The sequence below is a fragment of the Gastrolobium bilobum genome, unplaced genomic scaffold (assembly GCF_033153095.1).
Source record: "Gastrolobium bilobum isolate Gb01-03AN ecotype WA unplaced genomic scaffold, APGP_CSIRO_Gbil_v1 utg11908, whole genome shotgun sequence".
Classification (NCBI taxonomy): Eukaryota; Viridiplantae; Streptophyta; class Magnoliopsida; order Fabales; family Fabaceae; genus Gastrolobium; species Gastrolobium bilobum.
The window spans coordinates 74,071-136,843 of NW_026900091.1; the positions used below are offsets into that span (position 1 = coordinate 74,071).

At 37.1% G+C, this 62,773-nt stretch overlaps 2 protein-coding genes, 1 non-coding gene and 1 pseudogene across 3 annotated transcripts; 1 reads left to right on the forward strand and 3 right to left on the reverse strand.

Annotated features, from left to right (window-relative positions):
* The first annotated feature begins 8,195 nt into the window (after window positions 1-8,195).
* On the forward strand, window positions 8,196-11,057 carry LOC133295268 (geraniol 8-hydroxylase-like). The gene is made up of 2 exons (XM_061494073.1): window positions 8,196-9,142; window positions 10,187-11,057. The coding sequence occupies exons 1-2, from the start codon at window positions 8,228-8,230 to the stop codon at window positions 10,793-10,795; spliced, it is 1,524 nt and encodes a 507-aa protein (XP_061350057.1). The 5' UTR covers window positions 8,196-8,227; the 3' UTR covers window positions 10,796-11,057.
* Window positions 11,058-13,887: 2,830 nt separating this feature from the next.
* Window positions 13,888-26,719, reverse strand: LOC133295267 (ribosomal RNA small subunit methyltransferase-like; annotated as a pseudogene).
* On the reverse strand, window positions 26,296-30,794 carry LOC133295266 (uncharacterized). Its single transcript, XM_061494072.1, has 4 exons — window positions 30,778-30,794; window positions 29,042-30,580; window positions 28,378-28,959; window positions 26,296-26,761 (listed from the first exon to the last, which is right to left on the reverse strand). The coding sequence occupies exons 2-3, from the start codon at window positions 30,577-30,579 to the stop codon at window positions 28,380-28,382; spliced, it is 2,118 nt and encodes a 705-aa protein (XP_061350056.1). The 5' UTR covers window position 30,580; window positions 30,778-30,794; the 3' UTR covers window positions 26,296-26,761; window positions 28,378-28,379.
* Window positions 30,795-59,406: 28,612 nt separating this feature from the next.
* On the reverse strand, window positions 59,407-59,513 carry LOC133295271 (small nucleolar RNA R71). Its single transcript, XR_009749311.1, has one exon. It is a non-coding gene; the product is annotated as a small nucleolar RNA R71 (small nucleolar RNA).
* Between the last annotated feature and the right edge of the window lie 3,260 nt (window positions 59,514-62,773).

Here is a 62,773-nt window from a genome sequence, read left to right on the forward strand (position 1 = left end):
AGAAAGAGAGAGGCTTTTCATTGGATCCAAGGAAGAAGAAGAAGAAAAAGAGAAGAAGCTGGGAAGAGAGAGAAGAAGCTGGGAAGATGATAAACAGTATTGAAGAGCGATGATTTTAATAAAGCATCTATTTTAACATGGACACATGGAGTATCATGATGGGCATCTTTTTTTTTTTGAGGACCCAAAAGGGAACCACAACATGTCCCACGTGGCATGTGACACGGAGTTAACGTGACACCTCAGCGATGTTACTAATGTCGTGAGAGTCTGATTGACGGAAGGAATAACGTGGGACCAGTTTGTCTTTCTTAGGGACCTCAGGACTATTTTTTTTGTAAGGGACTAAAATGAGGATCGTGTTTTTTGTTGAGATATATAGTCCCACATTGATTGTGTGGGCAACTAATGTGGCCTTTATAAGGCCTTGGGCACTCTCACCCTTTGAGCTAGCTTTTGGGATGGTGACCTCAAGGTTCTTAACATGGTATCAGAGCCTCACCGTCCCCCGCTTTAAAAAGTGGAATTAAAAAAAAAAGGCACAAAAAGGTAAACCAAAAATGGGCCTGTGCAATTTCCACGCTTCTAGCCTAAAGGGCTCTTGCGTGAGGGGCGTGTTGAGATATATAGTCCCACATTGATTGTGTGGGGAACTAATGTGGCATTTATAAGGCCTTGGGCACTCCCACCCTTTGAGCTAGCTTTTGGGGTGGTGACCTCAAGGTTCTTAACATTTTTTGTCAGGGACCCAAATAGGTATTTACTCTAAAAAAATAAATTGAAAAGAAAAGAGACAAATAGAGTGAACTACCCACGAGATCTTTTTCGGATTGCAATTCTCTTTTCGGGCAGAGCTTTGTGCTGATAACGTGTTATAAAAGATAAAGATAATTAGAAGAGAGATAGGGAAAATATATTCTTATTGTCTATTCATATATCCATGATGATTAGTACATGCCTTATTTATATGCTTAGAAGACATGAAAGTTACAATAATATCATTAGCTACAATTACTTCTCCAATGATCATAATTTCTCTAACGGTCATAACTTCTCTAAATATCATAACGTCTTCAACGGTCATATAACGGATATGGACAATCAATAAATTGTTTATAACAATAATAAATTTATTTCTCTTAATTAGAGGTTTTGAATTCAAATATTAGAATAAAAAAAAATGTTGAGAGAATTGCCTCTTTATAAAATCAACGGTCATTCAAATCAAATTAATTGCGTTTTTGATTAAATGGATGAGGTATCCAATTTTGAAAAAAGGATAGGTTATTTTATCTATGATTTTTTCTATCTACCTTTGTCTACCATTCTCTAACACCAATAGATCAGAATCTTAACTAACATTTATATTTCTCTCTCTTCTTGAGATTCTGATTTAACGGTATTGGAGAGTGGTAAGCAAAGGTAGGCAAAAAAATGATAAGTAGAATAACCTATCACTTTGAAAAATAAAATAAAATAATAACATGGATTCTATTAAGGTTCGTTTTTCTACGATTAATGTAGATAAGTTATTTACAAAATCTAAAATGATATGATTTTGGGATGAAAATCAAAATATTTTTGTAATTATAATTTATTTCAATATTATAATAATTTTTCTCATAATAATTTTAAATAATGTTATTTTAAATATAAATATAAATAACTTATTTATATTCAGGGAAGAATCATTAAAACCTTCTATTAAAATATCAAATAAAATTTAGTTAGGTTAAATCATCAGCACAGCTACCCTCTCACAAACTGTTCAGCCAGACCAAAACAGTCATTGCCGTCAAATAGGGCCAGCCACACCAGACAGTGACTGGTGAGATGTCATGTGCTTCCAGCGAGCTTTGACTATTAAATCGGATTACACGTACGAGGCAGAGAAAAACCAAAACACACAAATCGAAACGTCAATCGTGAATCAGTTCCAGTAAAACCACGTGATTTACTTTACCTTGCTCTTGTAGTATAGACTATGACATTAAAATATGAAATTTATCAACAAATATTGATTTAAATAATAAGAAAATTAGTTTTTTAATTAGAAATTTAGAGTTTCGAAAGCGTCTCAAATATGGATTTAACTGTGTTTGAACTAAAAAAAATTAACAGTTGAAATTATAATAAAATAATTCTTAAGCGTGACACTATTGATAAGCGAACTGTCAACTGTGTCTAAAAAGCGGATTGTTGAAAATAAAAGGTCTCTTGTTTGATTTTTAGCCGAAGCAGCAACTTGGAACGGATGATAAAAACTTTTACATTCAATGTCACGAAGGAAATTGATCTCATCTAAATAGGTAAAGATATTCTTAGAAAAAGAATTATAATAAAATATGAAAAGGGTTATATTTATAAATTAAATTATTTGCAAACTCTTACAATTAAATTTTAACAATTGATTTTTATCAATCTAATAATTATAATTTATTAGGTCACACTTATTAATTTATTAATTAATTTTTAATAAATTATAACAGGTAAATTAATGAAAGTAAATGATTAAGATATAATTATAAGAATTTATAAATAATTTAGTTTGTAAATATAACAATTTCCATAAAATTTATACACATAAAATATATGAGGAAGGTTATATTTACAAATCTTTTGTTTATAAACTCTTACAAACTACACTAAGTATGATCGATTATACTTCAATTAAGAGTGCATGACCTTTCATACTTTTCTTTCTTCAAAAGCTACTTTTTTAAGGGAAAAAAAGCACTTCTCGAAAAAAGTCGATTTGGATGCCTGTTTTTAAAAAAAACAGAAGTCATAAAAAAGTCAAAAACCTATTTTTTTTCAGAAGCTAAAAATATTAAAAATTAAATATTTTTTAAAGGAATAGGTTATTCTGTTAACTCTTATTTTGCCTACCTTTGTCTGCCTCTCTCAATACCATTGGATTACAATCTTATCCAATTATGGAGATTTACTATATAAAATAAACTCATTTTCTTATTTCTCTCTCTCATCATCTCTCATTCTTTCTCTCCTTCTCCTTTCTTTTTCTTTAATGGCGTTTCAGCATAAAAAAAAAAAGTATAAATTTTTTTCTCAATTCATCCAACCCAACCATTGTTATGAGCATTTACATAAAAAATTGAAAAGAGGTGTTAAGAAGAAACAAATCCAGATGTCCTATATTAAGGGATCAGGTATGCCTATTGTTGGGTGTAACATAGAGAGAATAAATATCATTTTGAAAAACCAGATAAGAAGAAGAAGGAGATAAGTTGATTCGATTTCATATTCCAACAGTAAAATAGAAACGTTACTGTAATTGTGGATTAATTCAAAGGAAAAGTTCTTCGTGGTTTTCATTTTTTTGTATTTTTGTGGTTTCTGCCGTGTTCAATTATATCATATTCAAGGAATTTTGAAAAATATATTCATCCAGCAGAATTATTATGTCATTAATCATTGATTGAATTTAGATTCAAATATAAATTCAGATTGTAAATTATGTAAATCGATAAAGAGAAAGGGGAGGAGAGAAAAAGAGTGTAGGAGGTAGTAAGAAGAAAGAAAGAGAAAATGTTTATTTTATTCCGCAAATCTCTATCATTAGAGAAAATTGTAATCTAATGGTATTAAGAGAAGTAGACAAAATAAGAGTAGGCAGAATAATCTAAATAACTGTAACTTTTATAGAAAGTACTTATAAATAAGGAAGTCGTAAAAAAGACTTTTTTGATAAGTTAATACAAATGGACGTTTAGTGTAATTTATGAAAAAAATTTGTAAATAGATCATTCCCTATAATATATTATAGAACTATTAAAACGTTTTAATTATATTGATTTTTTAATTAACAATTGCATTAATTATAAATTCACACTTTACTTTTTAAATATTGCGCTCATTTTAAAAAACTAAATCTTGAGAACTGAGAAGTGAATGTGTACGGGACTTAACGTTAGAGAAAGACACCATCGTTTTTCTGCTGTATATTATGGGATAGATTATTTTACTTATCATTTTTTCTGTCTATCTTTGCAGGTAGACAGAAAAAATGATAAATAAAATAATCTATCTCATATATTATATTAGAATAATACATAATTATAATATTAAAGTTATTTTATTTTTCTCTCTCTTCAGACATTATCAACTAATGTAGAGAAGAGATAAAAAATAATAATATTATTATAAATATATACTAATTATAAGAGATAATTATTATTTTTGTATGAAATAATTTTTTTTTAGCAACATAAATTTTTTTTTAACCCATACTATATTATAGAAATCATCTTCTCTTACTATGGGAGGAGATTGATTTTTGCAGTTAATCCTTCGAGATACGTGATTCTATTTTTTTTTCAAAAAAGTGTGACCCACCATTGCCTTAAATCTATAATATAAGATCCCCTTTGCAGCAACGAGATGCATGATTCTATTTTTTTTTTTTTCAAAAAAAATTGGATCCCTCCATTTGCAGCAACAACGGAGGTTTAAAGCCCGTTATATTATAGGGTATGATATTCATACTACCAAATTTTTTTATTACTATTTCACTACCACTCTAATCACCATTGGATTAGAAGAAAAGTTGAATGAAGAGAGAGAAAAAACAACAACTTTTGAATCCAATGATGATTAAAGTGGTAATGGAGTGGTAGTAGAAAAATTTGGTAGTATGAATATCCTACCTCTTATATTATATCATAGATTCTTCTCTTAATTGATACATTATCTTTTAGATTACATAATCACTTATCATTTGTCAAAATAAGACTATATAGCATGGATATCATATCTTAATATTATTGGAAGGGCTGCCGAAAGGTTAGAATCTGTAAGGTTTAATATGGCCTAAAGACGACTTAAATTTTTGAACTCTGATGAAAAGTATAAATCTAAGGAAACTTCACTTTCAGTCTTTTGTTATCATATTATTAATTTCTTGTGATTTTATATTTATCATTTAGACCTATTGTAAATACAATATGTATATTTAATTCCCTGAATTCTAAAAAAAAATTCTTATTATATAAATTTTTTTTAATAAACAAAATAACAAACTATAAATAAAATATCAAAAATACCTCTAGCTAAAAACAAAACCCTAAAATATTATGTAATTAACAGATATAACTAATTTATGATATAAAAGTTTATTACTTATATATGACTTTTTATTATATTATAAATAAAATTATATAATATCCATCTTTAATAATTATATAACAAATTAAGTGAATAGTGTATTTTAAATTTATGAAAAGTAATATCCATTTAAATCAAATAAGGGAAATAATATAAAGTAAAATCAATTCATATTAATTATTGAGAGAGAAATTGAAGTTAAATTCAAATATATGTTTGCACTTTTAATATAAAAATAAAGGAGAAAGTGTTTATCCTATTACAAGAGATAAATTTATCTCCTGTAACCCAAAACAATTTTGAGATTTAGAAAAAATAAATAAAGGATATTTTAGAAAACAAAATTTCTATGGTAGAATGTATTTTACTAAAATATTCTTAATTTTTTATTTTAAACTCTAAAATGACGTCATTTTAGGATCGCAGACAAGGTGGTGTGGATTTTCATCGGAGGACTTGTGTTCTTCAAGTCTGAAGAATTGATCAAGAACGCATTTGATAAGGAATAATAATTCGATTAAATGTATCTACTTTAAACCCTAACATGTCTATTGCATGATTCATGGGTTAAACATGATTGGGGGTGGGCAAATGTTGCTTCTTCTGCATAAAAAAAAAATTAATTTTTCCCTCTTTTATATTCATGGCCTACAAAGGCAACTTACAAGTTATCTCATGTGACATAAGAAACGTTAATCCCAGAAATTAAACAAACATAACCTGATAATTCTTATAAATCAAGGGTTCGTTTTTTGTAATGAATGCATATAATTTATCTCCATTGAGCCCATAGCGATGTCTTTTTGGGGAAAAAATTAATGTGTTTTTGTAATTTTAATTTATTTCAGAATTATAATAATTTTTATCATTATAACTTTTTAATCTTTCAACACAAAATGACGTTGTTTTGAGAGTGAATATAGATAACTGCGTTCACTTTAAAAATGTTAAAGTCATAAATCAAGCTTATTTTTAATATTTATAAACCAAATAAAATACATAAATTAGATATGATTATTAAATAAAATAATAAAAACATATTATAGAATTTCAATTAATAAAAATTATTTTAACTATATATAGAATATGAATTTTACACACGTTGGTGTTTTAACTTGCCAAAGGATAATATTATGATATTTTCGTTCTGATAATATGAATTCATTTATTCAAATTTTTGTTAAATAGAATTAACTTAATTTTTTACAATCTAAATTTTGTTTGAAAATATGTTTTATAGAATCATTGTTTAGAAAACTCTTAAAAAAATTGGATTTGAATTTTCTCATTGATTGAAAAGAAATAAACAATATTATGAAAATAACAAAATTTATTCTTACTGAAAAATTCATATACTAGAAGAAAAGCTTAATGATGTTATCTGAGAATTTTACATAATACTTATACAAGAAATATAATAAATGATAACTTAGAAATCACAAGAATTTGAATAATATACACTGAAATCACGAGGAATGAATACGAAATTTATCCTAAATTTAAAAGTTATTTATAGTTAAATTGTAAAATTTTAAGAGTGAAAAAAACTAAGCTGTTTCATGATACATACTTTAAAATAATTTATATATACGTGTTTTTATTTAATAATTTAAATAATTATTAGAAAGATTGACTAAGCCACTAAAATTGATCTTTGCACCTTCCATGAGATTACAAGCTGGAAAGTTCCATATCATTATATTACAATTTTTTTGACAAGAAATACATACATACTTTTGGGTCCTCAACAAAAAATCACAAGGTCCATTTTAATCTCTTTAAAAAAAGTCAATTTGTTGTTTTCTTAAATTCAAAATAGACTCAAATAGTCAAAATCACGGTCTATTTGAAATTCAAAAAAGATTCAAATTAATCTTTTATAAACATAAGTCTATTTTAAATTTTAAAAGAACTACGGGTCGATTTTTTTTCTAAAGAATGAAATTAGGGCCAATAATATTTGTTGAGTACCAAAAGATATTTTACTCTGTATACAATGTTGGTCACCCCTAATCTTACGTAGCATTGAATATATGGTTGATGAGGATGAAGATATACAAGGAATCGTTCTATATTGGTCGATAATATCAGTACCAGCAATTTCTAAGTTTGAAAATGATGACAATCGTAGACTAGGAACATTTTGATTTGAATGATTCTGTTTTAATTCTTTCCCCCTTGAAAATTAGTCTCCATTAATAGAGTGAAAAAAACAAATAGGAAAGTGACTTAAAAAAATTCATTAAAACTGAAATATGACATTATTTTCTCTATCGTAGATGGAGAGTACCAAGTACTAACTACCTAAAAAATACTTACTCCCCTCGTTACATTTAGTTCACCCCGTTTTATATAAACAATGAGTGAGTCCATGTGTTTCCATCCCACAGCTACAAAAAATTTAGAGTAAATATTTTTTTAGGTCCATGATAAAAAATATGGTTCCATTTTCACCCCTTATAAAAAAAATATCTATATTAGTCTATTTTTAAAAACTAAATTAAATTTTCATCGAGGAATCACATTTTCAAAAAACTGAAATTGTAAAATATTAAAAGTTAATTTTTTTTTCATAAGGAACAAAAGTGAAGACTTATTTTTTATTAGGAACTCAAAATGAACTGTACTCAAAAATTTATTCATTTTAGAAGAGGTGATAAACTTTAAATATAATTAAATCTTAACTTGAAATTAGTATCGTAACGGGCTTAAAGAATTGAAAGCCTCACCTCAAAAACAAAAAATATAATTAGAGTCGATATAATAATAATAAAAAAAAAAAAAAGGAAAATCAACTTGTCCTATTACTAAAAAGCTACTGTTCTTTCCTGCACAGACGTTGAAAACGAAAATCACAATTTAATTTTATTTTTATTTCATTTTTCAGTGGGTCCCATCATAATCTTCTATCTACATAAAATTTGATTCTTGTCCTTTAACATGACAAATTAATTACCCTTTAAAAAAAATTATTGCTAACTTGTCTCCCATCTTATCCTATAAATAAGTCCATTTAGCACCTCCACAAGTGTGTCACTCCCTATTCTCCTCTGTTCCCTTCACCAGTTCACAAGTGACTGCGTCTCTATCAAACCCCAAAACAATGGAGCTATCAAGTTCCACACTCTACCTTTTGTTCACATTCGCCGTACTTTTTGTTCTTCGATCTCTTCTTGCAACAAAAAGCAGCAGCGACAAGAGTAAGAGCAAAACAAACACCAAGCTTCCACCAGGACCTACCCCACTTCCCATAATTGGAAACCTTCTCCAACTTGGGAACAAACCTCACCATTCATTAGCCAAACTTTCAGACATTCACGGACCAATTATGACCTTAAAATTAGGCCAAGTAACAACCATAGTCATATCTTCAGCTGACATGGCCAGAGAAGTGCTCCAAACCCATGATCTCTTACTCTCAAACAGAACCGTTCCTGATGCACTTTCAGTTCTCAACCATGACCAATACAGCTTGTCTTTCATGCGTGTTTCTCCTCGTTGGCGTGACCTTAGAAAAATCTGCAACAACAATTTATTCTCCAATAAAACACTTGATGCTAGCCAAGCACTCAGGCGCAAGAAGTTGAATGATCTATTAAATGACATCAACAAGTGCAGTGAAACTGGTGAAGCTGTGGATATTGGAAGAGCAGCTTTCAAGACAACGATAAATTTGTTGTCAAACACTTTTTTCTCTGCGGATTTTGTTCACTCTGCAGCTGAAGCAGGAGAGTATAAGGAGATTGTTGTGAGCATATTGAAAGAGGTTGGAGCACCTAACTTGTCTGATTTTTTCCCTGCTTTGAAGATGCTTGACTTGCAGGGTATCAGAAAACGCTCTATTGTTTCTGTTAAGAAAGTGTTGACTATCTTCCGTCGCTTCGTTAGTGAACGGATGAAGGTTAGGGAAGGAACAGGTTCTTCTTCAAATGATGACGTCCTTGATGCCTTGCTCAATATTTCTCAAGAGAATGGCAAGATTGAAATGGACAAAGATGAAATTGAACATTTGTTGCTGGTATTTTCTCTCCCCCTTCTCTTCTCTATGATGATCTATTTTGTTTTCGATCTTTTACGATCATATTTTAACCACCGTTAATTTTTATCAATCAACGGTTATTATTTATTGTGAATTAATAATTAATTAATGAAATAATAACTGTTGATGGACAAAAATCAACTGTTAAAATATAACTGTAAGAAATTATAAACAAAAATAGGTTATAAATATAAACTTGTTAAATAACACGTAAAAGAACCCATCGTCATATTACACCCACTTAAAATAGAAACACAAATTCACCTAATTACATTTATTTAAAAATTTGCTATGAAAATAAGTATAAATAGAGTTAACTGAGTCCATTTATTTTTATTCTCTCTCCATGTCTGTTTAATTTCTTGACTCTTTCATATTGAATAAATTTCTAGTACTCCTCTAATACATATTATAGTTGGATTCCTAACAAAAAATACGGTCTTCACTTTAGTTCTTTAAAAAAAAAATAGTTCCGAGGTCACTAAAAAATGGATCCACTTTAAATTTCTTAGGAATTTCGGGACTAATATTTTTTTTGTAAAAAACTAAAATAAAGACCGTACTTTTTGTTAGGGATACAAAATAGATTTTACTTTACATATTACATCCACTTGAAATATAAACATGAATTTACATAATTGTATTTATCAAAAATCTGTTAAAAAAAAGATTTTATTAATCTCATGTATAGTAGAGTAGTTCTCTCCTACCAAAGACATAATCTTGAGTGGATTCCATTTCCTTATAAAAAATAAAAAATAAAAAATTAAACTTTACGAAAATCCATGAGTGTATAAGAAAGAGAATAGTTTTTTCCTTAAAAAAATTGGTATAAATAAAGCAGAGTCCATGTGTTTTTATTTTATGTGAGTGTAATATGTATTAGAAAAAAGTTATATATATGTACTTCTGCTTGTGTTACTAGGATAAGATATTCTTGTATCTATGCTTAAATTAAATATGTATGTATGCAATAACAGTTCTGTTTACCGAGTTTCTCACTTAATAATTTTTGTGTAATAGAACATATTTGTTGCGGGAACCGACACAACAACATATACACTAGAATGGGCAATGGCAGAGCTAATTCACAATCCAAAGATTATGTCAAAAGTGGAGAAAGAACTGGAGCAAGTTGTTGGCAAAGGTAACACTGTGGAAGAAACAGATGTTAGTAGGCTCCCTTACTTAAATGCAGTTATAAAAGAGACGTTCCGTGTGCATCCACCAGTTCCCTTATTGCTTCCCAGAAAGGCTGAGATTGATGTAGAAATTGGTGGCTACGTCATCCCAAAAGATGCACAAGTGTTGGTCAATGCTTGGGTTGTTGGTAGGGATCCAACTAAATGGGATAATCCAAATGTGTTTATACCTGAGAGGTTCTTGGACTCTGAAGTTGATATTAAAGGTCATCATTTTGAGCTCATACCATTTGGATCTGGACGAAGAATATGCCCTGGCTTGCCTTTGGCTGTTAGAATGTTGCCACTTATGTTGGGATCATTGGTCAATTGCTACAATTGGAAACTTGAGGAAGGCATAAACCTTGATGACTTGGACAAAGAAGATGAATATGGGATTACCTTAGAAAAATCTCAACCAGTTCGAATTGTTCCAACCAAAGTTAAGTAATTAATCTAACATCCACATGTGTATTGTTCCAATAAAAAATAAACAATGAGAGTAGCATGCGTGATGGATGCATATGTGTCTGGAGTAGTTGTTTGCTTGTTTACTTCTAGTATAACCCCCTTGTGGTCTTGTCTTTGGCTGGTTGTGTTATTAGTGTCCTTGGCTCATGTTTAGAGAATAATAAGTGTCCTTGGCTCATGTTTAGAGAATAACAAAAGTAATGTACACGAGCCCATATTTCCTATAAATATTATAAGTTTGATGGCAACAACAATGCTATTTCTTTTTCCTTCTTCCCCCCCCATACTTCCTCTTATACCTGTGTTACTAATGCCACATAAAATTTTGCTGGAGCATCAAAAGACTCATGTTGAACTTCATAAGGCTTACTCTTCTAAGTTGATTATTTAGCTCAGTTGCCTCTAACTATTCTTATGTTTTCCTTTTCTTCTCTTTTTGTTTCTCTTGTTCCAATTATTACATGTTTTCCTTTTCTTCTCTTTTTGTTTCTCTTGTTCCAATAATAATAATAATGTAGCAAGCCCAATTACAGAGATGGAGCCCAAGAGGCTTGAGAAGAAAGCAGTTTACTTGAAGGATTAATGGGTCAAGTAATCTAGCGCCCCCGAAGATATTAGAAGCTTGTCTACTTAAAAATATTATTTTTTGATATATATCAATCAATGTCCGAAATCTTAATGGATCTGATTAATTTAATTTTGGATTTGAGTTTCTCTACTCATAAATTTCAAATTATTAGTATTTTTATTTATGAATTTATAAATTATTATTTACATGAGTATTATTATGAATTTCTAAATTTGCATTTTCGTAGGGTTTGCAACTATTATATGTATGAAAGAAAATTTGTTAACGCAATATCAAGAAGAAAATTTTCAAATTCCTCTTTTTCCTCTAATTCTCCACCTCTTACCTCTCTCTATTTCTCTCCTTATTTCCCTAACCCAACATCCGGAGTGCTACAAATAATCACTTCCATTGGAGACGGGATGTATAAGAGAATTGAAGATATTTTAATAAAGGGAAAAACTATTCTCATGCTACATGGGATAAGTTTTTTCTCATACACACCTTTGATAACTGTGCCATCTTTTTTTCTCTCTTTTTTTCTTTTCTTTTTATTTTTTTAGGTGGTGGAGCCCTCAAGTTTGTCTCTATGACATGAGATAATTTATCTCCTTTAACATGATATTAATAAAACGCTTTAATAAATAATAGGGATAAATTATTCTGCCTACTTTTAATTTGTCTATCCCTTTCCACACCATTAGATTATAATCTTATCCAACGGTGAAGATTTATAACATAAAATAAACCTTTTTACTCCTTTCATTCTCCTTCCCGCCTCTCACCCTTTCTCTCTCCTCCTCCTTCTCTCTATTGACCAAGACAAAATCAACTCATTGTATTATAGAATTGTATTCAGCATTTCTCTTTTAAATAATAACATATGATGATGCAACTCATTGTATTGTAGAATTGTAGTAATTGAATCGGCAAAACAAAAAAATCGTTTAATGAATTTGTACCCGCAGCTCATTGTATTGTAGATAAATCAATCAATTTTTTTTGTTTTCTTTCTCAACCATGGAGATGTCCACCCTCATTCGCACCATTTAACAATTTAGAGGTCCCTGATCCGAAAATTCCCTTTTTTTATTAAATTTTCTTCATTTTGTCGGTGATTGGAATTATGGGATGAGGTTGCACCCTTTTGCTATCTCTGCCTTAAACCTGATTTAGGTGTTTAGAATTACTGATTTTACAATTAAATGAATTATGGAGAAAGGAGAGGAGAGAGAAAGAGTGTCGGAGACAATGAGGAAAAAGAAAAAAAAAATGATTTTTTATTCCACAAATCTCTATCGTTGAATGAAATTATAATCTAATGGTATTAAAAATGATAGACAGAGGTAGACAGAATAAAGATAGGTCGAATAACATATCTCCAAATAATATACCTCGTAAGTATGCATAGCACTTGCATTTTTTAATCCGAATAGCATGACAAATCATTTATAAAACTCCAACCCTCCAGCGAACAAATTATAATCTTATGCATTACCTTAGAAAAAGCTCCGTCAGTTTGAATTGTTCCAATCAAACCATGCAATTAATCTAGCAATAGCACATATACATATATAATAATAAAAATAAGCATTTAACCTATGTGTTTGTAATGAGTCTTCTCCTGTCTAATTCCTTTATAATTCACCCGTGTATTTTGTTATTGTAAGTGTCCTAAACTCATATTTAGAAAGAAAAAAAATTATTATCCATTAGTCAATATTTCAAATAAGTAATGTCGATATTCAATAATTTTGATGCCATGTATATAATAAGGCTATTTCTTTTTTATTTATATTTTCCCTTCTTATTATTTGTAATTGATCGCTAGCAATGAAGATAAGAAATGGGCAATAGGATTATCGGTCTTTTGTGATGTTATGATCTCCAACCTTGTCAACACTTTTTTTATTTTTAAAACCCTAACCATCATAATAGGACAAAAATTTAACTTTATGATTGTTAATGGTTTTTAGCCACTTATATGTATGTGATGTGGACCTATAATACGAATTCAAAGGTTATTGTAAGCCCACATGATTAACGAAACGATCCATCATAGGATTTGGCCAAAAAAAATATCCTTAACTAATAAGAAACGTGTATAGGCCATCTCGTGGTCGTTAATCAGCATCCCAAAACAGGCCACTACCTCTCCCAGCTAGTAACGAAATGGCATGAATGAACTTCCAACTAAGCCTCAACCCGATTAACCACCATGAGGCATCCCGGAGGCAGAAGAAACCTGTGAGTACCTTATCAGCGAACTAATCAGAAAGCATCTCAGTAAGATCGCCATAGAAAGGCGGTCAGATTAACCTACAAGCAAGTTGTGTCACTCGTTATAAATACTATATACAAAACCGTAAGATGTAGAACAAAAAATAATCTTAGTAGTTATAGACTGGTATATCTCTATGAAGGAACTTATTTAAAAAAAAAAAGGCTAAATTGATTAGAGAATGCGACCTTATCATATATCTAACTCTTGACAAACAGCCAAACAGTTAATAAGATTCATGTTAGAAAGAACCCTACAAGTTAAACAAAAATAAAATATTAATAAAACAATGAATTCAGCATCATGAGAAATGTACACCAGCTTTGTTAAACAAAGAAAGCAGGTATAGGAATTCCTCTAGTGTGAGCTTGGACGACCTCTTCTCTTCAAAATCCCCCTCCTTCAGAACACCAAAAACCTTGTCCTTAAATTCAGATTGCACCTCTTCTGCTTTCCCATCCTCAATTTCGATTTCCTCATCATCCGTTTCCTCATCCACTTCCATGCCATCTTCAATAAAATCACCAAGATTAGAAAAGTTAATTTTAGTGTTTGTTTCCTTCAGTGGACCTTCTTGCGAAAGTTGTAGTGCCTGCACAGTCTTATAATTCTTTTCAAGCAAAGATAAGACAGTTTTTTGCCTAAAGGTTGAACCAAGGGTTTTGTTCTTTCTGTTGAAACATACCCGTAAAAAGCCATCCTACTCCTTTTGCTTAATTTCAACACGGGGCTTTCTGGGCTCTATTGGTACTACAGAAGAATCAACCTTAGGTGGAGGCCGGAAATTATTCCTTCCAACTTTCAGGAGGTGGAACACTCGAGCATGGGGTTGAGTGTTCGCTGTAAGACGACAATAAAGTTTGTCACCAGGCTGAGCAACCAGTCTCATGACAAATTCTCTCTGCAACATTATGATCGATGGTGGCTGAGTAACTTGAATGTGAGAGAGGAGAAGATATTTGATAGGGAATATTTGCCACACATGTCAAAATAAGGAAGTTCAGTCCTCAATACATCACCTTGGATAACCTGAAATCGTCAAGAAATGAAATTCAGGTACTATTTTGAAACAATAAGGGAAAAGAAATATTATGTTTTGTTTTAAGGAAGCTGGGATGTTTAGAGAGGCAAAGAAACATCCAGTAGGGTCTAAACTGTCAAATTTAGTTGACACCCAGCAACATAGAATGTTTAAAATATGATTCAAGACAACTATAATGCATACATGTATTGAATTTAATACCAAATTGCCAATTCGTTCAAAAAGTCATCAAATAAGAAACAAACTTATGGTTAATTCTTTCTTTTTTTAGTAGGATAAAAGTCGAAAAAGAAGCACTAAATAGAGAATTATACTGAAATTTCAGGCATTTATCCAGTCTGGCCATGAGCATCATCAACTAAATAGCAATGACTTTTACAACACTACTTTAGCAGCGAAAAAATACCAAATAAATATTTCAAAACCTATAACAAGTAAATATTGGTGTCCTGTTGAAGCCTCAAGCTCCTAAAATATGGGAGTTACATAACTTCCATACTGAGCACTATTTCCTAGTGTTAAAGCATACATCTGTAGAGATTGCAGGGGACGACGGATTTTGGGGTTCTCGAAAAATCTAGGGGCTGACAACTCCATTGTTGCAAAACTCTGGGGATCAACCCTGGGCTTGAACTAGGATGGAATCTGGGCTACTGCCATGTCTGGCTTGAGGGAGATTCTATTGCAGCTAGAGCTTTTATTCTGAATGGCTGCCTGGTTACTCATCCTCTGTTTCCATTAATTAACAATATTAGGCAGATGATTGATAGACATTCGGTTCAAGTTACCCAAGACTACAGGGAAAGCAAGAGTGTAGCCAATAGGCTAGCTACCCAAGCTTTCCAGCATTCCTAGGAGTTGAAGATCTACCATCCCCCAATTGCTTGTCCTTCTTGAAGAACGATTGGCAAAGACCCATATGATGATTTTTTTATAAAAAAAATTGTTGAAACAACGCAATTTTGAAACTTATTATCAGAGTAATGCAATGAGTCTCGCATAGGGGAGGTGCAAGACTCGCTCAATTGGGCCACGTGTTGAATGTTGGCAAGTTTTCGGGTTATATTTTGAACAGATATTAAACCGTGGCAAATAAATCGTAGCTAAATTGTCCCTTGGACTTATCAGCATTCCAGACGTGGCCCAATCCAACAAATACCGCACCTCCATGATGCGGGACCGATCCCCCACCCACCTCAATAGTGTCTCATTGCATTACTTTGATAAAAGTTTCAAGATTACATTACTCCAACAGTTTTTTTTTAAAAAAAAAATGCATTACATTGGTCATTTTGCCAAGAATGATTTGGCGGGAGCTACTTTCCCATGCCAGTGCTGCAGCTAGCACTGTTATGATTAATTTTCTTGTTGTATCTGTCTGCATTTTCCCTATGTTATCCAATAAATCTAGCAAGCAATCCCAAAATCTGAACTTTTAGCTAAAGTAGTGATCAATCTAATATCCATAGAGCTTCTCTAAACAGAAAATGCCCTGTTTTCAGTGGCTCAAACTCAAAATTCAATCAAGGTTTTAAAATCCAACAATTCCATCACAATATTAAACTAAATTCAAAGCCAGCCTAAACAATAAATCACAAGGTTATTTATACTTTATCATCACTTTTTCACTAAACAAACAGAAAATAGCAAAATCCAAAGTCATACCTTTAGGTGGCTCGAGTAAGGGGTCGCCTGGAATCGTCTCTGCAGCTCTAGAACCATACGTGGGTCAATTTCAATAGCAATAACCTTCTTGCCAGCTTCCAAAAGCTTCTTTGTCAGGTTCCCAGTGCCGGGACCAATCTCAAGGATCACATCAGTGCTTTTGATACCAGATTTCTGCACTATGGTGTGAACAAGTAATGGATTCTTAAGGATATGCTGACCCTTAGATTTTTGAAAAGATATGTGATACAGATTTCTACTCAACAATCAATAATAGCTAATATCAAGGATTGAAAAGCTAAAAACAGAGGAGTTTTGGGCCTGAATAACTCAGATTTTTCATATATTTTTCCAAAGAAATTACAAGACAAATTCAACAATCATCTACCAAAGAAAATTACAGGGAATTGTAAATTGCACAACTACAGAAGATTAAACTAATTCTAGAGCAATTATAGAGACTCTAGGCTCTCCCATTCACCAGCAGGTGCCCAAGGTTCAGATTGTCCAAAGATCCTTCTCCCTTGCACTCCATTCTCCATATAACCAATTCCTATCACCCTTCACGTTCCATTTCTGTTAAGGGGTAATCCTGTCAAATCTCCTGCTGACCTGGCTGCTGACGTGGCAGTGGCAACCATATTGTTATCAGCATTGAGATGGTTCTCTTGGGCCATTTGAGCCCAAACCTTTCTGGACTTGTCCCTTTTATAGGTCTTAGCTTGAATTGCATCAATACTTCCCCCCATTTGAGAAACCTTGTCCTCAAGGTTGAATTGAGGAAACTGCTGATAGATAGTGTCATACTCTTCCCAAGTGTTCTCAAAATCGGGTAACGTCCTCCATTTAATTAGCACCTGAACCGTGTTGTGGACAGAACGACGGACCTCCAATAATTCTTCTGGTTCTACCATGAGTTCCCAATTCTCAGTCAATATTGGGGGAAGGGGCTGAACAATGGTAGTGGTTTTAATAGCCTTTTTGAGAAGACTAACATGAAAGACCGGGTGAACTTTGCAATCAGCTGGCAGATGGAGACGATAAGCTGTTTCCCCAATGCGTTCAAGCACCTGATAAGGCCCATAAAAATGTGGGCTCAATTTTTCATTGATTCTCCTAGCAATTGTTTTGAGACGATATGGTTGAATTTTGAGGTAAACCCAATCACCCACTGCCATGTTAATATCCCGTCGGTGCTGATCCGCATAATGCTTCATGCAATCCGGAGCCTTGAGCAGATGATGTTGTAAATCGTCTAGAATGGCATCTCTTTGCACCAGAGCATGAGAGACAGCGTCCACAACGGGGATAAAAGTGCCACATTTAAATACTGTTGGGGGGTCTCGTCCATATAAACCTTTAAAAGGTGTCATGCCTGTGGTATCCTTAAAGGTTGTGTTATACCAGAATTCTGCCCAATGAACCCAAGTAGGCCAATTTTTGGGTTTAGTGCAGCAAAAACAACGCAAATAAGCTTTCAGGCACCTGTTAACCACCTCCGTTTGCCCATTGGTTAGGGGATGATAAGCGGTGCTATAATGCAATTGTGTGCCTGCACTCTTTAAAATTTCAGTCCAAAAATTGCTTAAAAACACCCTGTCCCTGTCAGAAACCATGGTGACTGGAAAACCGTGCAATCTCACTATCTCACGGGTAAACAAGTCAGCCACATCCTTTGCTGTAAATGGATGTTTCAATGGAAGGAAATGGGCGTATTTGGTCAATCGATCCACCACCACTAGGATGGTATCTACCCCCATGGATTTAGGCAGCCCACCAATAAAATCCAATGAAATATCTTCCCACACCTGAGTGGGTATGGGTAATGGCTGTAATAACCCAGCCGGAGACAAGTTTTGGACTTTACATTGCTGACAAACTTCGCATGCAGTAATGTAATCCTTGATATCCTTCTTCATACCTTCCCAATAGACTACTCCCGCCAGCCTCTTGTATGTTCTGAAGTAACCAGAATGGCCTCCCACACCAGAATCATGATATTCCTTTAAAAGGAATGGAATAAATTTGGACAGCTTGGGGAACACCACCCGGTGATTATAAAATAGCCTGCCTTCCTTCACCAGAAAGCCTTCATGTGCATCGGGAGCTATTAACAGATCCTGCAGAATACCATGGAGCTTGACATCATGCTGAATTTCTGTTTCCAATTCATCCCAATCTGACCAATGAACCCGAGACATAGCCCCAAAAATCATTTGACGCGAAAGAGCATCCGCCACTTGATTCTCCTTCCCCGGTTGGTATTGGATCTCAAAATCAAAGCCCAACAACTTGGAGATCCATTTTTGTTGATCCTCAGTCAATGACTGTTGTTCTGTCAAAAATTTCAAGCTACGTTGGTCAGTTTTTACAATGAAATGACGACCCATCAAGTAGTGCCGCCACTTTTTAATAGCAAAGACAATTGCCATTAATTCCTTTTCGTAGACAGACTTGGCTTGTGCCCGATCAGAGAAACCTTGGCTAATGAACGCAAGAGGCCGTTGATCTTGCACCAAAGCAGCTCCAATTCCTTTTCCTGAAGCATCCGTCACTACATTAAATGTTTTGTTGAAATCTGGCAATGCCAAAACCGGAATTGAACTCATCACGGTCTTCAACAATTGGAAGCAGTCCTCTGCCTCCTTACTCCATTTGAACCCATCCTTCTTCAGTAACTCTGTAAGAGGTTTTGCTAATTTACCGTAATCCTTAACAAATTTCCGGTAGTACCTTGTTAAACCAAGGAATCCTCTCAAGCCCTTCACGTTCTGTGGCTCAGGCCATGAAACCATAGCTTTAATTTTTTCCGGATCGGCTTGGACCCCTTCTGCAGACACACAGTGACCCAAGTACTCTATTTGTTTCTTCCTGAAGCTGCATTTCTTCCTGTTAGTAACTAACTGATGCTGCCTTAATACCTCAAACACAGATTTCAGATGGCCAATGTGTGTTTCCTGGTTACTGTTGTAAATTAATATGTCATCAAAAAAAAATAAAGCAAATTTTCTCAAGAATGGCCTTAGAATTTCATTCATCAAGGCTTGAAAGGTAGAAGGGGCATTGGTTAACCCGAAGGGCATCACTATGTACTCGTAATGCCTTTCATGTGTCCTAAATGCTGTCTTAGGAATATCTTCTAACCTCAGTCTTATTTGGTGATAGCCTGACTTCAAATCAAGTTTAGAAAAAATCCTGGACCCTCCTAACTCATCTAAGAGTTCATCTACCATAGGCATGGGGAACCTATCAGGGATAGTGATTTTATTCAGTGCGCGATAATCAACACATACGCGCCAACTCCCATCTTTTTTTTTAACTAGAATTACTGGGCTTGAATAGGGACTTGTACTATGCCTGATCATCCCATTTCTAAACAACTCAACCACTAATGTCTCAATCTCAGATTTCTGGTAATGGGGATACCTGAATGGTCTGATATTTGAATTGAATCTGAAATATATTGTATATTCAAGTATATGAGTCTGTACAAGGAGGCTCTCTATTTATAGAGACTAAAAGACCTAATGGGCCAAGCCCACAATCTAGACTATTCTAATAATAATAAATTAATATTATTTCTAACACTCCCCCTCAAGCTGGTGCGTATATATCAAAAGCTCCCAGCTTGTTACAAATATGATCTATTCGGGGACCTCTAAGAGCTTTAGTGAATACATCCGCAAGTTGATCATTGGAATTGACAAATGCTGTCTCGATCTCCCTTGACTGGATCTTTTCTCTAACAAAATGACAGTCAATTTCTATATGCTTGGTCCTCTCATGAAAGACAGGGTTAGAGGATATATGCAAAGCGGCTTGGTTGTCACAAATGAGCTTCATAGGCCTTTGTTCACAGAGATGGAGTTCCTTCAGCAATTGACTCAGCCAGATGAGCTCACAGGTTGCATTTACCATTGCCCGATATTCTGCCTCCGCACTAGATCTGGCGACCACAGTTTGCTTCTTACTCTTCCAAGAGATCAAATTTCCTCCAAAGAGAACACAATACCCTGAGGTGGATCGTCTATCTGAAGGAGAACCTGCCCAGTCAACCTCTGAATAACTAGAGATCTCTGAACTCCCTTTATTTGTATATAATAAACCTCTTCCTGGCGCCTTTTTAATATATCGGAGAATTCTAATAACTGCATCCCAATGGGAGTCACAAGGAGAATCAAGAAATTGACTTGCAACACTCACTGCGAAGGAGATATCTGGCCTTGTCACAGTAAGATAATTCAATTTTCCAACTAGTCGGCGGTAGCGACTAGGATGTGGCAGTGGCTCCCCCTGTCCTGGTAATAACTTAACATTGGGGTCCATAGGTGTATCAATGGGTTTACAACCTAACATGCCAGTCTCATCTAGGATATCCAGTGCATACTTCCTCTGACAGATGGAAATGCCCTGCCTAGACTGTGCAACTTCGATCCCCAAGAAATATCGAAGTCTGCCAAGATCTTTGGTCTGAAATTGATTGAATAAATGCTTTTTCAACTGATCAATCCCGGTCTGATCACTGCCTGTAATGATAATGTCATCAACATAGACCAGGAGATAAACGCACTGGCCAGAAGAGTTATGCCGGTAAAAGACAGAATGATCGGCTTTGCTTCTGATTAATCCAAAGGATTCAACAACTGAACTAAAGCGGCTAAACCAGGCCCGAGGAGATTGCTTCAGGCCATATAAAGATTTCCGAAGTTTACATATCATTCCAGAACTCTCCCCCTGAGCAACAAAACCTGGTGGTTGCTCCATATAAACTTCCTCCTGCAAGTCACCATGTAGAAAAGCATTCTTAATATCAAGTTGGAGAAGGGGCCAGTGATGAATGGCGGCAAGGGAAAGAAACAGGCGAACAGAAGCCATCTTAGCAACAGGAGAAAAGGTATCCCCATAATCAAGACCAAAGATCTGTGTGTATCCCTTGGCCACTAAGCGAGCTTTAAGGCGATCAACAGTGCCATCAGGACCAACTTTAACTGTGAACACCCATCGACAACCAACAACAGACTTCCCGGGAGGAGCACGAACAAGATCCCAAGTGCCATTTGAGTGAAGTGCCTGCATTTCATCAAGCATCGCCTGGCGCCACCCTGGATGAGATAGTGCTTCACCTGTGGTTTTAGGGATGGAAACAGAAGAGATACTAGAAACAAAAGTAAAATGTTGTGAAGAAAGTCTGTCATAACTCAAGAAAGAATAAAGGGGATGAGGATTTTGAGTGGATCGAATACCTTTCCGAAGGGCAATGGGAGGAGTCTCTGATGGAGGATCCGGAGGAGAAGAGCCGACGGGAAGGGGCGATGAGTCATCAAGAGGCAAAGTCGGAGGAGGTGCAGGCTGACGACGCTGGTATGTGAGGAGAGGACGATCTGCAGGTATGGAGGTAATTGGTTGCTCCTCTGGAATAGGGTCACCTGCAGCTGGTAAAGACAAATCAAGAAAAGGAACAGGAAGGACCTGATCAACTTGGGACACTGGAGACGGAGTAGAGTGAAAAGCCTGTTGATCAAGGAAAGTGACATCAGCAGAAACGATATAACGCTTGAGATCAGGAGAATAGCAACGATACCCTTTTTGAAAACGTGTATACCCAAGGAAAATACATTTGAAGGCCTTGGATGTCAACTTGTCTTTACCTGGAGTAAGATCATGAACAAAACAAGTACAGCCAAAAATATGTAAAGGCAGAGGATAAGAAGGTGCTCCGGAAAACAAAATACTGTGGGAACATCATTATTTAGCACAGAAGAGGGCATGCGGTTGATAAGGAAACATGAGGTGATAATAGCATCTGCCCAAAAATGGAGTGGGACGTTCATATGAATGAGAAGGGTACGTGCAGTTTCAACTAGATGTCTATTTTTACGTTCAGCGACTCCATTTTGTTGTGGAGTGTGGGGACAGGTAGTCTGGTGTATCGTCCCTTGTGTATCCAGAAATTTAGAAAATTCAAGAGACACATACTCTTTTGCATTATCACTGCGCAAGATTTGAATAGAAGCACCAAATTGAGTTTTTATTTCTGCACAAAACTTTTGATAAATTGAAAATAACTCAGAACGATTTTTCATTAAATAAACCCAAGTGCAACGGGAGAAATCATCAATAAAGGTGACAAAATACTGAAAACCCAAAACAGACGTTGTTCGACTCGGACCCCAAATATCAGAATGAACAATAGAAAAAGGAGCATCAGCTCTTTTATTGACTCTATTAGCAAAGGAGGAGCGAGTGTGTTTTCCTTGCTGACAAGAATGACAGTTTAAAGACTTAAGATTGGATAAAAAGGGAACCATATGCTGAAGCTTGGAGAGGTTTGGATGACCCAGAGGGCTGTGAATTAGCTCAGGAGACTCTGTGAGAGAACAGGCTACTGGAGAAGGTGGTGCAATCAGATAGTAGAGACCTCGTGACTCAACGCCTGCTCCAATCGTCTTCCCCGTACCCGAATCCTGCATAGAAAAGGATTGTTTAGAGAAGGTAATAGTACATGAATGAGAATGAATCAACTGGCTAACAGAGATTAAATTAAAAGGAATGCCAGGTATATAATAAACAGAACTCAAAGTTAAAAGAGGAGTTGGGTTGGCTTCCCCAATTCCACGAGCAGGAGCCTTAGTGCCATCAGCAAGAGTGACAGGGGGTAGGTTATTAGAATAAGAAAGTGAAGTGAAGAGATCTTTATTACCACAAAGATGATGAGTAGCACCTGAGTCTATTATCCAGGGTCCAAGAGATGATTGATAAAAACAAGCAACATGATTACCAGTGTCTTGAGTAGGATGCTGAGAAGAAACCTTCTTGAGAAGTGCCTCATAGTCGACACTTGAAAGAGTTACTAATGCAGTTGAAGGTGGCGTAACATCAGTTTGAGCAAAGTTGGCAGTCGGTGGCTTCAAATGAGGGTACTTCCTATAGCAGCGTTCTTCAAAATGCCCAAGATTCTGGCAATAATTGCAACGAGGCCTCTGTCTGTGGCCACGTCTGCGACTGCGTCCACTGTTCCAATTGGAATCACTGGCCCGAGAAAAGAATGGAGATGGGGTAGTACCGGAGATGATGCCAGTCGTGTTTTTGGACGCATTATTTGAGCCCTCCATCACAAAATAAAAGGAGATGACCAGAAAATAGCAAAGAACTACAAGAAAGCAAGAAATCGCGCAAAAACGTTGCACAAAAGTGTCCAAACAACGGGTTTTTCACTAATATCTTTCAAACGGATGGGACCCACAACGAACGGAGACCAGATCTGGAAAGAGGGTGAGGAGGCGAGCAAGATGGTGGTGGTCCGGCCTGGAACGGTGGCCGGACGATGGCTCACGCGCCGGAACAGTGGCTCGGCCGCCGGAGACTTCCACCGGCGCGTGGCGGCCCGTGGATGCTCCGATCAACACGCGGCTTGGACAGACAGGGTCGCCTCCCTGAGCCGCTTCTGATCGCGTGGTGGTTGGTCGGAAAAGTCGCCGAAAAAGCAGTCTGACGGCGGTGAACAGTGGCAGACGGTGGTTTTGTGGCGGTTTCCGGCGATGAACGGAGGCTGACGATCTTTTTCCTGATGATACGAGGTTGAGGACAAGAAATTTGTGACTAAATAAGGGTTAGGTGTGAAAGGATGGTTGCCGGTATGATGCACGGCAGTAAAAAGAAAGAGAAAGATATATATGCGGAAGCAGAGCCCTCAGATCGAGAGCTCTGATACCAAATTGAATCTGAAATATATTGTATATTCAAGTATATGAGTCTGTACAAGGAGGCTCTCTATTTATAGAGACTAAAAGACCTAATGGGATGACCTAATGGGCCAAGCCCACGATCTAGACTATTCTAATAATAAATTAATATTATTTCTAACAATTTGGTACCTGGCTTCCTGGCTTCAAGTGTATGGCATGGTCAATTGGACGAGTTGGTGGCAGCTCCTTTGGTTCACGAAATACTTCCTCGAATTCTGACAGTAGCTGGTCCAATTCAGTCCACTGCCCTTCTTCCTCTTAAGCCACAACTTCAGTTGCCTTGAGATAATACCCTTGTCCCTGATCCCGTAGGGCTTTAGTGATAGACTTGAGTGAAGCCTCGGATCTGGATAATGCAGGATCTCCCCTAATGATAGTCTCCATCCCCCTCTCACCGTACTTGAGGGACATTTCCTTGAAATTTGCCTTGATTTTCCCTAGTTGCGTCAACCACTCCAGTCCGAGAATTACATCTGCACTGCCCAATTCGAACAGGTAAAGGTCCGGCTGGATTTGGGTTCCTTGGATGCAGATATTCACTCCCATGCACACTCCTTTACACTCGATCTTAAACCCATTCCCAATCTCCACTTGATACGAAGGAGTATCAGAAATCTTTAACCCCAGGTTTTCCACAACTTTTTTTATGAAGTTTGTGGACGCTCCACAATCCACCATAACCACCACCCGCTGCCCTTGTATATCACCCCAGACCTTCAAAGTTTGGCTTGAAGAGAGCCCTAACAAGCTTTGCACCGAGAGATGTAACAATTTCTCGGACTCGTGCACGTCTGTCCCCACAGCCACTCCTTCTCCCTCGGTTTTCTCATCTTCGTATTCTGCTTTTTCATCATCGACCAGCAAAATATGAAGTTGCCTAACTTGACACCTATGATTTGGGTGCCAACATTCGTTGCACTTAAAACAAAGGCCTTTTTGATGTCGGTCACGCCACTCCGTCTGCGATAATCGCCGCGCCTGATCGGAATCGCCCTTACCAACGTGATTTCCAGTGCTGGACGTCGCGGTCTTCATCGTCCCACCTTCGCTAGGGTTCTCAGTTTGGGCATTTCTGGTGTTAGACTGACCACCGCTGGGAACGTTAGACCCAGCATTAGAAACCTGGGAATTGGGTCGGGTTGTATTCCCGGAGCCCACAGTCGTCCCTCTCCACGTCTTGTACTCAGTTGGGCCCGAATTCCTCTGTTGGCCCACATACGTGCGATTAGGTCTTGTGGTCCAATTCCTCACGTTAGGCCCTACTCCTTCATCTCTCCAAGCGGTATTCCGTCACTCCACCTTGACGGAGAGTTTCATCATGTCCATTAAACTGAGCTTCGATGACATCATCAGCTCCTCTCTTATGCTATTGCGTACTCCGTTCAGCCATGCTCCCTTAAGTAGTTCTTCATCTCCAATCCGTAGGGCTCCCACCATTTTCTCAAATTGAGCTCTGAAATCCACCACACTTCCCCCCTGTTTGAGGGTATACAATGCTCGGTACGGATTGTCTAATGCCTCCTGTTGAAAACGGCTAAGCAACTCTCGCCTAAAAAATTCCCAGTTAGCATTGACGTTGCTCACCTCCTACCAATGGAACCAGTTCAGGGCTTCCCCTTCAAGGACCACCAACACCGCGGTAACCTTCTCAGCTTCTGTTATATTATTTACGGTGAAGTATCTTTCCACCTTGCTCAGCCATCCAAATGCGTCCTCGCTGGAGAATATTGGCATCTCCAAGCGTCTGCTTATGGGTACAACTGGATTAATTCTTCTTCTATTTCCTCTTTCCGGCGAACCAGCATCGTCGCCATCTAGGTTGTTTTCACGTCCCGAGAGGGACTTCTTCTCCGTCTGGCCATTTCGTCAAGCCTTCTAATAATTCCATTCATTCCAGCCTCACTAGTTTCCAGTCTCCGAAACACTTCATCGTGATTAGCATTGTTCCTGCGCAGACCTTCCTCCAATATGGCCAATCGTTGTTCCATGTTGCGTGTCAATACCATCCACAGAGCTCCTAGATCAGAGCTCTGATACCAATTTGATACAGATTTCTACTCAACAATCAATAAAAACTAATATCAAGGATTGAAAAGCTAAAAACAGAGGAGTTTTGGGCCTGAATAACTCAGATTTTTCATATATTTTTCCAAAGAAATTACAAGACAAATTCAACAATCATCTACCAAAGAAAATTACAGGGAATTGTAAATTGCACAACTACAGAAGATTAAACTAATTCTAGAGCAATTATAGAGACTCTAGGCTCTCCCATTCACCAGCAGGTGCCCAAGGTTCAGATTGTCCAAAGATCCTTCTCCCTTGCACTCCATGCTCCATATAACCAATTCCTATCACCCTTCACGTTCCATTTCTGTTAAGGGGTAATCTTGTCAAATCTCCTGCTGACCTGGCTGCTGACGTGGCAGTGGCAACCATATTGTTATCAGCATTGAGATGGTTCTCTTGGGCCATTTGAGCCCAAACCTTTTTGGACTTGTCCCTTTTATAGGTTTTAGCTTGAATTGCATCAATATGCCTCCTTGGGAAGGCATGTGTTGCTGTGGCTTGCCCTTCACCTTCTTGATCTTGCCTCCTGCCATTTATGGTGTGCAGTGTGCACCTATCTCTCACACACAAAGGCCCTGTTTAGAAATAAAATGCAACAGGATTACTTAATTCATAATGGACTCCATTCTTTGGAATGTATAATAAATCAATGGAATTCATTATAATTTATAAATGTACAATAACATATTTTCCTAATGGAACAGAAATTGATTTTTGTGAACTATTAGCATGAATGCAAGAAGATAAAAAGAACAATCAAGAATCATCCAAGCGTTTCATTAAAAAAAAAATTTCAGTAAAACTTTGCTTTATTAACTTTCAAAATGATATAAATAATCAAGTTAAAGAAACTGGTCAGAAAACTAGATAACATGAAATAACCAAACATTGGTTTCAGTAGTATATCTAGCATGCTGAGAGCTGATTTCAAGCAAGTTAGCTGCACTCTGGAATTAAGAATAAAAAGATGCCTTCAAATATACAACCAATTATTATTCCTAGACCTTGGGCTATGCACAAGAAATTGTATGTTATTTCCTTAAAAAATAAATATAGGGCTAGGTCATATTGCCTAGCACTTTAATTTTCCTACTGTTATTACCTTCTCTCTATCGTTAAATTGAATTCAAATCAATGGTAACAGTTACATAGATGGGTCCCACACCTCTATCTCTCATAGGAAAATATTTTCAATGCTTCAGAAGCACAGAGTACTCTTTTTACCAAATGTAGTAAAAAGTAACACTTTTACACTACCATTGCCTTTATATTTATTTCCACTCATATCCTGCATTTTTCCATTTTTGGGCAAGGAGTATGTACTGCTGGAGCACAGAAAATGAGCTCCTCTCTTAGATCATCCATGCCACATACCTTCTCTCTCTTTCTTCTTTCTCTTCTATCAGATTTTCTCTTTCTTTTCTCTCTTTAATCGGACCATCTCTCTTAGTTTACATATCCACACCATGATTAAGTCTCCTAGATATACTTCTGCACCAAAATAACCCAACCAAAATGATGAACTCTTAAAAGTAATTCAAATTACTTTACTTTTTATTTTTGTTCAAGTAACTGCCTTTGCCTTGCCTATATTATAGGGAGAAATAGAGAGAGATAAAGGTGTGAGACCCACCAATGTAACTATTTAATTTTATTTAATCTTGTGATATTTGAAACCGTCGATTTGAATTCATTATAACAGTGGAAAAGAGGTAGTAAGGACAGAACATTAAAGTGGTAGGTAATTTAATCGGCCCAATAAATATATATGTATAGATATATTTGGAGAAAATTCCCTTAAATAATATAAAGAGCAAACCCCGATACACAAGGCACCTCACTTTTGCTAGGGTAGGGGTGAGATTCTGGGAATCTACTTTACTTTGTCTTACCCTAGGTAGCACCGACTCGACACGCGACACGTGACACGACACGACACTCCGACACGTCAATCCTAAAAAAATATGAATTTCGACACGTTGGGACACGTTTTAATATTAAATAATATTTTTAATTTATATAGTATATATTTCATTTAATATTCAATAATTTAACAAAAAAATAAAACTAAACTAATAATAGCCATCAATTTAACCAAAAAAAATCATTTCCATAATACCATTATATTGATCTAAAGCAAAAATAATAGCATATCCATAGAAAAACATAAAATATGGAGATTACAGATTACCTTCATGGAGCATCTTCATCTAGAATAACATTTGACTTCATCTCTGGCTCATCAAGTGAAAGAGTAGCAACTTCAAGAATTCCAACATCTTCAAATGTATCAAATGTATCTCCAGCAATGTCCCACATTCTAGTATCCCCATGTGTATACTGTGAAGTTTTTCTTGATAAGAGCCGAAGGTTGCTATGTATATAAACCAAGTCTTCAGCACGTTTTGGAGTCATCTTATTCCATCTTACAGAATGCACAAAAGAATAAGTACTCCAATTGCGTTCAGCACAGGATGAAGAAGAAGGTTGTGCAACAAGTCGCAATGCTATCTTTTGAAGCATAGGTGAACAAGCACCATGAAGCACCCACCAAGCTTTGGGCTCCATAGAATATCGATTTTGCATGGCATCATAATCTCTAAAACCCCCACTCATACTAACAAAGTCCACATACTCCAAATTTATTTTATTTCGGTCCTCCAAGTTAGGAAAGTATCTCTTTAAGCATTTTTGTCTTTCTTGATTAATCTCTAAATCCTTGTGTGGAGGAACTCGACTAGAATCTTCATTAAGCCATTGTTCACTATAGTATCTGAAAGAAAAAAAAGAAAAACAATTAAACAAATTATATCAAATAAGAGAAGTATTAAATTCATTCATATTTAAAAGCTTACTTCGGATTCAAAGCATGTGCCAAACAATGAAGTGGAGTTGAATTCTTGGTCCAACGATCCACAAGAATGCCATGCACCACCTCATAAAAAGTTGAGGTCTCATCCATCCTCTTCAATTCATGAAAGTATATAGCTTTCTTCACTTTCTCAATCATCTCATCCCACATATCATAAATCAAATGAAGACAAGGTTTATCAGTGTCACAAATCCTGATCATATTATAAATAGGAGCAGTGAAAGCAAGTATATAATCAATTGAATCCCACCAAAGATCATCCAATATCTTATCTTTAACCATTCTTGCCCGCCCTAGATTATCATCTTTATACAAACTCCATTTTTCACTGATTACCATATTTTGGAGACCACATTTTATCAATTTGAACCTCTTTAGCATCACAATCATGGAAGCAAAGCGGGTTTCAGCTATAGAAAGCAACTTCAATCCCACAAACTCATTAAACATTGACAGTTTCATAGAATGATTCATTATGAATTGCTTTATTGCAGAAACATCTCCAACAATATCAGAAATCCAACTACATTCCTCATATGCTATTTGATTATTCTCCACATTTTTTGCAGCACAAATATTTTTCACAGCTAAATTCAGTGTGTGAACAACACATGGTGTCCAAGTAATAGATGGAAATTCTTGCTCAATAAGATGCCCTGCTCCCTTACAATTTGCAGCATTATCCGTGATTACTTGAACCACTTTTTCATGCCCAACTTCTTGAATTACTTCTTTTAACAACAAGAAAATAAAATGTCTATCCTTAGTCTCTCCTGAACAATCAACTGATTTCAAAAACATAGCTTCACCATCAGATACTGCCATGAAATTAATAAGTGGCCTCCTTTGTGAATCACTCCATCCATCACTCACAATACTAACACCCTTGTCTTTCCACCCAGCTCGAATAGGTGCACACAACCTATCAATATTTTCCTTCTCTTTCTGCAAAAGAGTGGTTCGCAAGGGGTTATATCCTGGTGGCAAATAACCTCCAATATTATTATCTGCAGCAAAAGTGAAAGCTGCTTGAAAGTATGGGTTCCTTGCTAAAGTGAATGGCAATCCTGCTGAATAAAACATCCTAGCAATCAAGTCGTTCAATTCTTCTCGCGCCCCAACATTGAATGCCCTCTCAATAGGATTTCTAGATGAACTTCCAACCTCACTTCCACTTCTTCTTTTTTTCGAGTTTGATTCTACGGAAAAACTAGAAGGGGGTAAAGGCACATTTTTAGGTGCATTGCTCTTCAATCTCTCACTAGTTTCTTGTTCTAATTTCTCCATCTCTAGCAAGTCTTTTGTCTGTACATGTAAACATTTTGCAATTCCTTTACCTGCTATTTTAAGCAAATGAGCCCTTATTCTAGTATACGAACTTTTAAAATCCTTCTCACAAAAATTACATTTCCAAGATATATTCCCTCCTGCTTTCGTTATGGTGCCTACTTTGGTAACATATTTCCATAATGGCTTCCTTAGAAATTCATCATCTCCACTACTTGCAATACTTGAATCCATTCTAAAAAAAATAAAATTAAACACTATGAACAAAATAATTACTTATGCAAATATAGAACAATTAAATTAAAATAGTAGCATAAAGAAATTAAATTAAAATAATTCCATTAACAAACCAATTTGTTTACTGATATATTTCTTTCTACATCAAATAAAGAAATATATATTTCGTTTATTTTTATCACTCACACAACATACCTATTATAAATTATTTCGGACACGGTCAAATTCGCGTGTCGGAATGGTCAACATGTCGGAAAAGTTGACTGCATGTCCGACACCGTGTTGGAGCGTGTCGGATCGTGTCGGACACGACTCTCCCTGTTTTTACAAGTGTTCGTGCTTCCTTGGTCTTACCCTGTACTTTTGCAAAGATGTTGTTTAAAAACAGGATAATACTTACCTCATGAAATTAAAAATAATTTTCTCCAATTCTCCTACACCATATAACCAACATATGTACTTATCTCCACTTTCATTAAGATGAAGATAAGTACATACTTGGGATGAGACAGTATAATTAGGCTATGGTAGAAAACACGATATAGACTACTTTGATTTTACCTATTGCAGGCAAAACGGGACAAAAAGGATTCCATTACCATAAAATAGAATATAGAAGATTTGAGATGAGAGGAACGGGAGGAAACATGCAAAGGAAAGGAAATCTCCAACAATCACATCAGAATCAAAGATTTCCTATGGGAAGGAATCCATATAATCCCAAGTATACACACAAACACACCCCCCCCAATTCTTCCATCGGAATGTTGGCCAGATGCGTACTAAGCTTCCCTTGTCGGTCATCTCTCCCATTGCTCCGCAGATAAAAATATCAGTACTCTTTGCTGGACATCTCTGATTCAACCCAACCAAACATTCTTTATACTAATATGCAATTTTTATTTTGGCCAAAGCAAAAACACTAGTCATTCACATAGATACTTTTTAATGCTGGTGATGAATTTGGAAGATAGTGCCATGACTTTGAGCTTCTTAATTTTATGTACAAGTGCACAACTAGAACTTGAGGATGACAAACTTTGATGTGAGCAGAGCATGAATTTCTGAGGTCTTTGATTAATCTATCTCTACACATAAAGAACATCACAAATTTACCAAACACCACACCTTTTGAATAGAGAACAACAAAGAAGCAAACACATTTCTCACATAGAACTGAATCTTTTATCCTTATCAACAGAACCTAAACGAATAACCAATTTAACAAACAGCGAGAATTTATTTGCATCCTAATAAATTTGCTGATGCATGCTCAATCATGTTAGCAACAACTATCCAGATATGGAGAATAGTTAGGGTCACTAGTCAAACCAAATATAATTAAACAAAAAAAAAAGTTTAATAAAAAAAGTACGATAGAATTCACAAATTCATAAGTCCTTAACAACATAATTACAAAAGTTCAAACTATAAATAACCGAGTTCAACCAAACTATAGTAGCTTAGTTGGTGCCAAAATACCCAATATCATATCCTTAATTCTGGAATTCGCCCTGAATTGGAGTAATCACTAGTGATGAATCAATTGAAATATCTCAAAAAAAAAAAAAAAAAAAAAAAAAAAAAACCCGAGTTCACAAGTTCAAAAAACAATTAATCATTACCTAAGGATGAGGCGGCAGGGCGTTTATGGGCGGCGCGGCTGACGGTGGAGCGAGACAGAGCATGACGGAGTCTTCTGCGGCGGCAATTTAGCGTTCTACTCCCTTCTCCTAATCCGGGGTTTCATTATGTTTGGTTTTTTTTTTTAAAAAAATTTGACTTCTTTTGTTATTTCTAATACCAAACGACTCTTTTGTAACTTTTTTTTTTAATTTAAATAAGATTTTAATTCGATGAACATAATAGGATAAAGATAAAAAAAAGTGGATCGAAATAGGAACAAATATTGGCATAATTAGGTAACGAGGCTAATGAAATTATATTATCTTATTATGTGTTTAAGTGAATTTTTATTATTAAGATATGATACAAATAAATAAAAATATTAATTATTACTAAATTTTATACAATTTTTTAAAAACTAATTTTTAAAATGATTTTCTTCTTTTTTTGCTTAATAAAATTTAGGTGGAGTTAGATACAATATGGCAGTATCTTATTAGGGTCAGAGATTTTCTTTTTCTTAATACATTAGTTTCTATTTTAAAATATTTAAAATTCATAATTTTAAATAAAACATATTAAAATACATCAAATAACTTACAAAATTTTAAAAATAAAAATTTTTGTTCATCAAATATATTTTTAAAAAGATGTTTTAAATTAATTGTTAATATTTATATATGTAACATGACGAAAACAATTTGAATAAAATTAACATGGAAAAAATAATCAAGTAACATGCAACATGAAAGAATTTAATATGGATTATAACTCGGTTTAATTTGTTTAATGGGTAGAAATAATTATTAACTATTCAAATACACTATGAGCAATATTTGATTAGAGTTAGAGATTTGTTACTTATGAAAGTTAATGAAAAATAAAAAATTCTAAGCACACTTGTCACGGTGGCCGTTGAGGCGGGCGATATTAGCGATGGTGGGCGGTGACGATATTCGAGCACATTGTTTGCCTTGTGAGAGCTTAATTCTCGAAAAGCATTAGGGGATTTGGCAAGATGAATTTTTTTTTTTTTACCATGAAAATATTATTACTAGGAATATGGTGGGAAAATGAGTTTGATATAAAAGTTAAAAAAAAATATTTGGTAAGACGAATTATTACTGAAAAAATTTGGTTAAATTTTATCAGTCTATATTTGATTTAAGATAAAATATTGATGAAAAAAAAGTTGAAATAACGAAATTAATCCTTTTATAATTGGGTAGAGTGTGTATCCTTTTAAAGGATGTAAAGTTGTGTTATTTTAAGTGAGAGAAAGAGATAAATAAAAGAAGAGAGAGTGGACAAAAAAAATAAAGGTGTGAGTCTCACTTCTTTGTGAGAGTGAAATGATATAAATTGTGTCATTTAAAAGACGACAAACATTTTTATCTTTAAAATTTTTGAATCCGGAGAACCCTTGTTTTTATTTGCGAGTCTGTCCTCCTCCATGGCTTATTAATATGCACGTAATATTACAGTCTCTCGTGGTGCATTTTTTCATGTTATTTTGTTCTTAGCCCTTCAACTACATTAAATGTGTTCTTTATTTTTTTAAAAATTTCAGAGATATGGTCCTCCACCATCATACCATCATCTGAAGATCCCCGGACTGAATGCTCCCATCCTATGGCACCTTCTAGCCATTTACAAACGGTAATCAAATGTCTAATGATCGAACCTCTTTATTGGCAAATAATCGACCCATGCCTAACAATGTATAGTGGTAGACATAGACATGGTCAAGGGCTGCAAAATATAAATCAACACACGATGGGAGACTGGGAGTGGTCTTTTTGTTCCTAATTTTGGAGCTCAATTCTTCACTTAGCCGATAATTGAAAAATACCACATTGGAAGTGGTCTTTTCAAACAGTAATTCTCATCACAATTTTCACATGAATCGCAAATCACAAGGAATATATTTTGCTAGTATAATTTTTGTCAAACTTGTACCAAACATGATATTATTCAATATTCACCCACAATTCAATCTTAAAATAAACCTCTTGCTAAATACCCCCTTATGGTATTGAAATACTTGTGGGCCAAATTGTATTCTAACAATTAATTCTTGGACTTAACTAATAGAAAGCCCTAAAGGATGTGTACAAGCATGGATACCATTGACTTTACACTTCTCATAAAATTATATTTGTAGAGTTTTATGTAACTCTCTATTGCATTCACTTTTTAATTTTCTTAAGTGTAGAAGACTGGCTATTCAGAAAATGCTGGTGAATGTTGAAATCCCATAAAAGATATTGCAGTTATACATGTTATGAAACATATAACTTCACATAGTGAAAATTTAATGGAATTCATGTCATTCAGAAGCGTAGAAAATGGTATTTCATGTATTCAATACCCCAATAGGATGAGATTACGACATATACATGATAAACCTAAATGTAAAAAATGAAACTAATAATTATAATGATATATTCTAATTGAAAAAAAAAATGAAAATTGATTCTATCTAATTCTTAAGATTTAGAAATTTGATATTTTTCCTAAAATAAATTGATTCAAGGAACCTTACGCAACATGAAAAATATAATAAATGAGCTCGTGGCAACACTCCTCTTCAAGTGGATGAAAATGTCTTTGATACCCGGCATGACAAGTGAGCTCTTGAAATCCATGCTTCCCACAACATTTGTAAGCGTACCAACTAATTGAACAAATGATCATTGAATAACTTTATGTTCCAAGTTTGGTCAATTTCAACATGTTTGGTATGGTCACGTTGATTTAGGTTGTGAGATATGTCAACGACAGCCTTGTTGTCACCAAAAAATTTCATTTCAGGGTTCGAAGAATAACTCAGCTCGGTTACTAACTTTTTGAGCCACAATAATTCACCCACCTTTTTTCTATTCATCTAACTCGGCCTCAACACTAGATAATGACACTATCGTTTGCTTTTTACTTCTCCACATAACAAGATTCCTTCACACTGATGTGAGATACAAGATGTAGATCTCCTATGAGTAACATCTATTGCCCAAATTTGCATTCGTATACGCATACATGTCAAGTTTGTCATTTTTTGTAAAGAACAAGCCTGTCTCTATAGTCAAATTTAAGTATTGGAGAATTCTAAACATTGCATCTATATGATCCTTCCATGGAGCATACATGATTCTTCATAACACAAACTTTTGAATTTTTTCATATTATTATGTGTTTCATTCATTTCTTACAGACCGCTCAACATTTGTTAACCAACAATGAGAATCTAGACTCATCAAATGCATCAAAGTCCGTGGTTCAGGACATGCACAAAGTGCTGAGTTTCAACATTGGTGGTTACCATGATAGCAACGGTCTTATAGCATTATACCATTCACAGTTAAATGGAAGAAATGAGGGAGACTACTTTGGTAAAGAGAGGGAAAGCATGTGCATGCATATTCATGGAGCTCCAAATGAGGCTATTAAATAACACTTCTTTTTATTTTATTTTTTTATTTTTTAATGCATTTAAAATTTTCTTTAGAAACAAAATTTTTACTTAATATGCAGACATAAATAAAAAGTTTTGGGTTCGTCACTGATGATAATAGTACCCTTACAGTATTCAACTTAACAAATGGTGAGAATGTTTCCTTTTAATCTATCCTATAGGTATTTGTATATCCCTTGGCAAACCAGTTGTGCTTTTTATCTTTCTATTGCGCCATCCGAATTATACTTAATGGCGAAAACCCACTTACACCCCACAACTTTCTTGTTAGTATTAGTAGGTGTCTGTAACACTGAATGTGCACCCGACGTATTATCTCATTATGTTATTAGGGACATCAATAATAATTAAGAATCAATAACAATATTGTCTTAGTTTGTTATCTATACTTGTAACTTAGCCATTTATCATCATTACGGAAGCATGAGTCAACTATTTGTTTTCATCTACTCACTAAAAACGCTCGTAATAGCCAACAAATCTAGCGAGTAATCCTGGAACAGGTTATGTTCCCGAAACATGCGATGTTCCCCGAAACATTCCACGTTAATTAAGGAATTTTAATTAATAAATTATGAGAAAAGAGGAAATAATTTCATAATTGATCCTAATAATTATTATGAGGCTTTAATAATTATAGTAAGTGAGTAATAATGCTGAAAGTCGCTTTTCGGAAGAAAAGTGCAGATACCGGTTCTGCTAGTCGGTATAAATGCGTATCGAAAAAGTATCCCGGAAAATTATAATAAGAGCATGATAATTACTAGAATAATATTTAGGACTTGTAAAACGAGTTTCAAGTCCAAATAATGAGAACTGGTGCTAGAAACCGCTACTGGCTTTGAAAAGCGCGTACCGAAAAGGTGCTCCGAAAATTATAAGAAAAATATGATAATTCTTGTAAAATTGAGTAGGTTAATATAAGAGAGTAAAGATTATTAGAGTAAAGATTTGAAGTAAATCCTTACTGAGTTACTGAGTTACTTTACTAGTTACTTTACTATCATGTACTTTCAGCTGATGTATAGTAAGTAGCATAGTGGTGTCCTCACTAGATTTCTTTCCCTAAGTGGTTGTTAGACCTCAACCACTTTCTGTTTAGGCATCACCTTTATATATTGTAGTGTACGTGTAAATCAGAGATAATCAATATAGAAAACTTTCCTTTCTCTTTGTATTTCTCTTCTCTCTCTCTCTCCATGACTTCACCCAAATCTAATATGGTATCAGAGCCCTCTCTCTGAGGGCCTGTGCCATTTTAGGTCACATTCATGGCTTCCGCTTCAGATCCAGATAACTCTAACAAGTTGCGCATGTTTTGAGACACTTCAATGGAAGCAAAGTCTCTTCCTTCTCTCTTTAATCTTCAGATCTCAGCAAAACTCACTGAAAATAATTTTCTCTTTTGGAACCAAATCATCGAACCAGTGATTACAACGCATCAACTGCAAAAGTTCCTGGTAAATCCGAAGATTCCACTTCAGTTTGCTTCTGATGAAGATCGTGAGAGCAATAACCAAAGCTCTACCTACCTAGAATGGCTTACACAAGACCAGATGCTTCTTACATGGCTCCTTTCAACAGTTTCAGAACAAATAGTGAATGATATACTTCCTGTCAAGCATTCCTTTGAAGCCTGGGAAAATATACACAGGTTATTTCAAGGTATGATGAAATCAAAGGTCATGCAACTCAGATCTGAGTTAAGAACGATGAAGAAAGGTACACGGTCTATGAAGGAATACCTCACTCGAATCAAAACATTGTGTGATTCTCTTAAAGCCATAGGAAATCCTGTTTCAGCAGAGGAGTATACAGAAACAATTCTTTATGGTTTAACTTCCGATTATACTCCATTCATCATGCTTGTTCATGGCAGAGAACGTCCCTACATTGTTGCAGATCTTGGAATGGAGCTCCTTGCACATGAGCAACTATTGCTTAATCAACATGAGTCTTCATTATCTGAAGTGCCAACTGTAAATCTGACACATGGAGCTCAGAATTTAGCTCAGAATTTTCAGAAACAGAATGTACCTGATGATGATACTCAAAATAACAAAGTTACACAACAGAGAAACTTTGCTAACAGAGGAAGAGGACGCCCTGGAGGTAGAAATTCATATGGAAGAGGCAGAGGAAATAGATCAAATGTTCACTGTCAGCTGTGTTTCAAGTATGGACATGATGTAAGGTCATGTTGGCATAGATTTGAAGAAGATTTTGTGCCAAATCTACCTCCACCACAGGGACCATCCTTCAACAATTACTTTGCTTCTCAAGGTCAGAACCAGCGTTCATTTCAGTATAATAGAAATTTCAATGCACAGCCACAAGCTTTGATGGCCACACAGCCTGGACTATTGTCTACTCCAAGTTCTGTACCGGTTATGGAGTGGTTACCTGACTCAGGAGCTTCCAGTCATGTTACAAGTAGTATGCACAATCTGACACAGAGTCAACAACTCAATGGACTAGACCGTGTTTTAGTTGGCAATGGTCAAGGTTTGCCAATTACAGCCACTGGCTCTTCCTCTTTTCATTCTCCTTTTGACTTTAACGTTCAGTTTCATCTTAATAATCTGTTGTTAGTTCCATCTATTACCAAAAATCTCATGAGTGTGAGTAAGTTTGCACGAGATAACCATGTATTTTTTGAGTTCCACCCTAATACTTGCTTTGTAAAATCACAGGACTCACATAAGATTCTTCTGAAAGGATCTGTTGCACCATATGGCCTTTACCACTTCTCAAATTTACATCTTCTTCCACCTAGACAGCTTAGCACTTCAGTGGCAGATGCACCATCAGCTCATGTGTCCACAACAAGTTCCCCACTACTCTCCATTTCACATGATGTCTGTAATCCTTTACCTAGTAGCTCTTGTATGTCTGTGGCTACAACTAGTACACAGAATCATTTTTCTTGTTCCTCTTATTCCTTGTGGCACTGTCGATTAGGACATCCACATTATGATTCACTCAAAAGTGTACTAAAAACTTGTAATATACCTTTTAATAAAATGAGTGAAGATTTTTGTTCCTCTTGCTGTGTTGCTAAATCTCATAGACTGCATTCTCCTCTTTCCAATACTGTCTATCATGAGCCTTTTGAATTAATTTACAGTGATTTGTGGGGTCCATCACCAATGAAATCCACTTTGGGAAACACATACTATATTTCCTTTGTTGATTCCTTCACCAAATATACTTGGTTGTTTCCTCTTAAACAAAAATTTGAAGCTTTCAATGTTTTTAAACAGTTCCATGCTATGATCACAAACCAATTTCAAAGACTTCTTAAGGCTCTTCAAACTGATTGGGGGGGAGAGTTTAGAATCTTCACACAGTATCTTAAACTCCATGGGATAAATCATAAAATTACATGTCCACACACTCACCATCAAAATGGAGTGGTAGAAAGAAAGCATAGACATGTTGTTGAGACTGGACTGACATTGTTAGTTCATGCAACTCTTCCTTTACAGTTTTGGGATTATGCCTTCCTGGCAGCAGTCTATCTGATTAATAGACTCCCATCAGCCTCAATCCAATTTGAAGTCCCTCATGTCAAGCTACTCAAACAAGCCCCTGACTACACCTTTCTAAAGATCTTTGGTTGTGCCTGTTTTCCATGTTTAAGACCTTACAATAAGCACAAACTGGATTTTCAATCCAAAGAATGTGTTTTTCTGGGATACTCCACAAATCATAAAGGCTATTACTGCCTTAATCCTGATGGCAGAATTTACATTTCAAAAGATGTCCTATTTAATGAATACAGATTTCCCTATTCTACTTGGCATCACGTCACTCCACCTCTCACTCCAACCTCTCCTTTTTCTGTCCCACTTTCTGTTCTGTCCAGCAACTCACAGCACCAAATTCCATCACATCAAGCACATACTCCTCAATCTGTTCAGCCTACTGCATCTCCCTCACCAACTAATATTTTACCCACTTCCCTAGTTCGCATGCCCACTACATCCTCTCCAATACCTGCTGATGCCACTGAAGTCTACAGTTCCCCACTAACTGCTACTGCCACTGCACCTCTTCCCTTTTCTGAGGATCATTTTGACTTTGTTGTTGCACCTCTCAGTTCACCCTCCTCTAGTGTCAACAGCTCCTCTCCATCCTCCAACCAGTCTTCTTCTACCTCTGACTATGTACCACCTAAGTCTTACACTCCCTCTTCACCTCATTCCATCATAACCCGATCCAAAACAGCAGCTAGGAACCTTGTTCTTCTTACCCATACAGAACCTTCAACAGTTAAACAAGCCTTATCTAGTCCAGATTAGTTGAGTGCTATGAAATCTGAATTTAATGCTTTATTGGCTAACAATACTTGGTCTCTTGTCTCTTTACCCAATGGCAGAAAATAAATATGATGCAAATGGGTCTTCAAAGTTAAAGAGAATCCTGATGGCAGTGTTAATAAGTATAAAGCTCATCTTGTGGCTAAGGGTTTTCACCAAAAGGCTGGCTTTGACTACAATGAAACCTTTTCTCCAGTGGTTAAACCTGTAACTGTTCGGGTAATGCTCACAATAGCACTTTCCTTTGGCTGGTCTCTTCGGCAAAATGACATCAATAATGCCTTCCTCAATGGTGACCTTGAGGAGGAAGTCTACATGAATCAGCCCTCTGGCTTTGAGGCAGCAGATAAGTCTCTAGTTTGTAGATTACATAAGTCTCTTTATTGTCTAAAGCAAGCTCCACGCGCCTGGTTTGATAAACTAAAACAGTCCCTCTTTACTCTTGGGTTCAAGTCTAGTCGCTGTGATCCCTCTCTATTTATTTTAAAGGCTGCCTCTGTCTGTATCTACATCTTGGTGTATGTAGATGACATTATAGTCACTGGAAATGATGCTTCTCTAATTCAAAGGCTGATCTCTCAACTGCATTCCACATTTGCACTTAAGGATATAGGGGAACTTGATTATTTCCTTGGTATTGAGGTAAAACACAACAAATCTGATTCCCTTTGTCTCACTCAGTCCAAATACATTAGAGATCTTCTTATAAAGGCAACTATGCATGAAGCAAAGGCTATTTCAACTCCTATGCCTTCCAACTGTAAGCTGTCTCGATTTGGTTCAAACTATTTTTCTGATCCATATCTCTATCGGTCTATTGTGGGTGCTCTTCAATATGCAACAATTACTAGACCAGAAATTAGTTTCGCAGTTAACAAAGCATGTCAATTCATGAGTCAACCTTTGGATGATCATTGGAAGGTTGTGAAACGCATCCTCAGGTACCTGCAAGGCACTATCTCCTATGGACTACATCTTCAATCTGCTAATTCAGCAGCTCCTTTCTCTCTCACTGCCTTTTGTGATGCGGATTGGGCAAGTGATCCAGATGATAGGAGGTCCACCTCAGGAGCATGCATATTCCTAGGCCCAAACTTGGTATCTTGGTGGTCCAAAAAGCAGTCCTTAGTTGTAAGATCCTCAGCTGAAGCTGAGTATAGAAGTCTGGCCCTGACTTGTGCAGATATTTTATGGATTAAATCCCTTCTCCACGAACTGCAGCTCCCATTTACAGTACCTCACATCTTTTGTGATAATCAGAGTGCCATAGCTCTCTCTCACAATCCAGTTTTGCATGCTCGCACAAAGCATCTTGAGCTGGACATTCATTTTGTTCGTGATCATGTGATTGCCAAAGATATTCTAGTTTCCCATGTCCCTGCTCTTGACCAAATTGCTGACACATTGACAAAGGCATTCCCTGCTACTCGGTTTGAAGAACTCAGGACCAAACTTGGAGTCCTGGACACCTCTCAGCTTCTCCATGCCTCCTACGTTTGCGGGGGAGTATAAGAGAGTAAAGATTATTAGAGTAAAGATTTGAAGTAAATCTTTACTGAGTTACTGAGTTACTTTACTAGTTACTTTACTGTCAGGTACTTTCAGCTGATGTATAGTAAGTAGCATAGTGGTGTCCTCACTAGATTTCTTTCCCTAGGTGGTTGTTAGACCTCAACCACTTTCTGTTTAGGCATCACCTTTATATACTGTAGTGTACGTGTAAATCAGAGATAATCAATATAGAAAACTTTCCCTTCTCTTTGTATTTCTCTTCTCTCTCTCTCTCCATGACTTCACCCAAATCTAATAGTTAAGAATCCAAAGTTTGGGATTAAAATGCTAAGCGTAGCAATTAAAGCTAATACTGTGTGTTTTATTTGAAAGTAGCTATATATACTCATTTAAGGGCACATTGCCCTAGATACCAGATTTTTGCTACGTGAGTTGTGTTGGTGGCTGACTAGAAACACAGCCTTTGGGTTTTCTCCTTCTTTTTCTTGAGGTTCAAAGCCTTTTCTTCCTTGATTCTTCACTTTTTCTCTTGTAAACACATTGGGTGAGTGTGAACAATCCTTGTGAGTGAGAAAAAAACTTCATTTCTGAGTTTGGCTTATGTCTTGAGAGGGTGAGCTTGCTGTTTTCACGTTTTGGGAAGGAGAGAGTTTTCCTTAGGTGTTTTGAAGCTTCAAGGAGCTTCTTTGTTGTGTAAAAGAACCACCTTTGTACACCATTTTCGTGTACAGTGAGAGACAGAACCTTAGGAGTGTCTAGTGAGCTCCAAGGGCCTCTTTGTTCTAAGTTTTGAGCCTTGGTATGTTGTACAAACCTTTGATCTTGAGTTTATGCTTAAAAATGGAAGCTCGATGCATGTAAAGGTTAAAAGATGATAACTTAATGTTGGGTTGGTCAAACACACCTAGAAATGCATGTTTAAGTGTTTAAAATCGGTAAAAACCCAACCTTGGAAGGATATCTTCACGAAATGCAGTCTCTGTATTCTGTCGTGAAATATCCGGATATCTGCCCGAGAAATATCCGGATATGTGATATCCGGATATTGGATTTGGACATCCGGATATAGGAATCTGGATATCTGGATATTGTATATCCGGATATGTACAGTGAAATATCCGGATATTGCATATCCGGATATGGTCCCGAGGAATATCCAGATATTTTGGGATTTCGTAGAACAGTAGTTGTGCTGTGTGTACAGTAGGCTATTGGGGGTTTGTGGACCCTAGATTGATGAAGTTGAACTTCTGTAATTAATGAACTTAGTCAGAATCAAGTGATTAAGGGCTTATGGCTTGGTATGGAGCCTTAAGACGTAAAACGTAAAGGAAAGGTGTTGTCTTTAAGTTATATGCTTGTGGTGCATTATTATTGATATAGTATTAATCCATAACAGATTGTGAATCTGCTGTGTTTGGACTTTGAGCTGTGGATTCTTGGCTTTGGATGTTAGCTTGCAAGGTAAGCTTTCGTGTCCTCGGTTTAGCCATGTTGTGGTTCCACCATGTCCCATGGGGGTGTGGTTATTAGTATGCTGTGTCACATGCTTTGAATATTTGAAATGTTGTTGAGCTTTATATGTAATGGCTTTTAATATGCATGTGTTGTTCCATCTTGACGGTAATCCTGAGTATGTAGCGTCATACAAGACGGTGATCCGGGGTGGATGCAAGTAGTGTCTTGCACTATTTGTGGGTATTAGACGTATATAAATCCTGCATTTCTCTGGCCAGTAGAATAGAATTGACACACATGACATGATTATCTGCTGCATTGCACTAATTTAGAACTGATGATGATAAACTGCTTTTGAACTTATATTGCACATGTAAGTGAGCTTGGGGTGGAAGATCCTTGAGGACCCCTTGTCTTACTGAGATTTCTTGTTTAGAGATCTCACCCCACGTTTGGGGAATGCTTATTTCAGGTTCAGGTAGTATGGTGACTGATGCCTCTGGCGGCAGGAGGCCAGAGCTTAGCTGATATTGATATTATGCTGTATTGCTGCCATGACTGGTTTTGGATGCTGTTTATGTTTTCCGCTATTTATGATTATGTTGTTGTTGAGACTGATGTTGGGCATGTTGCCTTATTTGAGTGAGCATGGGGATTGTCCATGACACTTTTGTTAGTACTTTTAGACTGGAGTTGTATAAACTGTTAGATGGTCCGGTCTACGTTGTTGTAGTTCCGTGACTAGAGCCACACACACTTTTATTATCTATGTTATGAGGTATTTCAGTTAGCTGTTTTATTGCAATTACATACATGCAATGTTTTATTAATTGATTAATAAGCAAGTTGGTAATGATAATGACATCATAATTAAAAAGAAAAAGATATTCCGCATTTTTAATTAAGCGTTGCTTAATACGATAGTATGATAACATTACCGGATATATACGGGATGTTACATTTATGGTATCAGAGCAATGGTTCGAGAGAAAAGCCTATATGTATTGCAATATTTAAGATGTTTGGTTGTGTCTGTCTTGTGTGTTTACTCCGTCGAATTTTATTATGATACTGCATATGTAATCGCATTGCGTGGGCCTGATCAACTCATAATTTGTGTAACTTGTGCAGAGTCATGGTAAGGTCTGGGAGAACACGAGAGACTTTTGAGGATCAACCCGATCCTATCTTGACTGCATTGGCTGAGATGCAGGTGGCTAGGTTAGCCGATCAGGAAGCCACTAGATTGGCCAACGCGGCAATGATGGATGTTGTTCGCGAGGCGAACCGGATAGCCGCAAAAGAGGTTCGTGAAGCGAACCGGAGGACCACTGAGGATGTCCTCGAGGCGAACAGGATGGCGAACATGACGATGATTAGAGTCATGTTGGAAGAGATGAGGGCTGGTCCTGCTGTAGGCCAGGCACCACCGCCACCACCGCCGCTGCCTCCACCTAGTGTTCAGGATGAGAGCCTGAGTCACATTGGCAGTGCTGCTCATGTCGCTGAGACGAGGGAGACTCTTGTAGAGCCTGCTGAGGATCGTGATGTGATAGATCGCCGGATGAATGCTTTCAGGAAGCATAAGCCACCTGTGTTTGAGGGGTCTTTGGATCCTATTGCTGCTGCGAGATGGCTGGAGTCGTTGCAGAAGATATTTCGGGTCATGCAGTGTACAGACCCACAGAAGCTGATGTTCTCGACTTACATGCTGGAGGGCGATGCCCATGAGTGGTGGACAAACACCTCTAGTGCTTATGAGATGCAGGGTCATGTCATGACATGGCCATTCTTTGAGGAGTGCTTTTTGGGCAGATACTTTCCCTACGATGCGCAGGAGAGGAAGCAGGGGGAGTTTGATAGATTGGTTCAGGGCTCGATGTCTGTTGACGAGTACCTGGCCAAGTTCAATGAGCTGGTGAAGTTTGCGCACTTCAGGATGGTTCCTCCTACTCCGATTTTTTTGGCTGCTAAGTTCCGTAGAGGACTTAGTGAGGTGATTGCTGAGCATATTGCTGGAGCTGCTTTGAGGGACTTTGGTACACTGGTTCAACAGTGTAAGGACATTGAGGATGTCTGCATAGCGAGTAAGGCCAAGAGGGCCAGGGTCGACGAGACCAAAGGGACTGTTGGTTTCGCTCCTGTTTCTACTTCTTGGAAGGACAAGAAGTTTGCTGGGAAGGGCAACGGTAAACAGTTGGCTACTAGGCAGGCGCCTGGTCAGTTCAAGAGGACTGCTTCACAGCAGGGGAGTTTTGCTAGGCCTCCTTCCACTCCAAGATGTTCGGGATGTGGAAAGGAGCATGTGGGACGTTGTGTTTCGGGGCTATTGGTTTGCTTCCAGTGTGGCAAGGAGGGCCACTTCTCTAGAGACTGACCGTCGTCGACGGCGAGAGCTGCAGCTGTTCAGGAAGTTTCTTTGCAGATGGTTCCGATGGCTTCTACTTCGGCACCTGCAGTGCCACCTTCTGTTGGGCGTGTGTACACCTTGGATAGGCAGCAGTCGGACTGCGCTCCGAACCTTGTTAGAGGTACTGTGTCTATTAGTGGTATTGATGTTGATGCATTGTTTGACTCCGGGACTACGCATTCGTTTGTTGCTACCCCGATTGCTTTGGGGCTTGAGTTGCCCATGTCTGTGCTTTCTCCACCGTTGTGGGTGACTACTGCCACCAGAGAGATTCGTGATTCTACCACTGTACATCGCGATGTAGCGTTTCAGTGGGATGGCCGTGAGTTCTCGGTGGATTTGATAGGATTGCCGATGGCTAACTTGGAGATTATTCTGGGCATGGATTGGTTGTCTAGAAACTGTGCACTGATTGATTGCTGTGCAAAGCGCGTGGTGATGTCTCCGTGTGATTCCACAGCTAGTTCCTCGCCATATATTTCTTTGCTGCAGGCTAGGAAGGCCTTGAGAGTAGAGGCATTTGGTTATGTCATGTTAGGAGGTTTGGTGAGTGGGACACAGGAGGATATCACTGGCATTTCTGTGGTGGGGGAGTTCCTTGAGGTGTTTCCTGAGGAGATTCTTGAGTTTCCGCCACAGCAGGAGATAGAGTTCTCCATTGACTTGTTTCCTGGTGTTGGGCCGATTTCTTTAGCTCCATATCGGATGTCGCCACCGGAGTTGGCTGAGCTTAAGAAGCATATTGAGGATCTTTCAGTGAAAGATTTCATCCGGTCGAGTGTGTCTCCTTGGAGAGCACCGGTCATCTTTGTGAAGAAGAAGGATGGGACAATGCGATTGTGCACCGACTACAGGCAGTTGAACAAGGTGACGATCAAGAACAAGTATCCCCTTCCTCGGATTGATGATCTGTTGGATCAGCTCAGGGGCGCTTGTGTGTATTCCAAGATTGATCTCCGGTTCGGATACCATCAGATTCGGGTGAAGTCGGAGGATGTCCCGAAGACCGCGTTTCGTTCGAGATACGGTCACTTTGAGTATTTGGTGATCCCGTTCGGACTCACCAATGCGCCGGCAGTGTTCATGGATTACATGAACAGGATTTTCCAGCCATATCTGGATCAGTTTGTGATTGTCTTCATTGATGATATTCTGATCTACTCCAAGACTGAGAAGGAGCATGCGGAGCATCTGAGGATTGTTCAGCACTGAGAAAAATCTTTATGCTAAGCCTTCTAAGTGTGAGTTTTGGCTCAAATCAGTCAAGTTTCTGGGGCATGTGATTTCAGCAGATGTAGTTGCAGTGGATCCCAACGAGATTGAGGCCATACTGGATTGGGAGAGGCCCAAGACAGTTACGGAGGTGAGGAGCTTCTTAGGTTTGGCAGGTTACTATCAGAGGTTCATCAAGGGTTTCTCCACGATGGTTCTCCCTTTGACTCGCCTTACCCGAAAGGAGACTCCATTTGTGTGGACTCACGAGTGAGAGGATTGCTGTCAGGAGTTGAAGGAGAGGTTGACTACTTCACTTGTGTTGATCCTGAGGAGCAGTTTGAGCTTTACTGTGATGCTTCTGGAAAGGGGCTGGGCTGTGTGTTGATGCAGTCTGGTAGAGCTGTTGCTTTTGCTTCGAGGCAGTTGAAGCCTCATGAGGAGAACTACCCGACTCATGATTTGGAGTTGGCTGCGATTGTTTTTGCTTTCAAGATTTGGAGGCATTACCTGTTTGGCATGCAGTTTGCGGTGTTCAGTGATCACAAGAGCTTGAAGTATCTATTTGATCATAAAGAGCTGAACATGAGGCAAAGGAGATGGATGGAGTTTCTGAAGGACTACGACTTTGAGTTGAAGTACCATCCTGGCAAGGCCAATGTGGTAGCTGATGCTTTGAGTCAGAAATCCGGGAGTCTATCCAGTTTGACGATGGGTGACTTCGACCTCATAGAGAAGTTTCGAGATCTGAAGGTGACCACCTTGTTAGGGGGTTCACTTCTCGAGATGGAGACTGTGAGAGTCAGGAATTAGCTTATGGAGAAGATCCAAGAGGTGCAAGTGCAAAGAGAGTGTCTCAACTACATGAAGAACCAAGACAGTGTGTCTTGGAATGAGGATGGACTTCTGTTGTTTCAGAAGCGTGTTGTGATTCCTCGAGGTCCCTTGACCGAAGAGGTTATGGCGGAGGCCCATAAGGGATAGTTTACTGTTCATCCTGGTGCTACGAAGATGTACCAAGACCTGAAGAGAAATTTCTGGTGACCAGGAATGAAGAAGGACATAGTTGTGTATGTGTCCAAGTGTTTGATCTGCCAGAAGGTGAAGATTGAACACCAGAAGCCGTCTGGTAAACTTCAACCTCTTGAGATTCCAGAGTGGAAGTAGGAGAGCATTTCCATGGACTTCGTTGTGGGTTTGCCGAAGACTCAGGTTGGCTGTGACTCGATATGGGTCATTGTGGACAGATTGACAAAGTCTGCCCATTTTCTTCCAGTGAAGGTGAGCTTCACTACAGAGCAGTTAGCCAAGCTTTACGTTCGCAAGATTGTGAGGCTTAACGGGGTGCCCGAGAGTATCATCAGTGATAGGGACCCAAAGTTCACATCTCGGTTCTGGGAGGCGCTGCAGGGAGCTTTTGGTACGCAGTTGAGACTGAGTACAGCCTATCACTCTCAGACTGATGGACAGACTGAGCGAACTATCCAGACCTTGGAGGACATGTTGCGGGCTTGCACGTTGGAGCAGGGCTCGGCATGGGATAGGTACCTTCCATTGGTGGAGTTTTCATATAACAACAGTTTCCATGCTAGCCTGGGCATGGCACCCTACGAGGCTCTCTACGGTAGGAGGTGTCGTACACCTACCTGCTGGTCTGAGGTTGGGGATCGTGAGTTGTTTGGCTTGGACTTTCTCCAAGATACCACTCTGCATCCAGATGATCAGGGAAAAGCTGAAGCATGCGCAGAATCGCCAAAAGAGCTACTACGATGTCAAACATCGTCCACTGGAGTTCAGTGAGGGTGAGCACGTGTTTGTGAGACTTTCACCTGTCACCGGTGTTGGACGGGCACTCGGAGTGAGGAAGCTGAGCCCGCGGTTTATTGGGCCATACCAGGTTTTTGGTAGAGCAGGACTTGTTGCCTACCAGCTTGTCTTGCCTCCGAACCTGGCTAACATCCATGACGTGTTTCACGTGTCTCAGCTTCAGAAGTACATAGCAGATCCGTCGCACGTGGTGCAACTTGATGATGTGGAGGTTCGGGAGAACCTAAAGACTCCCGTCGGACCACTAAAGATTCTCGATCGTGGCGAGAAGCAGCTGAGGAGCAAGATCATTCCGATGGTCAAAGTGCAATGGACCAGAATGACTCCTGAGGAGTGTACTTGGGAGCGTGAGGACGAGCTTCTCCGGCAGTACCCGAGTTTCGACCAGGTATGTTTCTGATTTTGAGGAAAAAATCCTAAAAGGGTGGGGGTGAATGTAAGAACCCACACCGTTAATTAAAGAATTTTAATTAATAAATTATGAGAAAATAGGAAATGATTCCATAATTGACCCTAATAATTATTATGAGGCTTTAATAATTATAGTAAGTGAGTAATAATGCTGAAAGTCGCTTTTCGAAAGAAAAGTGCAGATACCGGTTCTGTTAGTCGGTATAAATGGGTACCGAAAAATTATCCTGGAAAATTATAATAAGAGCATGATAATTACTAGAATAATATGTAGGACTTGTAAAACGAGTTTCAAATCCAAATAATGAGAACTGGTGCTAGAATCCGGTACTGGCTTTGAAAAGCGCGTACCGAAAAGGTGCTCCGAAAATTATAAGAAAAATATGATAATTCTTGTAAAATTGAGTAGGTTAAGAATTCAAAGTTTGGGATTAAAATGCTAAGTGTAGCAATTAAAGCTAATACTGTGTGTTTTATTTGAAAGTAGCTATATATACTCATTTAAGGGCACATTGCCCTAGATACAAGATTTTTGCTACGTGAGTTGTGTTGGTGGCTGACCAGAAACACAACCTTTGGGTTTTCTCCTTCCTTTTCTTGAGGTTCAAGGCCTTTTCTTCCTTGATTCTTCACTTTTTCTCTTGTAAACACATTGGGTGAGTGTGAACAATCCTTGTGAGTGAGAAAGAGACTTCATTTCTGAGTTTGGCTTCTGTCTTGAGAGGGTGAGCTTGTTATTTTCACGTTTTGGGAAGGAGGGAGCTTTCCTTAGGTGTTTTGAAGCTTCAAGGAGCTTCCTTGTTGTGTAAAAGAACCACATTTGTACACCATTTTCGTGTACAGTGAGAGACAGAACCTTGGGAGTGTCTAGTAAGCCCCAAGGGCCTCTTTGTTCTGAGTTTTGAGCCTTGGTATGTTGTACAAACCTTTGATCTTGAGTTTATGCTTAAAAATGGAAGCTTGATGCATGTAAAGGTTAAAAGATGATAACTTAATGTTGGGGTTGGTCAAACACACCTAGAACTGCATGTTTAAGTGTTTAAAATCGGTAAAAACCCAACCTTGGAAGGATATCTTCACGAAATGCAGTCTCTGTATTCTGTCGTGAAATATCCGGATATCTGCCCGAGAAATATCCGGATATGTGATATCCGGATATTGGATTTGGACATCCGGATATGGGAATCTGGATATCGGGATATTGTATATCCGGATATGTACAGTGAAATATCCGGATATTGCATATCCGGATATGGTCCCGAGGAATATCCGGATATTCTGGGATTTCGTAGAACAGTAGCTGTGCTGTGTGTACAGTAGGCTATTGGGGGTTTGTGGACCCTAAATTGATGAAGTTGAACTTCTGTAATTAATGAACTTAGTCAGAATCAAGTGATTAAGGGCTTATGACTTGGTATGGAGCCTTAAGACGTAAAACGTAAAGGAAAGGCGTTGTCTTTAAGTTATATGCTTGTGGTGCATTATTATTGATATAGTATTGGTCCATAACAGATTGTGAATCTGCTGTGTTTGGACTTTGAGCTGTGGATTCTTGCCTTTGGGTGTTAGCTTGCAAGGTAAGCTTTCGTGTCCTCGGTTTAGCCACATTGAGCTTTATGTGTAATGGCTTTTAATATGCATGTGTTGTTCCATCTTGACGGTAATCCTGAGTATGTAGCGTCATACAAGACGGTGATCCGGGGTGGATGCAAGTAGCGTCTTGCACTATTTGTGGGTATTAGACGTATATAAATCCTGCATTTCTCTAGCCAGTAGAATAGAATTGACACATATGACATGATTATCTGCTGCATTGCACTAATTTAGAACTGATGATGATAAACTGCTTTTGAACTTATATTGCACATGTAAGTGAGCTTGGGGTGGAAGATCCTTGAGGACCCCTTGTCTTACTGAGATTTCACCCCACGTTTGGGGAATGCTTATTTCAGGTTCAGGTAGTATGGTGACTGATGCCTCTGGCGGCAGGAGGCCAGAGCTTAGCTGATATTGATATTATGTTGTATTGCTGCCATGACTGGTTTTGGATGCTGTTTATGTTTTCTGCTATTTATGATTATGTTGTTGTTGAGACTGATGTTGGGCATGTTGCCTTATTTGAGTGAGCATGGGGATTGTCCATGACACTTTTGTTAGTACTTTTAGACGGGAGTTGTATAAACTGTTAGATGGTCCGGCTACGCTGTTGTAGTTCCGTGACTAGAGCCACACTTTTATTATCTATGTTATGTGGTATTTCAGTTAGTTGTTTTATTGCAATTACATACAGGCAATGTTTTATTAATTGATTAATAAGCAAGTTGGTAATGATAATGACATCATAATTGAAAAGAAAAAGATATTCTGCATTTTTAATTAAGTGCTACTTAATACGATTGTATGATAACATTACCGGATATATACGGGGTATTACATTCCCTACTCTGCTCGCGGAATTGCTCTTTCAGTCATGGTATTTTAACACATAAGACTAGACATCTAGGGCTTAAAATGACACATTATCTGCTAAATTTGGATAAGAATTGAAAGAGTTGTGGTCTTTTCAAAGTAGGCTATTAAATTCTTGACGACAAGTGAAATATGATTTTTGGCAACTTCGATTCCTTACCAAACTGGGAATGCGATTGATATTCATAAATTCTAAAAATTGGACACATGAAACTAGACTTATAGGCTTTTAAATAATGTATAATATGACATATTTGGTTAAGGAAGGAGGGAGATATGACTTTTACAAAATTGGCCAAAACTTGGCAACATGTAATACTTGGCAACATGTAATACAAACTTGGACAATATTTTCTCTTTTGAAAACTGGGAACAATTCACTAATCTAAAAATTCTAGTATTCTATGAAGTGAAAGTATACATCATAAGCTTCAATTTGATACCCTACATATCTCATTTGGTTGAGAATTGAATAAGTTATGGACTTTTCAAGTTGACCTTTACATTCCTATGATAAACAACATATTCACATAGTTTTCACAAATTTAACATCGAGACTATACTTGATATTTACAAGTCTTCTTTCAAGGATTTAAATAGTTTTCATCCACCTAATTGACATTCCTTATATCAAATGCATAAATATAGTTATTCACAAGTTTAATACACAATATCCATCCATGGATTCTTCATATAAAGCTTTAGGCCATCAATTTACATCAAATGCACTATATTGAAGGACAAGAAAAAGGAAAGTTGGTCCTCCACTGAAGCTTAAAGCTTCACCCTTTCATACTCAAAGGGTTAGAGGTAAGGATTTATGGTCACTTTGATTCCTTGAGAATTTTATTATTTAGGGTTCCATCAGAATTGAGTATTTTTTATTAGAATGTGGTAAGATGAAATTGATGGGTGTGGTGTGTATATTTCATGTAGGAGTATTGATTTTAGTGGTGATATTGGGTTGGAATCACCATTGGAGCCTAACACGGGCTATTAAACTCGTGAAAATTAAAATACCAGGTTTATTAAAAATTTGTAATATAGTGCAAACCTGAGTTATCTCTCAAGGAAATTTCAAAGGTTTAAATCGCAATTCAAAAACAAAAGATAAGAAATGGGATTTTTGTTCGATTGAATTAAAATAAAACATAATATAAAAATTGAAATTGAAATCGTAATTAAAACAACCAAGCTAAGGGGATTTTGGTATCATCGGATAAATAGATACCAAAATCGTGATTGACTTTAATTGAATCGGAATCCCTGCATTCAATTGAGAACCCTCTATAAACGATCGCTTAGCGTTTGGTCAAATACGTTGCTTCTACTTATACAATAGCGAGTATTAGCCCGTTTGACTTAAGGTCATGGGATTAATCAATCTGATCATTAAATCTGATGATCAATCTCTTTCCATAATCGCAATCGCGTATCTCAGAATCTACAATCGCACGATATCAATCCGAGTTAGAAAGAGAAACGAATTTGGTTAAAAGGGATGCGCAGATCCTCTAGACTCATGTTGCGACTTCGGCAAGTGCACCGGTCGTAAAAGTAATAAAAGTGTACTTTGAGTACGAGATCGTTCCCACGAGAATTGCTTTTCAAGCACTAGTTCACTACTCAGGATTTAGTTGGACAATCGCTTACGAGAAACTTGAAATTAAAATAAAGATTGATCAAAAACATAAAATTTCAGAATTAAAACAAGCAATTAAAAAGAATTTGGTTTTGAAAATCAAGAAATAGCGTAGTTAAGGTTTCGATTTTCCCTAATATCCTTCTTATGTTATGGATTAAATAATCAAATAATCGCCCTTAATATAATGACAATTGATTCCTCTAAAGTAATTAAGGCTCAATCCCTTGTTACTTTAATTCTATGTGATCTTGAAAGAATCCTAGATCCCCTGTTATTCCCCAAAAACACATGCATTAATATCAATAATCTAAAGATTTCATAATTACCTCATGTCTATTCCTAGATCACATGGATTATGATGAATTTATCAAATCAGGATTCATGCACCAACATCTCTATTGTCATGCAATTCCCCTAAATCAATCTACAAAAAGAAAACTCATAGAAAACATTAAACATAGATAAATTCATTCAATTATAAAAAGGAAAATTATAGAGACAATTTAATCCATCTACATAAGAATTCAACTGGGTTCTATCTACCCTTAACTACATAAAAATCTACCCTAGCATAGTGAAATCAAAGACAAGAGAAGGAAAAGAAAATCCCCTAAACTCCATTGGTGTGATGGCGTGAAGAACCCTCAAAACCCCCCAGCTTGTTCTTGAATTCAAACTGCTCCCGATGCTTTAAAGCATGAAAGACGCGCTTCTCTTTCCAAAGAAGGATTCGCTTTGTTCAATTTTCAAAAGCCAATTAATTCCTGAGCGCGCTTTAATGCGCTCTTCGAAAGGGAATTTACTCTCATGAGCGCGCTGTAATGCGCTGTAGAGCGCTTCAGCGCTTTTTTAGAAGATTTTGGCCAATCTTACATTGTTGAGCGCGTTGTAGGGCGCTAAAACATGCTCTATTAGTCTTCAATTTGGTTGTGAATTGCTTCAATTGTACTTCTCTTGGTCTTCAATGTCATCCTTAAGGTCCTTACTCTATTTTAGCACTATTTCATGTCAATTCACCTTCAAAACAAGCAAGATCATGTTATGTTAGCTTAGAATATAACTATCATGCTTTTTTCACTACAAAACCTAATTTTCTATGCAATTGACTGTGTATTTCATGCATTATTTAGCCCTAAAATATGGTAAGCCAAAGGTTTATCAACTCCTGCACGAAATTCATTACCCTTAGGTTGATTAAAGGGTGCTTAGCCTAGCATGGCTAAGATAAACATAATTCAAAATTAAAAGAAAAAGAAGAAGAAGAAGAAGAAGAAGAAAAATGATAAATTGATTCTCAAAGCAAAGCTGTCAAACGTAGAACTCCCCAAAACTAAGAATGTCGAAAAGTTTCCTAAACGAACCTTTTTAACCTACATCCAAATCGGGTTAGGGCTCCACTAATTTTGGCCCACAATAATAAAATAAACAGAATTAATACTAAAACAATGGTCTTGAGCCTCAAAAGAATTGGGTTCTAATTTATAATTACAAGTTCAAATAATAAAATAAATTTCCAGCAATCAACATCTGACTTGGGCTCTAATTTTTACCATCTTCTAGTTCGAACTGGGTTTTCATGTCTTCATAACATTTGTAGCCCTCTGAATTATATGTAAAACACAATAAGAATGGGGTCAATCAGACATCTGTGGAATGAATTATGGTCAAAATACCAAAGTAACGTAAAGTTGGAAATTCTTGACGAAAATAAATTAAACCCAATAAAAAGTTAAAAATCTAATTTAACCCAAAAGATCATTATTTGTATTTCAAATAATACTAAAATACTAATCAAAAGTGACAAATAAGTGCAATAAAATATCCATTATCAGAGCCCTCTTTGAGTGAGGGCTGGTTCTTGAACCTTGAAGAAGCTTGGGGTAAGTGTCTTACCTTGGTATATTAGTGTTTGAGTACTGGATTAGATGAATTCATATATGAATATGTTGTTAATTGGATTGATTGTTTATAATAGGTGATTATTAGTGAATTTATGTTATTAGACATTGGAATAAAGGAAGAGACCTAAGATAGCTTAACTTCAAGAGGAAAAATCTTGGAGCTTGAGATTAATCCCTTTTGGTGTTCCACCATACTCATTGGGAGTATTGGTTAATTGCTTGATTTAGTGGGTGATTGTTAGAGCTATGATATAGTTCCATTCATATAGACTAAGTATACAATTGGTTGCTTAATATGATGTCCTTTAATGTGCTAGCTGTTACAATATGAATTGATGAAATATGTTATTATTTAATAGAATAAGTATAGACTTTTCTTGGGGATTTATGTTAAGAGGTATTGCTCTTGGAAGTTCCATACCGACACTGACTTTGAGGTACGACTCATTGGAGTGGTCTCAGTGCACTGGGTGCACGAGTGTAGTTAATTGATAAACCCTTAGTTCATCAAGTTTTTCAGCATGAATTAGTATCAATTTTTGTGATTAAATGATGGAAAAAGAGGTTAATGTCCTAGAATTTCCTCAACTACAAGTTCAAGAAGCTTTATTGAGAATTTGTATTGTTCTTGTAGGAAAAGCTAGCTAAAAAGGCAACTGGAGAAGGAAGGAGATTTTGAAGAGGAGGAAAAAATGCCTAAGTGTTGAGCGCCAAAACGTCCACACAGAACGTTTTAGCGCCCTGTTGCAGAAAGAAGCCAAAACTTGCTGGTTCTTAGCGCTAAAACGGCCACACAGAACATTTTAGCGCGCTGCTACATTCTGAGGACGAAAAGTTGCTGGTCTTGGGCGTTAAAACTTCCTTCAACGAACGTTTTAGCGCCCCAATGTTTAAAAATCTCTGGTCTCCAACGTTAAAACGTCCAAACCAAGTGTTCTAGCGCTGGAGTCAGTTGAGGACAGTTGAGTATTCACGAGGCATGGACGCTAAAACGTCCAATTATGAACGTTTAAGCGTTCAAGTTAGTTTAAAGCAGTTGGGCATCCGTCAAGCATGGACGCTAAAACGCTCATTATGAAGATTTTAGCGCCCATATTAAAATTCTGTTTTAAATTGTAAAACTATATAAGGCAAAGGCCTTCACAAGTTGCAAAATCTGGAGTCTTTCTCTCTCTCTCTCTTACATCAGAATTTCTGATCTGACTTCTCTCTAAAACTCTTAGACTTAGTGTTTGTATTAGTTAGTTTCTCTATTGTAATTGCACTTGGAGATTGAAGATTCACTACATGGAAATGGAGTTTGATCTTTCTTCTCTTTTATCTTCTTTTGTTATGTCTGAGTAGAGTCATTGTAGTCTGAATTCAATGGAACTCAATGATACTCTTATGTATATTTGATTAATATGATGAAGTGTTTTTCATGTGTTGATATGAGATTTTCTGATTCAATTCTTTCTACTAAAGGAAGAGTGTAGAACAGGAATGTTTACACTATTCCTATATTTGACAATTTCATCATCAGGTTTATAGTACTCAAGAAATTGATGCTATAGTTCTGATGTAGTCTTAAGACCTTAATATTTCATGCATATATTAAGAAAGGAATCACCAAGGGATTGGGGTCTCTGATTAATGTATCTATCAGGGTAGTAAAGGATTACATCTTGAGGATAAGTAAAAGGTTGATTAACATCACATGAAAAAGATTTCATCATATGATCAGTTTACTTGAGTTCATTGTTGAGGAAAGTTGTTTTCTGACTACTGGTTTTTATAAATCTTAATTCAAATTGTTAGTATTAAATTAATTTACTTTCAAATTAACTTTCTGGTGACAAAACATTCATGATTTTTACAAACTTTTGTTTAATTCAAATTAGTTTTCTATGGTTCATTGGTGTTTGAATACAAATCTCTGTGGGAACGATCTTTACTCATCATTTTATTACTTGTACGACTAGTACACTTGCTAGATTCGCAACAAGTTTTTTGGCGCCGTTGCCGGGGATTTGTTTATCAACATTGATTGATACCATAGAAATCTGAGATTGAATCTTTTAGTTTCAGCATTTTATTTTTAGTTAAGTTGTTGGTCAATTTTAATTCTGGTGTATGCGAGGTACGGTTGATCCGAATTTGTTGTTGTATGATCCAGAATTAGAAAGGACAGTGAAGAAGAACAAAAGGGCAGCCAGACAAAGAAGACAGTTTGAAGAAAAAGGTGAATCCAGTGCTGACAACCAAGAAGAGATAATGGCAGAGAACCACAGACCACGACCAGAACAGAGGACACTGGGGGATTATATGACTCTTACAGTGATCCAGCCCATAGGAAGTTGATGAACCCTTAGTTCATCATGGTTTTTAGCAGGAATTAGGATCAAATTGTGTGATTAAATGATGAAAAACAAGGTTAATGTCCTAAGATGTCCTCAATTACAAGTTCAAGAGCTTTATTGGAAATTTGTATGATTCTTGTAGGAAAAGCAAGCTTGAAAGACAACTGGAGAATGAAGAAGATTCTGGAGCTCAAGAGGAGAAAAATTGCCTAAGTGTTGAGCGCTAAAACGTCCACACTGAACGTTTTAGCGCACTGTTACAGGAAGAGGCCAAAACTTGCTGGTGTTGAGCGCTAAAACGTCCACACTGAGCGTTTTAGTGCCCTGTTACAGAAAGAGGCCAACACTTGCTGGTGATGAGCGCTAAAACGTCCACACAGAGCGTTTTAGCGCACTGCTACACTAAGAAGATGGAAAATTGCTGGTCTTGGGCGCTAAAACGGCCTGCAATATGCGTTTTAGCGCCCTAAAGTGGAAAAAGATTCTGGTCTTCACCGCTAAAACGTCCAAATCAAACGTTTTAGCGTTGGAGACAGTTAAAGTTAGTTGAGCATTCACCAAGTTTGGACGCTAAAACGGTCATTCCTTAACGTTTTAGCGTTGAAATCAGTTAAAAACAGTTGAGCATACGTAAAGCATGGACGCTAAAATGGCCACTTATGGACGTTTTAGCGCCCACATCAGTTTTCTGTTTTTAATTGTAACACTATATAAGGCAAAGCCTTGACACTTAGATGAGAATCTTGGGGATCTGAACTCTCTCTCTCTCTTAAACTTATTCTGACTTCTCTCTAAATTCTCTTAGTTTTTGTATTAGGATTTCCTTGTAATAGTTTGGAGATTGAAGACTTTCAACATGGAAATGAAGTTTGTTTCTTCTTCTCTTATTTATTCCTTAGTCATGTCTGAGTAGAGTCTTTGTAGTCTGAATACAATGGAACTCCATGATAATATTATGTTGATTTGATTAATATGATGAAGTATTTTTCATGTGCTGGTTTGAGATTTTCTGAGTTAATTATTTCTATCAAAGAAGTAATATAGAACAGGGATGTTTATATGACTTCTGTATTTGATAATCTCAACATCAGAATTCTAGTACTCAAGGGATTGATGCTAGAGTTCTGATGTAATCTTAAAACCTTAGTATTTCATGCATGTATTAAGAAAGAAATCACCAAGGGATTGGGGTTTCTGATTAATGTTTCTATCAGGGTAGTAAGGGATTACATCTTGATGATAAGTAAAAGGTTGATTAACATCACATGGAAAGGAATTCATCATATGATCAATTTTTATATGGGTTATCATGGAGGAAAGTTGTTTTCTGACTACTTGTTGTTTTTATTAATTCCTAATCCATATTTACTTTGTGTCAATTTACTCAAAATCAATTTTCTGGTGACAAATTATTCATGATTTTTACAAACTCTTATTTGATTCAAATTAGTTTTCTATGGTATATTGGTGTTTGAACACAATTCCTCGTGGGAACGATCTTTACTCATCATTTTATTACTTGTACGACTAGTGCACTTGCTAAACGTCCAACAAATTTTTGGCGCCGTTGCCGGGGAATTTGTTTTTCAACACTAACTGATACTATAGAATTCTGAGATTGAATCCTTTTATTTTCAGTATTTTAGTTTATGTTAAATTTCTGGTCAATTTTGATTCTGGTACATGCGAGGTACACTTGATCCAAATTTGTTGTTGTATGATCCAGAATTAGAAAGGACATTGAGGAAGCACAAAAGGGCAGCCAGGCAAAGGAGACAGTTGCAAGAAATTGGTGAATCAAGTACGGTTAATCAGGAAGATATAATGGCAGAGAATCACAGACCACCACCACCACAGAGGACACTGGGAGAGTACATGACTCCTGCAGTGGTTCCTCCAATTGGGAGTATTGTGCGCCCAACAGTGGAGCCCAACAACTTTGAATTGAAGCCTGTTTTGATACATTTGGTGCAGAAGGATCAGTTTGCTGGAACCAGTGCGGAGGACCCTTACTTGCACATAGAGAACTTCCTATTGTTGAGTGATACTGTGAAGATAAACGGTGTCACAAGAGATGCAATTCTGTTGAGACTATTCACTCATTCACTGACGGATGATGCAAGGAGATGGCTGCAATCATTGCCACAAGGAAGTATAACAACTTGGGATGATTTGCAAACCAAGTTCTTGCAAAGGTTTTTCTCAGCATCCAAGAGGGCCAAGTTGAAGGATGAAATTACAAGCTTTAAGCAGAAAGAGTTAGAATCTATTTATGAGGCTTGGGAGAGATTCAAGTTTTTTTTGAGGAAATGTCCACAGCATGGAATTGAGGCATGGCAACAAGCAACAATCTTCCTGCAAGGAATGACCACTAACACTAGAACCTTGTGCATGCCACTGCTGGTGGATCACTGACTACCAAGACCCATCAAGAAGCCTTGGATATCTTTGAGTCATTAGCATCTCAAGAATTTGATAATGCTCCAGTGGCTGACAGAAGGACAGGAATTATCAGGTTGGATGGGTATGATGCTTTGTTGGCAAGGAATGATCAACTGATGCAGACACAGAGACAACAGCAGCAACAATTAGATACCCTTATTAAGCAACTCTCTTCACAAAAGGTAGCTTCTGTGGAAACAAAGAGTGTATGTGCTATCTGTGGTAAGGGCCATGTGACAGAGGAGTGTGATTATGGGGGATCATCAGAACAAGCAGAGGTGAATAGAGTGTGGTATGATCAGAATAATCAAAGGAACTACAACAATTAGGGAAAGAATGTTTATATGCCACCATGGAAAAACAAGAATCAACACCCAGGATTCAGCTATAGTTCCAACCACCAATTGAATCCACCATTACATCCTCCACCACCACATATGAAGGAGCAGTCAAGTGATCTTGCTGCATGGGAGAAAGCGTTTGCTCAGTTATCTAAGACAACTCAGGATTATATTCAGGGTTCTACTTCATTCAGGGAAGAGACAACTGCATTCATGCAGGAGACCAGAACTTCTTTCAGAAATCAGGAAGCATCAATCAGAAATTTGGAGACCCAGATTGGTCAATTATCAAAACAGATATCAGAGAGACCACAAGGGAAATTTCCAAGTGATACACTGGTGAATCCTAAGGAGCACTGTAAAGCAATTATGACAAGAAGTGGGTTGGTACTTCAACCAGGGAAAAAGAAGGTGGAAAATAAAAAGAATGAAGAAGAGGTTGTGGTTGAAGATGTAGTCTCTGATGATGAAGGAGAGAAAATGAGAAATGAAAAAAGTGAGAAGGAAGTAGTTGTTAGAGATGTTATAGTTGGAGTTGACAAAGAAGAGGAAGGGAAGGACAATAAGAATGAAGGAGAGGTAGAAGTTGGTAAAAATGCTTCCCCACAAAAGATGATGAAGTGGGAAAAGAAGAAGATGGCTGACAAGAAAGAACAGCCAGTTTATCTCCCTATGCTAAAGTTCCCTACCCTCAGAGGTTGAAGAAAGAGATTCAGAAGCAGCACTATGCAAGATTTCTGGATATCTTCAAAAATTTACAAATTAACACACCATTTTCTGAAGCACTGGAAAATATGCCTCACTATGCAAAATTCATGAAGGATCTTCTTACTAAGAAGAGGAAATTAACTGATGGTGAGACAGTGACCCTAACAGCAGAGTGTAGTGCCCTAATCCAGAAGAAGCTTCCAACAAAAATGAAAGATCCAGGAAGCTTCAGTATCTCTATTGCTATAGGAGATGTGGAGGTGGGAAAGGCATTGTGTGATTTGGGAGCCAGTATAAACTTGATGTCGTTGACAGTATGTAGAGCTTTGGGAATTAACACTTTGAAGGAGACCAATCTTATTCTGCATCTTGCAGATAGATCTATCAAGAGGCCTGAAGGTGTGGTTGAAGATGTCTTGGTCAAGGTAGACAAGTTTATTTTTCCAGTGGATTTTGTGATTCTTGACATGGAGGAAGAGGATACAGAAAGTCCTTTATTGTTAGGAAGACCCTTTTTAGCAACTGCAAGATCTTTGATAGATGTTGAACAAGGAAAGTTGTTGCTAAGGGTGGATGAGGAAACAGTCACAATTGATGTATTTGAAACCATCAAGCATCTTGTTGATGTGGAGGATTGTTTTAGATTGGATGTGATACAGGAGGTTGTGGAAGAAGTGAATAAAAAAGAAGAATTCTCAGTTGAGGAACAAAGATCAAAAGAAGAGATAGGTACAGAGGATTACCAAGAAGAGCCAGGAGTGGAAGAGCTTGAGAAGAAGATTGATGACATTCCAAAAGGAGCACCTAAGGTATAACTTAAGGAATTACCTTCACATTTGAAGTATGTGTTCCTTGGGAATGATCAAACATATCCAGCAATCATTAATGCAATGTTGTCTGATGAGGAAGAAGGGAAGTTGATTAAGGTACTCAAGAAGAATAAAATGGCTATTGGATGGCAGTTTTCAGATCTCAAGGGTATTAATCCTTCCTTTTGCACCCACAAAATATTGATGGAAGAAGAGGTCAAACCAGTAAGGCAACCACAGAGGAGACTCAACCCCACTATGAAGGAAGTAGTGAGGAAGGAGGTGGTGAAGTTGCTTGATGCTGGGATGATTTACCCAATTTCAGACAGTGCTTGGGTGAGTCCTGTGCAGACCGTGCCCAAGAAAGGGGGGATGACTGTGGTGAAAAATGAGAACAATGAGTTGATTCCCACAAGGACAATCACTGGCTGGAGAATGTGCATTAATTACCGGAGGCTGAATAAGGCAACCAGGAAGGATCATTTTCCACTTCCTTTCTTGGATCAGATGCTAGAGAGGTTGGCAGGACATGCTTTCTATTGCTTCTTGGACGGTTATTCAGGGTACAATCAGATAGCTGTGGCACCAGAGGATCAGGAGAAGACTGCTTTTACATGTCCATATGGAATATTCGCATACCGGAGGATGCCTTTCGGTTTATGCAATGCTCCTGCCACATTTCAAAGGTGCATGCTTTCCATTTTTTCTGATATGATAGCAGAATGCATTGAAATTTTTATGGATGATTTTTCTGTATTTGGTTCTGATTTTGATGTATGTCTAGGGAATTTAGATTCTGTTTTGAAAAGATGTCAAGACTGTAATTTGGTTTTGAACTGGGAGAAGTGCCACTTTATGGTGACAGAAGGTATAGTTCTCGGACACAAGGTGTCTAGGAATGGAATTGAGGTGGACAGGGCAAAAATTTATGTGATAGAGAAACTTCCCCCACCTGTAAATGTTAAGGGTGTGAGGAGTTTTCTTGGTCATGCAGGATTTTATAGGCGGTTCATAAAAGATTTTTCAAAAATTGCTAAGCCCTTATGCAAGTTATTAGTTAAGGATCAAGAATTCCTGTTTGATGATGAATGTTTGCATGCATTTCATGTTTTAAAAGAAAAGTTGACCACTGCACCTATCATGATGGCACCTGATTTTTCATTACCATTTGAATTAATGTGTGATGCCAGTGACTATGCCGTAGTATGCTACTACAGAAAAAGAATTACTGGCTATTGTGTATGCATTTGACAAATTCAGGCCATATCTGTTAGGATCAAAAGTTAT

Coding starts and splice junctions, on each gene's coding strand:
- LOC133295268 (XM_061494073.1), top strand. CDS start 8,228: ATGGAGCTATCAAGTTCCACACTCTACCTTTTGTTCACATTCGCCGTA. Junction 9,143..10,186: donor AAATTGAACATTTGTTGCTG/GTATTTTCTCTC, acceptor TTTGTGTAATAG/AACATATTTGTTGCGGGAAC.
- LOC133295266 (XM_061494072.1), bottom strand. CDS start 30,579: ATGGATTCAAGTATTGCAAGTAGTGGAGATGATGAATTTCTAAGGAAG. Junction 28,960..29,041: donor GCACATGCTTTGAATCCGAA/GTAAGCTTTTAA, acceptor TTTTTCTTTCAG/ATACTATAGTGAACAATGGC.